This window comes from Heptranchias perlo, unplaced genomic scaffold (genome assembly GCF_035084215.1).
Source record: "Heptranchias perlo isolate sHepPer1 unplaced genomic scaffold, sHepPer1.hap1 HAP1_SCAFFOLD_181, whole genome shotgun sequence".
Taxonomy (NCBI): domain Eukaryota; kingdom Metazoa; phylum Chordata; class Chondrichthyes; order Hexanchiformes; family Hexanchidae; genus Heptranchias; species Heptranchias perlo.
The window spans coordinates 357619-428836 of record NW_027139088.1 but is presented as its reverse complement, the minus strand read 5'-3'; the positions used below and the strand labels follow the sequence as shown (position 1 = coordinate 428836).

The 71218-nt window shown below is 44.2% G+C and overlaps 1 protein-coding gene across 1 annotated transcript; it reads right to left on the bottom strand.

Moving 5' to 3' along the window:
* Positions 1 to 36019: 36019 nt before the first annotated feature.
* Positions 36020 to 58813, bottom strand: LOC137309813 (NACHT, LRR and PYD domains-containing protein 12-like). Its single transcript, XM_067977846.1, has 9 exons — positions 58737 to 58813; positions 50937 to 51032; positions 48730 to 48896; positions 46815 to 46983; positions 46644 to 46709; positions 40522 to 42313; positions 38879 to 38965; positions 38556 to 38723; positions 36020 to 38412 (listed from the first exon to the last, which is right to left on the bottom strand). The coding sequence occupies exons 2-9, from the start codon at positions 50998 to 51000 to the stop codon at positions 38388 to 38390; spliced, it is 2538 nt and encodes an 845-aa protein (XP_067833947.1). The 5' UTR covers positions 51001 to 51032; positions 58737 to 58813; the 3' UTR covers positions 36020 to 38387.
* Between the last annotated feature and the right edge of the window lie 12405 nt (positions 58814 to 71218).

The following is a 71218-nucleotide window of genomic DNA, read 5'->3' as shown; positions in this document are numbered from 1 at the left end:
GTCAGACAAAGAGAAATGGAGTGAATGTGAAAGAAAGAGAGGGTCAGACAACGTGAAAAGGAGTGAATGTGAACGATAGAGAGGGTCAGACAAAGAGAAAAGGAGTGAATGTGAAAGATAGAGAGGGTCAGACAAAGAGAAAAGGAGTGAATGTGAAATATAGAGAGGGTCAGACAAAGAGAAAATGAGTGAATGTGAAAGATAGAGAGGGTGAGACAAAGAGGAAATGAGGGAATGTGAAAGATGGAGAGGGTCAGACAGAGAGAAAAGGAGTGAATGTGAAAGATAGAGAGGGTCAGACAAAGAGAAAAGGAGTGAATGTGAAAGATAGAGTGGGTCAGACAAAGAGAAAAGGAGTGAATGTGAAAGATAGAAAGGGTCAGACAAAGAGAAAAGGAGTGAATGTGAAAGATAGAGAGGGTCAGACAAAGAGAAAATGAGTGAATGTGAAAGATAGAGAGGGTCAGACAAAGAGGAAATGAGTGAATGTGAAAGATGGAGAGGGTCAGACAAAGAGAAATGGAGTGAATGTGAAAGAAAGAGAGGGTCAGACAACGTGAAAAGGAGTGAATGTGAACGATAGAGAGGGTCAGACAAAGAGAAAAGGAGTGAATGTGAAAGATAGAGAGGGTCAGACAAAGAGAAAAGGAGGGAATGTGAAAGATAGAGAGGGTCAGACAAAGAGAAAAGGAGGGAATGTGAAAGATAGATAGGGTCAGACAAATAGAAAATGAGTGAATGTGAAAGATAGAGAGGGTCAGACAAAGAGAAAAGGAGTGAATGTGAAAGATAGAGAGGGTCAGACAAAGAGAAAACGAGTGAATGTGAAAGATAGAGAGGGTCAGAAAAATAGAAAATGAGTGAATGTGAAAGATAGAGTGGGTCAGACAAAGAGAAAAGGAGGGAATGTGAAAGATAGAGAGGGTCAGACAAAGAGAAAAGGAGGGAATGTGAAAGATAGAGAGGGTCAGACAAATAGAAAATGAGTGAATGTGAAAGATAGAGAGGGTCAGACAAAGAGAAAAGGAGTGAATGTGAAAGATAGAGAGGGTCAGACAAAGAGAAAAGGAGGGAATGTGAAAGATAGAGAGGGTCAGACAAATAGAAAATGAGTGAATGTGAAAGATAGAGACGGTCAGACAGAGAGAAAAGGAGTGAATGTGAAAGATAGAGAGGGTCAGACAAAGAGAAAAGGAGTGAATGTGAAAGATAGAGAGGGTCAGACAAAGAGAAAAGGAGTGAATGTGAAAGATAGAGAGGGTCAGACAAAGGGAAAAGGAGGGAATGTGAAAGATAGAGAGGGTCAGACAAAGAGAAAAGGAGGGAATGTGAAAGATAGAGAGGGTCAGACAAAGAGAAAAGGAGGGAATGTGAAAGATAGAGAGGGTCAGACAAAGAGAAAAGGAGGGAATGTGAAAGATAGAGAGGGTGAGACAAAGAGAAAAGGAGGGAATGTGAAAGATAGAGAGGGTCAGACAAAGAGAAAAGAAGTGAATGTGAAAGATAGAGAGGGTCAGACAAAGAGAAAAGGAGTGAATGTGAAAGATAGAGAGGGTCAGACAAATAGAAAATGAGTGAATGTGAAAGATAGAGAGGGTCAGACAAAGAGAAAAGGAGTGAATGTGAAAGATAGAGAGGGTCAGACAAAGAGAAAAGGAGGGTATGTGAAAGATAGAGAGGGTCAGACAAATAGAAAAGGAGTGAATGTGAAAGATAGAGAGGGTCAGACAAAGATAAAAGGAGGGTATGTGAAAGATAGAGAGGGTCAGACAAATAGAAAAGGAGTGAATGTGAAAGATAGAGAGGGTCAGACAAAGAGAAAAGGAGTGAATGTGAAAGATAGAGAGGGTCAGACAAAGAGAAAATGAGTGAATGTGAAAGATAGAGAGGGTCAGACAAAGAGAAAGGGAGTGAATGTGAAAGATAGAGAGCGTCAGACAAAGAGAAAAGGAGGGAATGTGAAAGATGGAGAGGTTCAGACAAAGAGAAAAGGAGTGAATGCGAAAGATAGAGAGGGTCAGACAGAGAGAAAAGTAGTGAATGTGAAAGATAGAGAGGGTCAGACAAAGAGAAAAGGAGTGAATGTGAAATATAGAGAGGGTCAGACAGAGAGAAAAGGAGGGAATGTGAAAGATAGAGAGGGTCAGACAGAGAGAAATGGAGTGAATATGAAAGATAGATTGGGTCAGACAAAGAGAAAAGGAAGAAATGTGAAAGGTAGAGTGGGTCAGACAAAGATAAAAGGAGGAATTGTGAAAGATAGAGAGGGTCAGACAAAGAGAAAAGGAGTGAATGTGAAAGATGGAAAGGGTCAGACAAAGAGAAAATCAGTGAATGTGAAATATAGAGAGGGTCAGACAAAGAGAAAATGAGTGAATGTGAAAGATAGAGAGGGTGAGACAAAGAGGAAATGAGGGAATGTGAAAGATGGAGAGGGTCAGACAGAGAAAAAAGGAGTGAATGTGAAAGATAGAGAGGGTCAGACAAAGAGAAAAGGAGTGAATGTGAAAGATAGAGTGGGTCAGACAAAGAGAAAAGGAGTGAATGTGAAAGATAGAAAGGGTCAGACAAAGAGAAAAGGAGGGAATGTGAAAGATAGAGAGGGTCAGACAAAGAGAAAAGGAGTGAATGTGAAAGATAGAGAGGGTCAGAAAAATAGAAAATGAGTGAATGTGAAAGATAGAGTGGGTCAGACAAAGAGAAAAGGAGGGAATGTGAAAGATAGAGAGGGTCAGACAAAGAGAAAAGGAGGGAATGTGAAAGATAGAGAGGGTCAGACAAATAGAAAATGAGTGAATGTGAAAGATAGAGAGGGTCAGACAAAGAGAAAAGGAGTGAATGTGAAAGATAGAGAGGGTCAGACAAAGAGAAAAGGAGGGAATGTGAAAGATAGAGAGGGTCAGACAAATAGAAAATGAGTGAATGTGAAAGATAGAGACGGTCAGACAGAGAGAAAAGGAGTGAATGTGAAAGATAGAGAGGGTCAGACAAAGAGAAAAGGAGTGAATGTGAAAGATAGAGAGGGTCAGACAAAGAGAAAAGGAGTGAATGTGAAAGATAGAGAGGGTCAGACAAAGGGAAAAGGAGGGAATGTGAAAGATAGAGAGGGTCAGACAAAGAGAAAAGGAGGGAATGTGAAAGATAGAGAGGGTCAGACAAAGAGAAAAGGAGGGAATGTGAAAGATAGAGAGGGTCAGACAAAGAGAAAAGGAGGGAATGTGAAAGATAGAGAGGGTGAGACAAAGAGAAAAGGAGGGAATGTGAAAGATAGAGAGGGTCAGACAAAGAGAAAAGAAGTGAATGTGAAAGATAGAGAGGGTCAGACAAAGAGAAAAGGAGTGAATGTGAAAGATAGAGAGGGTCAGACAAATAGAAAATGAGTGAATGTGAAAGATAGAGAGGGTCAGACAAAGAGAAAAGGAGTGAATGTGAAAGATAGAGAGGGTCAGACAAAGAGAAAAGGAGGGTATGTGAAAGATAGAGAGGGTCAGACAAATAGAAAATGAGTGAATGTGAAAGATAGAGATGGTCAGACTGAGAGAAAAGGAGTGAATGTGAAAGATAGAGAGGGTCAGACAAAGAGAAAAGGAGTGAATGTGAAAGATAGAGAGGGTCAGACAAAGAGAAAAGGAGTGAATGTGAAAGATAGAGAGGGTCAGACAAAGAGAAAGGGAGTGAATGTGAAAGATAGAGAGGGTCAGACAAAGAGAAAAGGAGGGAATGTGAAAGATGGAGAGGTTCAGACAAAGAGAAAATGAGTGAATGCGAAAGATAGAGAGGGTCAGACAGAGAGAAAAGTAGTGAATGTGAAAGATAGAGAGGGTCAGACAAAGAGAAAAGGAGTGAATGTGAAATATAGAGAGGGTCAGACAAATAGAAAATGAGTGAATGTGAAAGATAGAGAGGGTCAGACAAAGAGAAAAGGAGTGAATGTGAAAGATAGAGAGGGTCAGACAAAGAGAAAAGGAGGGTATGTGAAAGATAGAGAGGGTCAGACAAATAGAAAATGAGTGAATGTGAAAGATAGAGATGGTCAGACTGAGAGAAAAGGAGTGAATGTGAAAGATAGAGAGGGTCAGACAAAGAGAAAAGGAGTGAATGTGAAAGATAGAGAGGGTCAGACAAAGAGAAAATGAGTGAATGTGAAAGATAGAGAGGGTCAGACAAAGAGAAAGGGAGTGAATGTGAAAGATAGAGAGGGTCAGACAAAGAGAAAAGGAGGGAATGTGAAAGATGGAGAGGTTCAGACAAAGAGAAAAGGAGTGAATGCGAAAGATAGAGAGGGTCAGACAGAGAGAAAAGTAGTGAATGTGAAAGATAGAGAGGGTCAGACAAAGAGAAAAGGAGTGAATGTGAAATATAGAGAGGGTCAGACAGAGAGAAAAGGAGGGAATGTGAAAGATAGAGAGGGTCAGACAGAGAGAAATGGAGTGAATATGAAAGATAGATTGGGTCAGACAAAGAGAAAAGGAAGAAATGTGAAAGGTAGAGTGGGTCAGACAAAGATAAAAGGAGGAATTGTGAAAGATAGAGAGGGTCAGACAAAGAGAAAAGGAGTGAATGTGAAAGATGGAAAGGGTCAGACAAAGAGAAAATCAGTGAATGTGAAATATAGAGAGGGTCAGACAAAGAGAAAATGAGTGAATGTGAAAGATAGAGAGGGTGAGACAAAGAGGAAATGAGGGAATGTGAAAGATGGAGAGGGTCAGACAGAGAAAAAAGGAGTGAATGTGAAAGATAGAGAGGGTCAGACAAAGAGAAAAGGAGTGAATGTGAAAGATAGAGTGGGTCAGACAAAGAGAAAAGGAGTGAATGTGAAAGATAGAAAGGGTCAGACAAAGAGAAAAGGAGGGAATGTGAAAGATAGAGAGGGTCAGACAAAGAGAAAAGGAGTGAATGTGAAAGATAGAGAGGGTCAGAAAAATAGAAAATGAGTGAATGTGAAAGATAGAGTGGGTCAGACAAAGAGAAAAGGAGGGAATGTGAAAGATAGAGAGGGTCAGACAAAGAGAAAAGGAGGGAATGTGAAAGATAGAGAGGGTCAGACAAATAGAAAATGAGTGAATGTGAAAGATAGAGAGGGTCAGACAAAGAGAAAAGGAGTGAATGTGAAAGATAGAGAGGGTCAGACAAAGAGAAAAGGAGGGAATGTGAAAGATAGAGAGGGTCAGACAAATAGAAAATGAGTGAATGTGAAAGATAGAGACGGTCAGACAGAGAGAAAAGGAGTGAATGTGAAAGATAGAGAGGGTCAGACAAAGAGAAAAGGAGTGAATGTGAAAGATAGAGAGGGTCAGACAAAGAGAAAAGGAGTGAATGTGAAAGATAGAGAGGGTCAGACAAAGGGAAAAGGAGGGAATGTGAAAGATAGAGAGGGTCAGACAAAGAGAAAAGGAGGGAATGTGAAAGATAGAGAGGGTCAGACAAAGAGAAAAGGAGGGAATGTGAAAGATAGAGAGGGTCAGACAAAGAGAAAAGGAGGGAATGTGAAAGATAGAGAGGGTGAGACAAAGAGAAAAGGAGGGAATGTGAAAGATAGAGAGGGTCAGACAAAGAGAAAAGAAGTGAATGTGAAAGATAGAGAGGGTCAGACAAAGAGAAAAGGAGTGAATGTGAAAGATAGAGAGGGTCAGACAAATAGAAAATGAGTGAATGTGAAAGATAGAGAGGGTCAGACAAAGAGAAAAGGAGTGAATGTGAAAGATAGAGAGGGTCAGACAAAGAGAAAAGGAGGGTATGTGAAAGATAGAGAGGGTCAGACAAATAGAAAATGAGTGAATGTGAAAGATAGAGATGGTCAGACTGAGAGAAAAGGAGTGAATGTGAAAGATAGAGAGGGTCAGACAAAGAGAAAAGGAGTGAATGTGAAAGATAGAGAGGGTCAGACAAAGAGAAAAGGAGTGAATGTGAAAGATAGAGAGGGTCAGACAAAGAGAAAGGGAGTGAATGTGAAAGATAGAGAGGGTCAGACAAAGAGAAAAGGAGGGAATGTGAAAGATGGAGAGGTTCAGACAAAGAGAAAATGAGTGAATGCGAAAGATAGAGAGGGTCAGACAGAGAGAAAAGTAGTGAATGTGAAAGATAGAGAGGGTCAGACAAAGAGAAAAGGAGTGAATGTGAAATATAGAGAGGGTCAGACAGAGAGAAAAGGAGGGAATGTGAAAGATAGAGAGGGTCAGACAGAGAGAAATGGAGTGAATATGAAAGATAGATTGGGTCAGACAAAGAGAAAAGGAAGAAATGTGAAAGGTAGAGTGGGTCAGACAAAGATAAAAGGAGGAATTGCGAAAGATAGAGAGGGTCAGACAAAGAGAAAAGGAGTGAATGTGAAAGATGGAAAGGGTCAGACAAAGAGAAAATCAGTGAATGTGAAATATAGAGAGGGTCAGACAAAGAGAAAATGAGTGAATGTGAAAGATAGAGAGGGTGAGACAAAGAGGAAATGAGGGAATGTGAAAGATGGAGAGGGTCAGACAGAGAAAAAAGGAGTGAATGTGAAAGATAGAGAGGGTCAGACAAAGAGAAAAGGAGTGAATGTGAAAGATAGAGTGGGTCAGACAAAGAGAAAAGGAGTGAATGTGAAAGATAGAAAGGGTCAGACAAAGAGAAAAGGAGGGAATGTGAAAGATAGAGAGGGTCAGACAAAGAGAAAAGGAGTGAATGTGAAAGATAGAGAGGGTCAGACAAAGAGAAAAGGAGTGAATGTGAAAGATAGAGAGGGTCAGACAAAGAGGAAATGAGTGAATGTGAAAGATGGAGAGGGTCAGACGAAGAGAAATGGAGTGAATGTGAAAGAAAGAGAGGGTCAGACAAAGAGAAAAGGAGTGAAAGTGAAAGATAGAGAGGGTCAGACAAAGAGAAAAGGAGTGAATGTGAAAGATAGAGATGGTCAGACAAAGAGAAAGGGAGTGAATGTGAAAGATCGAGAGGGTCAGACAAAGAGAAAAGGAGGGAATGTGAAAGATAGAGAGGGTCAGACAAAGAGAAAATGAGGGAATCTGAAAGATAGAGAGGGTCAGACAAAGAGAAAAGGAGTGAATGTGAAAGATAGAGAGGGTCAGACAAAGATAAAAGGAGGGAATCTGAAAGATAGAGAGGGTCAGACAAAGAGAAAAGGAGGGAATGTGAAAGATAGAGAGGGTCAGACAAATAGAGAATGAGTGAATGTGAAAGATAGAGATGGTCAGACAAAGAGAAAAGGAGTGAATGTGAAAGATAGAGAGGGTCAGACAAATAGAAAAGGAGTGAATGTGAAATATAGAGAGGGTCAGACAGAGAGAAAAGGAGGGAATGTGAAAGATAGAGAGGGTCAGACAGAGAGAAATGGAGTGAATATGAAAGATAGATTGGGTCAGACAAAGAGAAAAGGAAGAAATGTGAAAGGTAGAGTGGGTCAGACAAAGAGAAAAGGAGTGAATGTGAAAGATAGAGAGGGTCAGACAAAGAGAAAAGGAGTGAATGTGAAAGATAGAGAGGGTCAGACAAAGAGGAAATGAGGGAATGTGAAAGATGGAAAGGGTCAGACAAAGAGAAAATGAGTGAATGTGAAATATAGAGAGGGTCAGACAAAGAGAAAATGAGTGAATGTGAAAGATAGAGAGGGTGAGACAAAGAGGAAATGAGGGAATGTGAAAGATGGAGAGGGTCAGACAGAGAAAAAAGGAGTGAATGTGAAAGATAGAGAGGGTCAGACAAAGAGAAAAGGAGTGAATGTGAAAGATAGAGTGGGTCAGACAAAGAGAAAAGGAGTGAATGTGAAAGATAGAAAGGGTCAGACAAAGAGAAAAGGAGGGAATGTGAAAGATAGAGAGGGTCAGACAAAGAGAAAAGGAGTGAATGTGAAAGATAGAGAGGGTCAGACAAAGAGAAAAGGAGTGAATGTGAAAGATAGAGAGGGTCAGACAAAGAGGAAATGAGTGAATGTGAAAGATGGAGAGGGTCAGACAAAGAGAAATGGAGTGAATGTGAAAGAAAGAGAGGGTCAGACAAAGAGAAAAGGAGTGAAAGTGAAAGATAGAGAGGGTCAGACAAAGAGAAAAGGAGTGAATGTGAAAGATAGAGATGGTCAGACAAAGAGAAAGGGAGTGAATGTGAAAGATCGAGAGGGTCAGACAAAGAGAAAAGGAGGGAATGTGAAAGATAGAGAGGGTCAGACAAAGAGAAAAGGAGGGAATCTGAAAGATAGAGAGGGTCAGACAAAGAGAAAAGGAGTGAATGTGAAAGATAGAGAGGGTCAGACAAAGATAAAAGGAGGGAATCTGAAAGATAGAGAGGGTCAGACAAAGAGAAAAGGAGGGAATGTGAAAGATAGAGAGGGTCAGACAAATAGAAAATGAGTGAATGTGAAAGATAGAGATGGTCAGACAAAGAGAAAAGGAGTGAATGTGAAAGATAGAGAGGGTCAGACAAAGAGAAAAGGAGGGAATGTGAAAGATAGAGAGGGTCAGACAAATAGAAAATGAATGAATGTGAAAGACAGAGACGGTCAGACAGAGAGAAAAAGAGTGAATGTGAAAGATAGAGAGGGTCAGACAAAGAGAAAAGGAGTGAATGTGAAAGATAGAGAGGGTCAGACAAAGAGAAAAGGAGTGAATGTGAAAGATAGAGAGGGTCAGACAAAGAGAAAAGGAGGGAATGTGAAAGATAGAGAGGGTGAGACAAAGAGAAAAGGAGGGAATGTGAAAGATAGAGAGGGTCAGACAAAGAGAAAAGGAGGGAATGTGAAAGATAGAGAGGGTCAGACAAAGAGAAAAGGAGGGAATGTGAAAGATAGAGAGGGTGAGACAAAGAGAAAAGGAGGGAATGTGAAAGATAGAGAGGGTCAGACAAAGAGAAAAGGAATGAATGTGAAAGATAGAGAGGGTCAGACAAAGAGGAAATGAGTGAATGTGAAAGATGGAGAGGGTCAGACAAAGAGAAAAGGAGTGAATGCGAAAGATAGAGAGGGTCAGACAGAGAGAAAAGGAGTGAATGTGAAAGATAGAGAGGGTCAGACAAAGAGAAAAGGAGTGAATGTGAAATATAGAGAGGGTCAGACAGAGAGAAAATGAGGGAATGTGAAAGATAGAGAGGGTCAGACAGAGAGAAATGGAGTGAATATGAAAGATAGATTGGGTCAGACAAAGAGAAAAGGAGGGAATGTGAAAGGTAGAGTGGGTCAGACAAAGATAAAAGAAGGAATTGTGAAAGATAGAGAGGGTCAGACAAAGAGAAAAGGAGTTAATGTGAAAGATAGAGAGGGTCAGACAAAGAGGAAATGAGGGAATGTGAAAGATGGAAAGGGTCAGACAAAGAGAAAAGGAGTGAATGTGAAATATAGAGAGGGTCAGACAAAGAGAAAAGGAGGGAATGTGAAAGATAGAGAGGGTCAGACAAAGAGAAAAGGAGGGAATGTGAAAGATAGAGAGGGTGAGACAAAGAGAAAAGGAGGGAATGTGAAAGATAGAGAGGGTCAGACAAAGAGAAAAGGAGTGAATGTGAAAGATAGAGAGGGTCAGACAAAGAGAAAAGGAGTGAATGTGAAAGATAGAGAGGGTCAGACAAAAAGAAAATGAGTGAATGTGAAAGATAGAGAGGGTCAGACAAAGAGAAAACGAGTGAATGTGAAAGATATAGAGGGTCAGACAAAGAGAAAAGGAGGGAATGTGAAAGATAGAGAGGGTCAGACAAATAGAAAATGAGTGAATGTGAAAGATAGAGTGGGTCAGACAAAGAGGAAATGAGTGAATGTGAAAGATGGAGAGGGTCAGACAAAGAGAAAAGGAGTGAATGCGAAAGATAGAGAGGGTCAGACAGAGAGAAAAGGAGTGAATGTGAAAGATAGACAGGGTCAGACAAAGAGAAAAGGAGTGAATGTGCAAGATAGAGTGGGTCAGACAAAGAGAAAAGGAGTGAATGTGAAAGATAGAAAGGGTCAGACAAAGAGAAAAGGAGGGAATGTGAAAGATAGAGAGGGTCAGGCAAAGGGAAAAGGAGTGAATGTGAAAGATAGAGAGGGTCAGACAAAGAGAAAAGGAGTGAATGTGAAAGATAGAGAGGGTCAGACAAAGAGGAAATGAGTGAATGTGAAAGATGGAGAGGGTCAGACAAAGAGAAATGGAGTGAATGTGAAAGAAAGAGAGGGTCAGACAAAGAGAAAAGGAGTGAAAGTGAAAGATAGAGAGGGTCAGACAAAGAGAAAAGGAGTGAATGTGAAAGATAGAGATGGTCAGACAAAGAGAAAGGGAGTGAATGTGAAAGATCGAGAGGGTCAGACAAAGAGAAAAGGAGGGAATGTGAAAGATAGAGAGGGTCAGACAAAGAGAAAAGGAGGGAATCTGAAAGATAGAGAGGGTCAGACAAAGAGAAAAGGAGTGAATGTGAAAGATAGAGAGGGTCAGACAAAGAGAAAAGGAGGGAATGTGAAAGATAGAGAGGGTCAGACAAAGAGAAAAGGAGGGAATGTGAAAGATAGAGAGGGTCAGACAAATAGAAAATGAGTGAATGTGAAAGATAGAGATGGTCAGACAAAGAGAAAAGGAGTGAATGTGAAAGATAGAGAGGGTCAGACAAAGAGAAAAGGAGGGAATGTGAAAGATAGAGAGGGTCAGACAAATAGAAAATGAATGAATGTGAAAGACAGAGACGGTCAGACAGAGAGAAAAAGAGTGAATGTGAAAGATAGAGAGGGTTAGACAAAGAGAAAAGGAGTGAATGTGAAAGATAGAGAGGGTCAGACAAAGAGAAAAGGAGTGAATGTGAAAGATAGAGAGGGTCAGACAAAGAGAAAAGGAGGGAATGTGAAAGATAGAGAGGGTGAGACAAAGAGAAAAGGAGGGAATGTGAAAGATAGAGAGGGTCAGACAAAGAGAAAAGGAGGGAATGTGAAAGATAGAGAGGGTCAGACAAAGAGAAAAGGAGGGAATGTGAAAGATAGAGAGGGTGAGACAAAGAGAAAAGGAGGGAATGTGAAAGATAGAGAGGGTCAGACAAAGAGAAAAGGAATGAATGTGAAAGATAGAGAGGGTCAGACAAAGAGGAAATGAGTGAATGTGAAAGATGGAGAGGGTCAGACAAAGAGAAAAGGAGTGAATGCGAAAGATAGAGAGGGTCAGACAGAGAGAAAAGGAGTGAATGTGAAAGATAGAGAGGGTCAGACAGAGAGAAAATGAGGGAATGTGAAAGATAGAGAGGGTCAGACAGAGAGAAATGGAGTGAATATGAAAGATAGATTGGGTCAGACAAAGAGAAAAGGAGGGAATGTGAAAGGTAGAGTGGGTCAGACAAAGATAAAAGGAGGAATTGTGAAAGATAGAGAGGGTCAGACAAAGAGAAAAGGAGTGAATGTGAAAGATAGAGAGGGTCAGACAAAGAGGAAATGAGGGAATGTGAAAGATGGAAAGGGTCAGACAAAGAGAAAAGGAGCGAATGTGAAATATAGAGAGGGTCAGACAAAGAGAAAAGGAGGGAATGTGAAAGATAGAGAGGGTCAGACAAAGAGAAAAGGAGGGAATGTGAAAGATAGAGAGGGTCAGACAAAGAGAAAAGGAGGGAATGTGAAAGATAGAGAGGGTGAGACAAAGAGAAAAGGAGGGAATGTGAAAGATAGAGAGGGTCAGACAAAGAGAAAAGGAGTGAATGTGAAAGATAGAGAGGGTCAGACAAAGAGAAAAGGAGTGAATGTGAAAGATAGAGAGGGTCAGACAAAAAGAAAATGAGTGAATGTGAAAGATAGAGAGGGTCAGACAAAGAGAAAACGAGTGAATGTGAAAGATATAGAGGGTCAGAAAAAGAGAAAAGGAGGTAATGTGAAAGATAGAGAGGGTCAGACAAATAGAAAATGAGTGAATGTGAAAGATAGAGAGGGTCAGACAAAGAGGAAATGAGTGAATGTGAAAGATGGAGAGGGTCAGACAAAGAGAAAAGGAGTGAATGCGAAAGATAGAGAGGGTCAGACAGAGAGAAAAGGAGTGAATGTGAAAGGTAGAGAGGGTCAGACAAAGAGAAAAGGAGTGAATGTGAAATATAGAGAGGGTCAGACAGAGAGAAAAGGAGGGAATGTGAAAGATAGAGAGGGTCAGACAGAGAGAAATGGAGTAAATATGAAAGATAGATTGGGTCAGACAAAGAGAAAAGGAGGGAATGTGAAAGGTAGAGTGGGTCAGACATAGATAAAAGGAGGAATTGTGAAAGATAGAGAGGGTCAGACAAAGAGAAAAGGAGTGAATGTGAAAGATAGAGAGGGTCAGACAAAGTGGAAATGAGGTAATGTGAAAGATTGAAAGGGTCAGTCAAAGAGAAAAGAAGTGAATGTGAAATATAGAGAGGGTCAGACAAAGAGAAAAGGAGTGAATGTGAAAGATAGAAAGGGTCAGACAAAGAGAAAAGGAGGGAATGTGAAAGATAGAGAGGGTCAGACAAAGAGGAAATGAGGGAATGTGAAAGATGGAGAGGGTCAGACAAAGAGAAAAGGAGTGAATGTGAAAGATAGAGAGGGTCAGACAAAAAGAAAATGAGTGAATGTGAAAGATAGAGAGGGTCAGACAAAGAGAAAACGAGTGAATGTGAAAGATATAGAGGGACAGAAAAAGAGAAAAGGAGGTAATTTGAAAGATAGAGAGGGTCAGACAAATAGAAAATGAGTGAATGTGAAAGATAGAGAGGGTCAGACAAAGAGGAAATGAGTGAATGTGAAAGATGGAGAGGGTCAGACAAAGAGAAAAGGAGTGAATGCGAAAGATAGAGAGGGTCAGACAGAGAGAAAAGGAGTGAATGTGAAAGGTAGAGAGGGTCAGACAAAGAGAAAAGGAGTGAATGTGAAATATAGAGAGGGTCAGACAGAGAGAAAAGGAGGGAATGTGAAAGATAGAGAGGGTCAGACAGAGAGAAATGGAGTAAATATGAAAGATAGATTGGGTCAGACAAAGAGAAAAGGAGGGAATGTGAAAGGTAGAGTGGGTCAGACATAGATAAAAGGAGGAATTGTGAAAGATAGAGAGGGTCAGACAAAGACAAAAGGAGTGAATGTGAAAGATAGAGAGGGTCAGACAAAGTGGAAATGAGGTAATGTGAAAGATTGAAAGGGTCAGTCAAAGAGAAAATAAGTGAATGTGAAATATAGAGAGGGTCAGACAAAGAGAAAAGGAGTGAATGTGAAAGATAGAAAGGGTCAGACAAAGAGAAAAGGAGTGAATGTGAAAGATAGAGAGGGTCAGACAAAGAGGAAATGAGGGAATGTGAAAGATGGAGAGGGTCAGACAAAGAGAAAAGGAGTGAATGTGAAAGATAGAAAGGGTCAGACAAAGAGAAAAGGAGGGAATGTGAAAGATAGAGAGGGTCAGACAAAGAGAAAAGGAGTGAATGTGAAAGATAGAGAGGGTCAGACAAAGAGAAAAGGAGTGATTGTGAAAGATAGAGAGGGTCAGACAAAGAGGAAATGAGTGAATGTGAAAGATGGAGAGGGTCAGTCAAAGAGAAAAGGAGTGAATGTGAAAGATGGAGAGGGTCAGACAAATAGAAAAGGAGTGAATGTGAAAGATAGAGAGGGTCAGAGAGAGAGAAAAGGAGTGAATGTGAAAGATAGAGAGGGTCAGACAAAGAGAAAAGGAGTGAATGTGAAAGAAAGAGATGGTCAGACAAAGAGAAAAGGAGTGAATGTGAAAGATAGAGAGGGTCAGACAAAGAGAAAAGGAGTGAATGTGAAAGATAGAGAGGGTCAGACAAAGAGAAAGGGAGTGAAGGTGAAAGTTCGAGAGGGTCAGACAAAGAAAAAAGGAGAGAATGTGAAAGATAGAGAGGGTCAGACAAAGAGAAAAGGAGGGAATGTGAAGGATAGAGAGGGTCAGACAAAGAGAAAAGGAGTGAATGTGAAAGATAGAGAGGGTCAGACAAAGAGAAAAGGAAGGAATGTGAAAGATGGAGAGGGTCAGACAAAGAGAAAAGGAGTGAATGTGAAAGATAGAGAGGGTCAGACAAAGAGAAAAGGAGTGAATGTGAAAGATAGAGAGGGTCAGACAAAGAGGAAATGAGTGAATGTGAAAGATGGAGAGGGTCAGACAAAGAGAAAAGGAGTGAATGTGAAAGATAGAGAGGGTCAGACAGAGAGAAAAGGAGTGAATGTGAAAGATGGAGATGGTCAGACAAAGAGAAAAGGAGTGAATGTGAAATATAGAAAGGGTCAGACAGAGAGAAAAGGAGGGAATGTGAAAGATAGAGAGGGTCAGACAGAGAGAAATGGAGTGAATGTGAAAGATACAGTGGGTCAGACGACGAGAAACGGAGGGAATTTGAAAGATAGAGTGGGTCAGACAAAGATAAAAGGAGGGAATCTGAAAGATAGAGAGGGTCAGACAAAGAGAAAAGGAGTGCATGTGAAAGATGGAAAGGGTCAGACAAAGAGAAAAGGAGTGAATGTGAAATATAGAGAGGTTCAGACAAAGAGAAAAGGAGTGAATGTGAAAGATAGAGAGGGTCAGACAAAGAGAAAAGGAGTGAATGTGAAAGATAGAGAGGGTCAGACAAAGAGAAAAGGAGTGAATGTGAAAGATAGAAAGGGTCAGACAAAGAGAAAAGGAGGGAATGTGAAAGATAGAGAGGGTCAGACAAAGAGAAAAGGAGTGAATGTGAAAGATAGAGAGGGTCAGACAAAGAGGAAATGAGTGAATGTGAAAGATGGAGAGGGTCAGACAAAGAGAAAAGGAGTGAATGTGAAAGATAGAGAGGGTCAGACAAATAGAAAAGGAGTGAATGTGAAAGATAGAGAGGGTCAGACAGAGAGAAAAGGAGTGAATGTGAAAGATAGAGAGGGTCAGACAAAGATAAAAGGAGTGAATGTGAAATATAGAGAGGGTCAGAAAGAGAGAAAAGGAGGGAATGTGAAAGATAGAGTGGGTCAGACAAAGAGAAAAGGAGGGAATGTGAAAGATAGAGAGGGTCAGACAAAGAGAAAAGGAGTGAATGTGAAAGATCGAGAGGGTCAGAAAAAGAGGAAATGAGGGAATGTGAAAGATGGAGATGGTCAGACAAAGAGAAAATGAGTGAATGTGAAAGAAAGAGAGGGTCAGACAAAGAGAAAATGAGTGAATGTGAAAGATATAGAGGGTCAGACAAAGAGAAAAGGAGTGAATGTGAAAGATAGAGATGGTCAGACAAAGAGAAAGGGAGTGAATCTGAAAGATCGAGAGGGTCAGACAAAGAGAAAAGGAGGGAATGTGAAAGATAGAGAGGGTCAGACAAAGAGAAAAGGAGGGAATGTGAAATATAGAGAGGGTCAGACAAAGAGAAAAGGAGTGAATGTGAAAGATAGAGAGGGTAAGACAAAGAGAAAAGGAGTGAATGTGAAAGATAGAGAGGGTCAGACAAAGAGAAAAGGAGTGAATGTGAAAGATAGAAAGGGTCAGACAAAGAGAAAAGGAGGGAATGTGAAAGATAGAGAGGGTCAGACAAAGAGAAAAGGAGTGAATGTGAAAGATAGAGAGGGTCAGACAAAGAGGAAATGAGTGAATGTGAAAGATGGAGAGGGTCAGACAAAGAGAAAAGGAGTGAATGTGAAAGATAGAGAGGGTCAGACAAATAGAAAAGGAGTGAATGTGAAAGATAGAGAGGGTCAGACAGAGAGAAAAGGAGTGAATGTGAAAGATAGAGAGGGTCAGACAAAGATAAAAGGAGTGAATGTGAAATATAGAGAGGGTCAGAAAGAGAGAAAAGGAGGGAATGTGAAAGATAGAGTGGGTCAGACAAAGAGAAAAGGAGGGAATGTGAAAGATAGAGAGGGTCAGACAAAGAGAAAAGGAGTGAATGTGAAAGATCGAGAGGGTCAGAAAAAGAGGAAATGAGGGAATGTGAAAGATGGAGATGGTCAGACAAAGAGAAAATGAGTGAATGTGAAAGAAAGAGAGGGTCAGACAAAGAGAAAAGGAGTGAATGTGAAAGATAGAGAGGGTCAGACAAAGAGAAAAGGAGTGAATGTGAAAGATAGAGATGGTCAGACAAAGAGAAAGGGAGTGAATCTGAAAGATCGAGAGGGTCAGACAAAGAGAAAAGGAGGGAATGTGAAAGATAGAGAGGGTCAGACTGAGAGAAAAGGAGTGAATGTGAAAGATAGACAGGGTCAGACAAAGAGAAAAGGAGTGAATGTGAAATATAGAGAGGGTCAGACAGAGAGAAAAGGAGGGAATGTGAAAGATAGAGAGGGTCAGACAGAGAGAAATGGAGTGAATGTGAAAGATAGAGTGGGTCAGACAAAGAGAAAAGGAGGGAATGTGAAAGATAGAGTGGGTCAGACAAAGAGAAAAGGAGGGAATGTGAAAGATAGAGAGGGTCAGACAAAGAGAAAAGGAGTGAATGTGAAAGATAGAGAGGGTCAGACAAAGAGAAAAGGAGTGAATGTGAAAGATAGAGAGGGTCAGACAAAGAGGAAATGAGGGAATGGGAAAGATGGAGAGGGTCAGACAAAGAGAAAAGGAGTTAATGTGAAAGATCGAGAGGGTCAGACAAAGAGAAAAGGAGTGAATGTGAAAGATAGAGAGGGTCAGACAAAGAGAAAAGGAGTGAATGTGAAAGATAGAGAGGGTCAGACAAAGAGAAAGGGAGTGAATGTGAAAGATAGAGAGGGTCAGACAAAGAGAAAAGGAGGGAATGTGAAAGATAGAGAGGGTCAGACAAAGAGAAAGGGAGGGAATGTGAAAGATAGAGAGGGTCAGACAAAGAGAAAAGAATGAATGTGAAAGATAGAGAGGGTCAGACAAAGAGGAAATGAGTGAATGTGAAAGATAGAGAGGGTCAGACAAAGAGAAAAGGAGTGAATGTGAAAGATAGAGAGGGTCAGACAAATAGAAAAGGAGTGAATGTGAAAGATCGAGAGGGTCAGACAAAGAGAAAAGGAGTGAATGTGAAAGATAGAGAGGGTCAGACAGAGAGAAAAGGAGGGAATGTGAAAGATAGAGAGGGTCAGACAAAGGGAAAAGGAATGAATGTGAAATATAGAGAGGGTCAGACAGAGAGAAAAGGAGGGAATGTGAAAGATAGAGAGGGTCAGACAGAGAGAAATGGAGTGAATGTGAAAGATAGAGTGGGTCAGACAAAGAGAAAAGGAGGCAATGTGAAAGATAGAGTGGGTCAGACAAAGAGAAAAGGAGGGAATGTGAAAGATAGAGAGGGTCAGACAAAGAGAAAAGGAGTGAATGTGAAAGATAGAGAGGGTCAGACAAAGAGGAAATGTGGGTATGTGAAAGATGGAAAGGGTCAGACAAAGAGAAAAGGAGTGAATGTGAAATATAGAGAGGGTCAGACAAAGAGAAAAGGAGTGAATGTGAAAGATAGAGAAGGTCAGACAAAGAGAAAAGGAGTGAATGTGAAAGATAGAGAGGGTCAGACAGAGAGAAAAGGAGTGAATGTGAAAGATAGAGTGGGTCAGACAAAGAGAAAAGGAGGGAATGTGAAAGATAGAGAGAGTCAGACAAAGAGAAAAGGAGTGAATGTGAAATATAGAGAGGGTCAGACAAAGAGAAAAGGAGTGAATGTGAAAGATAGAAATGGTCAGACAAAGAGGAAATGAGGGAATGTGAAAGATGGAGAGGGTCAGACAAAGAGAAAATGAGTGAATGTGAAAGCTGGACAGGGTCAGACAAAGAGAAAAGGAGTGAATGTGAAAGATAGAGAGGGTCAGACAAATAGAAAAGGAGTGAATGTGAAAGATAGAGAGGGTCAGACAGAGAGAAAAGGAGGGAATGTGAAAGATGGAGAGGGTCAGACAAAGAGAAAAGGAATGAATGTGAAATATAGAGAGGGTCAGACAGAGAGAAAAGGAGGGAATGTGAAAGATGGAGAGGGTCAGACAGAGAAATGGAGTGAATGTGAAAGATAGAGTGGGTCAGACAAAGAGAAAAGGAGGCAATGTGAAAGATAGAGTGGGTCAGACAAAGAGAAAAGGAGGGAATGTGAAAGATAGAGAGGGTCAGACAAAGATAAAAGGAGTGAATGTGAAATATAGAGAGGGTCAGACAGAGAGACAAGGAGGGAATGTGAAAGATAGAGTGGGTCAGACAAAGAGAAAAGGAGGGAATGTGAAAGATAGAGAGGGTCAGACAAAGAGAAAAGGAGTGAATGTGAAAGATGGAGAGGGTCAGAAAAAGAGGAAATGAGGGAATGTGAAAGATGGAGAGGGTCAGACAAAGAGAAAATGAGTGAATGTGAAAGAAAGAGAGGGTCAGACAAAGAGAAAAGGAGTGAATGTGAAAGATAGAGAGGGTCAGACAAAGAGAAAAGGAGTGAACGTGAAAGATAGAGATGGTCAGACAAAGAGAAAGGGAGTGAATCTGAAAGATCGAGAGGGTCAGACGAAGAGAAAAGGAGGGAATGTGAAAGATAGAGAGGGTCAGACAAAGAGAAAAGGAGGGAATGTGAAAGATAGAGAGTGTCAGACAAATAGAAAAGGAGTGAATGTGAAAGATAGATAGGGTCAGACAAAGAGAAAATGAGTGAATGTGAAATATAGAGAGGGTCAGACAGAGAGAAAAGGAGGGAATGTGAAAGATGGAGAGGGTCAGACAAAGAGAAAAGGAGGGAATGTGAAAGATAGAGAGGGTCAGACAAAGAGAAAAGGATTGAATGTGAAAGATAGAGAGGGTCAGACAAAGAGGAAATAAGTGAATGTGAAAGATAGAGAGGGTCAGACAGAGAGAAAAGGAGGGAATGTGAAAGATGGAGAGGGTCAGACAGAGAAATGGAGTGAATGTGAAAGATAGAGTGGGTCAGACAAAGAGAAAAGGAGGCAATGTGAAAGATGGAGAGGGTCAGACAAAGAGAAAATGAGTGAATGTGAAAGAAAGAGAGGGTCAGACAAAGAGAAAAGGAGTGAATGTGAAAGATAGAGAGGGTCAGACAAAGAGAAAAGGAGTGAACGTGAAAGATAGAGATGGTCAGACAAAGAGAAAGGGAGTGAATCTGAAAGATCGAGAGGGTCAGACGAAGAGAAAAGGAGTGAATGTGAAAGATAGAGAGGGTCAGACAAATAGAAAAGGAGTGAATGTGAAAGATAGAGAGGGTCAGACAGAGAGAAAAGGAGGGAATGTGAAAGATGGAGAGGGTCAGACAAAGAGAAAAGGAATGAATGTGAAATATAGAGAGGGTCAGACAGAGAGAAAAGGAGGGAATGTGAAAGATAGAGAGGGTCAGACAGAGAGAAATGGAGTGAATGTGAAAGATAGAGTGGGTCAGACAAAGAGAAAAGGAGGGAATGTGAAAGATAGGGAGGGTCAGACAAAGAGAAAAGGAGGGAATGTGAAAGATAGAGAGGGTCAGACAAAGAGAAAAGGAGGGAATGTGAAAGATAGAGAGTGTCAGACAAAGAGAAAAGGAGTGAATGTGAAAGATAGAGAGGGTCAGACAAAGAGGAAATGAGGGAATGGGAAAGATGGAGAGGGTCAGACAAAGAGAAAAGGAGTGAATGTGAAAGATCGAGAGGGTCAGACAAAGAGAAAAGGAGTGAATGTGAAAGATAGAGAGGGTCAGACAAAGAGAAAAGGAGTGAATGTGAAAGTTAGAGAGGGTCAGACAAAGAGAAAGGGAGTGAATGTGAAAGATAGAGAGGGTCAGACAAAGAGAAAAGGAGGGAATGTGAAAGATAGAGAGGGTCAGACAAAGAGAAAGGGAGGGAATGTGAAAGATAGAGAGGGTCAGACAAAGAGAAAAGGAGGGAATGTGAAAGATAGAGAGGTTCAGACAAAGAGAAAAGGAGTGAATGTGAAAGATAGAGAGGGTCAGACAAAGAGGAAATGAGTGAATGTGAAAGATAGAGAGGGTCAGACAGAGAGAAAAGGAGTGAATGTGAAAGATAGAGAGGGTCAGACAAATAGAAAAGGAGTGTATGTGAAAGATAGAGAGGGTCAGACAGAGAGAAAAGGAGGGAATGTGAAAGATAGAGAGGGTCAGACAAAGAGAAAAGGAATGAATGTGAAATATAGAGAGGGTCAGACAGAGAGAAAAGGAGTGAATGTGAAAGATAGAGAGGGTCAGACAGAGAGAAAAGGAGTGAATGTGAAAGATAGAGTGGGTCAGACAAAGAGAAAAGGAGGGAATGTGAAAGATAGAGAGAGTCAGACAAAGAGAAAAGGAGTGAATGTGAAATATAGAGAGGGTCAGACAAAGAGAAAAGGAGTGAATGTGAAAGATAGAAATGGTCAGACAAAGAGGAAATGAGGGAATGTGAAAGATGGAGAGGGTCAGACAAAGAGAAAATGAGTGAATGTGAAAGCTGGACAGGGTCAGACAAAGAGAAAAGGAGTGAATGTGAAAGATAGAGAGGGTCAGACAAATAGAAAAGGAGTGAATGTGAAAGATAGAGAGGGTCAGACAGAGAGAAAAGGAGGGAATGTGAAAGATGGAGAGGGTCAGACAAAGAGAAAAGGAATGAATGTGAAATATAGAGAGGGTCAGACAGAGAGAAAAGGAGGGAATGTGAAAGATGGAGAGGGTCAGACAGAGAAATGGAGTGAATGTGAAAGATAGAGTGGGTCAGACAAAGAGAAAAGGAGGCAATGTGAAAGATAGAGTGGGTCAGACAAAGAGAAAAGGAGGGAATGTGAAAGATAGAGAGGGTCAGACAAAGATAAAAGGAGTGAATGTGAAATATTGAGAGGGTCAGACAGAGAGACAAGGAGGGAATGTGAAAGAAAGAGTGGGTCAGACAAAGAGAAAAGGAGGGAATGTGAAAGATAGAGAGGGTCAGACAAAGAGAAAAGGAGTGAATGTGAAAGATGGAGAGGGTCAGAAAAAGAGGAAATGAGGGAATGTGAAAGATGGAGAGGGTCAGACAAAGAGAAAATGAGTGAATGTGAAAGAAAGAGAGGGTCAGACAAAGAGAAAAGGAGTGAATGTGAAAGATAGAGAGGGTCAGACAAAGAGAAAAGGAGTGAACGTGAAAGATAGAGATGGTCAGACAAAGAGAAAGGGAGTGAATCTGAAAGATCGAGAGGGTCAGACGAAGAGAAAAGGAGGGAATGTGAAAGATAGAGAGGGTCAGACAAAGAGAAAAGGAGGGAATGTGAAAGATAGAGAGTGTCAGACAAATAGAAAAGGAGTGAATGTGAAAGATAGAGAGGGTCAGACTGAGAGAAAAGGAGTGAATGTGAAAGATAGATAGGGTCAGACAAAGAGAAAATGAGTGAATGTGAAATATAGAGAGGGTCAGACAGAGAGAAAAGGAGGGAATGTGAAAGATGGAGAGGGTCAGACAAAGAGAAAAGGAGGGAATGTGAAAGATAGAGAGGGTCAGACAAAGAGAAAAGGATTGAATGTGAAAGATAGAGAGGGTCAGACAAAGAGGAAATAAGTGAATGTGAAAGATAGAGAGGGTCAGACAAAGAGAAAAGGAGTGAATGTGAAAGATAGAGAGGGTCAGACAAATAGAAAAGGAGTGAATGTGAAAGATAGAGAGGGTCAGACAGAGAGAAAAGGAGGGAATGTGAAAGATGGAGAGGGTCAGACAAAGAGAAAAGGAATGAATGTGAAATATAGAGAGGGTCAGAAAGAGAGAAAAGGAGGGAATGTGAAAGATGGAGAGGGTCAGACAGAGAAATGGAGTGAATGTGAAAGATAGAGTGGGTCAGACAAAGAGAAAAGGAGGCAATGTGAAAGATAGAGTGGGTCAGACAAAGAGAAAAGGAGGGAATGTGAAAGATAGAGAGAGTCAGACAAAGAGAAAAGGAGGGAATGTGAAAGATAGAGAGTGTCAGACAAATAGAAAAGGAGTGAATGTGAAAGATAGAGAGGGTCAGACTGAGAGAAAAGGAGTGAATGTGAAAGATAGATAGGGTCAGACAGAGAGAAAAGGAGGGAATGTGAAAGATAGAGAGGGTCAGACAGAGAGAAATGGAGTGAATGTGAAAGATAGAGTGGGTCAGACAAAGAGAAAAGGAGGGAATGTGAAAGATAGGGAGGGTCAGACAAAGAGAAAAGGAGGGAATGTGAAAGATAGAGAGGGTCAGACAAAGAGAAAAGGAGTGAATGTGAAAGATAGAGAGGGTCAGACAAAGAGAAAAGGAGTGAATGTGAAAGATAGAGAGGGTCAGACAAAGAGGAAATGAGGGAATGGGAAAGATGGAGAGGGTCAGACAAAGAGAAAAGGAGTGAATGTGAAAGATCGAGAGGGTCAGACAAAGAGAAAAGGAGTGAATGTGAAAGATAGAGAGGGTCAGACAAAGAGAAAAGGAGTGAATGTGAAAGTTAGAGAGGGTCAGACAAAGAGAAAGGGAGTGAATGTGAAAGATAGAGAGGGTCAGACAAAGAGAAAAGGAGGGAATGTGAAAGATAGAGAGGGTCAGACAAAGAGAAAGGGAGGGAATGTGAAAGATAGAGAGGGTCAGACAAAGAGAAAAGGAGGGAATGTGAAAGATAGAGAGGTTCAGACAAAGAGAAAAGGAGTGAATGTGAAAGATAGAGAGGGTCAGACAAAGAGGAAATGAGTGAATGTGAAAGATAGAGAGGGTCAGACAGAGAGAAAAGGAGTGAATGTGAAAGATAGAGAGGGTCAGACAAATAGAAAAGGAGTGTATGTGAAAGATAGAGAGGGTCAGACAGAGAGAAAAGGAGGGAATGTGAAAGATAGAGAGGGTCAGACAAAGAGAAAAGGAATGAATGTGAAATATAGAGAGGGTCAGACAGAGAGAAAAGGAGGGAATGTGAAAGATAGAGAGGGTCAGACAGAGAGAAATGGAGTGAATGTGAAAGATAGAGTGGGTCAGACAAAGAGAAAAGGAGGCAATGCGAAAGATAGATTGGGTCAGACAAAGAGAAAAGGAGGGAATGTGAAAGATAGAGAGGGTCAGACAAAGAGAAAAGGAGTGAATGTGAAAGATAGAGAGCGTCAGACAAAGAGGAAATGAGGGAATGTGAAAGTTGGAGAGGGTCAGACAAAGAGAAAAGGAGTGAATGTGAAATATAGAGAGGGTCAGACAAAGAGAAAAGCAGTGAATGTGAAAGATAGAGAGGGTCAGACAAAGAGAAAAGGAGTGAATGTGAAAGATAGAGAGGGTTAGACAGAGAGAAAATGAGTGAATGTGAAAGATAGAGTGGGTCAGACAAAGAGAAAAGGAGGGAATGTGAAAGATAGAGAGAGTCAGACAAAGAGAAAAGGAGTGAATGTGAAATATAGAGAGGGTCAGACAAAGAGAAACGGAGTGAATGTGAAAGATAGAGATGGTCAGACAAAGAGGAAATGAGGGAATGTGAAAGATGGAGAGGGTCAGACGAAGAGAAAAGGAGTGAATGTGAAAGATAGAGAGGGTCAGACAAAGAGAAAGGGAGTGAATGTGAAAGATCGAGAGGGTCAGACAAAGAGAAAAGGAGGGAATGTGAAAGATAGAGAGGGTCAGACAAAGAGAAAAGGAGGGAATGTGAAAGATAGAGAGTGTCTGACAAAGAGAAAAGGAGTGAATGTGAAAGATAGAGAGGGTCAGACAAAGAGAAAAGGAGTGAATGTGAAAGATAGAGAGGTTCAGACAAATATAAAATGAGTGAATGTGAAAGATAGAGAGGGTCAGACAAAGAGAAAAGGAGTGAATGTGAAAGATAGAGAGGGTCAGACAAAGAGAAAAGGAGTGAATGTGAAAGATAGAGAGGGTCAGACAAAGAGAAAAGGAGTGAATGTGAAAGATCGAGAGGGTCAGACAAAGAGAAAAGGAGTGAATGTGAAAGATAGAGAGGGTCAGACAAAGAGAAAAGGAGTGATTGTGAAAGATAGAAAGGGTCAGACAAAGAGAAAAGGAGGGAATGTGAAAGATAGAGAGGGTCAGACAAAGAGAAAAGGAGTGAATGTGAAAGATAGAGAGGGTCAGACAAAGAGAAAAGGAGTGAATGTGAAAGATAGAGAGGGTCAGACAAAGAGGAAATGAGTGAATGTGAAAGATGGAGAGGGTCAGACAAAGAGAAAAGGAGTGAATGTGAAAAATAGAGAGGGTCAGACAAAGAGAAAAGGAGTGACTGTGAAAGATGGAGAGGGTCAGACAAATCGAAAAGGATTGAATGTGAAAGATAGAGAGGGTCAGACAAAGAGAAAAGGAGGCAATGTGAAAGATAGAGTGGGTCAGACAAAGAGAAAAGGAGGGAATGTGAAAGATAGAGAGAGTCAGACAAAGAGAAAAGGAGGGAATGTGAAAGATAGAGAGTGTCAGACAAATAGAAAAGGAGTGAATGTGAAAGATAGAGAGGGTCAGACTGAGAGAAAAGGAGTGAATGTGAAAGATAGATAGGGTCAGACAGAGAGAAAAGGAGGGAATGTGAAAGATAGAGAGGGTCAGACAGAGAGAAATGGAGTGAATGTGAAAGATAGAGTGGGTCAGACAAAGAGAAAAGGAGGGAATGTGAAAGATAGGGAGGGTCAGACAAAGAGAAAAGGAGGGAATGTGAAAGATAGAGAGGGTCAGACAAAGAGAAAAGGAGTGAATGTGAAAGATAGAGAGGGTCAGACAAAGAGAAAAGGAGTGAATGTGAAAGATAGAGAGGGTCAGACAAAGAGGAAATGAGGGAATGGGAAAGATGGAGAGGGTCAGACAAAGAGAAAAGGAGTGAATGTGAAAGATCGAGAGGGTCAGACAAAGAGAAAAGGAGTGAATGTGAAAGATAGAGAGGGTCAGACAAAGAGAAAAGGAGTGAATGTGAAAGTTAGAGAGGGTCAGACAAAGAGAAAGGGAGTGAATGTGAAAGATAGAGAGGGTCAGACAAAGAGAAAAGGAGGGAATGTGAAAGATAGAGAGGGTCAGACAAAGAGAAAGGGAGGGAATGTGAAAGATAGAGAGGGTCAGACAAAGAGAAAAGGAGGGAATGTGAAAGATAGAGAGGTTCAGACAAAGAGAAAAGGAGTGAATGTGAAAGATAGAGAGGGTCAGACAAAGAGGAAATGAGTGAATGTGAAAGATAGAGAGGGTCAGACAGAGAGAAAAGGAGTGAATGTGAAAGATAGAGAGGGTCAGACAAATAGAAAAGGAGTGTATGTGAAAGATAGAGAGGGTCAGACAGAGAGAAAAGGAGGGAATGTGAAAGATAGAGAGGGTCAGACAAAGAGAAAAGGAATGAATGTGAAATATAGAGAGGGTCAGACAGAGAGAAAAGGAGGGAATGTGAAAGATAGAGAGGGTCAGACAGAGAGAAATGGAGTGAATGTGAAAGATAGAGTGGGTCAGACAAAGAGAAAAGGAGGCAATGCGAAAGATAGAGTGGGTCAGACAAAGAGAAAAGGAGGGAATGTGAAAGATAGAGAGGGTCAGACAAAGAGAAAAGGAGTGAATGTGAAAGATAGAGAGCGTCAGACAAAGAGGAAATGAGGGAATGTGAAAGTTGGAGAGGGTCAGACAAAGAGAAAAGGAGTGAATGTGAAATATAGAGAGGGTCAGACAAAGAGAAAAGCAGTGAATGTGAAAGATAGAGAGGGTCAGACAAAGAGAAAAGGAGTGAATGTGAAAGATAGAGAGGGTTAGACAGAGAGAAAATGAGTGAATGTGAAAGATAGAGTGGGTCAGACAAAGAGAAAAGGAGGGAATGTGAAAGATAGAGAGAGTCAGACAAAGAGAAAAGGAGTGAATGTGAAATATAGAGAGGGTCAGACAAAGAGAAAAGGAGTGAATGTGAAAGATAGAGATGGTCAGACAAAGAGGAAATGAGGGAATGTGAAAGATGGAGAGGGTCAGACGAAGAGAAAAGGAGTGAATGTGAAAGATAGAGAGGGTCAGACAAAGAGAAAGGGAGTGAATGTGAAAGATCGAGAGGGTCAGACAAAGAGAAAAGGAGGGAATGTGAAAGATAGAGAGGGTCAGACAAAGAGAAAAGGAGGGAATGTGAAAGATAGAGAGTGTCTGACAAAGAGAAAAGGAGTGAATGTGACAGATAGAGAGGGTCAGACAAAGAGAAAAGGAGTGAATGTGAAAGATAGAGAGGTTCAGACAAATATAAAATGAGTGAATGTGAAAGATAGAGAGGGTCAGACAAAGAGAAAAGGAGTGAATGTGAAAGATAGAGAGGGTCAGACAAAGAGAAAAGGAGTGAATGTGAAAGATAGAGAGGGTCAGACAAAGAGAAAAGGAGTGAATGTGAAAGATCGAGAGGGTCAGACAAAGAGAAAAGGAGTGAATGTGAAAGATAGAGAGGGTCAGACAAAGAGAAAAGGAGTGATTGTGAAAGATAGAAAGGGTCAGACAAAGAGAAAAGGAGGGAATGTGAAAGATAGAGAGGGTCAGACAAAGAGAAAAGGAGTGAATGTGAAAGATAGAGAGGGTCAGACAAAGAGAAAAGGAGTGAATGTGAAAGATAGAGAGGGTCAGACAAAGAGGAAATGAGTGAATGTGAAAGATGGAGAGGGTCAGACAAAGAGAAAAGGAGTGAATGTGAAAAATAGAGAGGGTCAGACAAAGAGAAAAGGAGTGACTGTGAAAGATGGAGAGGGTCAGACAAATCGAAAAGGATTGAATGTGAAAGATAGAGAGGGTCAGACAGAGAGAAAAGGAGTGAATGTGAAAGATAGAGAGGGTCAGACAAAGAGAAAAGGAGTGAATGTGAAATATAGAGAGGGTAAGACAGAGAGAAAAGGAGGGAATGTGAAAAATAGAGTGGGTCAGACAAGGAGGAAAGGAGGGAATGTGAAAGATAGAGAGGGTCAGACAAAGAGAAAAGGAGTGAATGTGAAAGATAGAGAGGGTCAGAAAAAGAGGAAATGAGGGAATGTGAAAGATGGAGAGGGTCAGACAAAGAGAAAAGGAGTGAATGTGAAAGAAAGAGAGGATCAGAAAAAGAGAAAAGGAGTGAATGTGAAAGATGGAGAGGGTCAGACAGAGAGAAAAGGTGGGAATGTGAAAGATGGAGAGGGTCAGACAAAGAGAAAAGGAATGAATGTGAAATATAGAGAGGGTCAGACAGAGAGAAAAGGAGGGAATGTGAAAGATATAGAGGTTCAGACAGAGAGAAATGGAGTGAATGTGAAAGATAGAGTGGGTCAGACAAAGAGAAAAGGAGTGAATGTGAAAGATAGAGAGTGTCAGTCAGAGAGAAAAGGAGGGAATGTGAAAGATAGAGTGGGTCAGACAAAGAGAAAAGGAGGGAATGTGAAAGATAGAGAGGGTCAGACAAAGAGAAAAGGAGGGAATGTGAAAGATAGAGAGGGTCAGACAAAGAGAAAAGGAGTGAATGTGAAAGATAGAGAGGGTCAGACAAAGAGGAAAGGAGTGAATGTGAAAGAAAGAGAGGGTCAGACAAAGAGAAAAGGAGTGAATGTGAAAGATAGAGAGGGTCAGACAAAGAGAAAAGGAATGAATGTGAAATATAGAGAGGGTCAGACAGAGAGAAAAGGAGGGAATGTGAAAGATAGAGAGGGTCAGACAGAGAGAAATGGAGTGAATGTGAAAGATAGAGTGGGTCAGACAAAGAGAAAAGGAGGCAATGCGAAAGATAGAGTGGGTCAGACAAAGAGAAAAGGAGGGAATGTGAAAGATAGAGAGGGTCAGACAAAGAGAAAAGGAGTGAATGTGAAAGATAGAGAGGGTCAGACAAAGAGGAAATGAGGGAATGTGAAAGTTGGAGAGGGTCAGACAAAGAGAAAAGGAGTGAATGTGAAATATAGAGAGGGTCAGACAAAGAGAAAAGCAGTGAATGTGAAAGATAGAGAGGGTCAGACAAAGAGAAAAGGAGTGAATGTGAAAGATAGAGAGGGTCAGACAAAGAGAAAAGGAGTGAATGTGAAAGATAGAGAGGGTCAGACAAAGAGAAAAGGAGTGAATGTGAAAGATAGAGAGGGTCAGACAAAGAGAAAAGGAGGGAATGTGAAAGATAGAGAGGGTCAGACAAAGAGAAAAGGAGGGAATGTGAAAGATAGAGAGGGTCAGACAAATTGAAAAGGAGTGAATGTGAAAGATAGAGAGGGTCAGACAAAGAGAAAAGGAGTGAATGTGAAAGATAGAGAGGTTCAGACAAATATAAAATGAGTGAATGTGAAAGATAGAGAGGGTCAGACAAAGAGAAAAGGAGTGAATGTCAAAGATAGAGAGGGTCAGACAAAGAGAAAAGGAGTGAATGTGAAAGGTAGAGAGGGTCAGACAAAGAGAAAAGGAGTGAATGTGAAAGATAGAGAGGGTCAGACAAAGAGAAAAGGAGGGAATGTGAAAGATAGAGAGGGTCAGACAAAGAGAAAAGGAGGGAATGTGAAAGATAGAGAGGGTCAGACAAAGAGAAAAGGAGTGAATGTGAAAGATAGAGAGGGTCAGACAAAGAGGAAATGAGTGAATGTGAAAGATGGAGAGGGTCAGACAAAGAGAAAAGGAGTGAATGTGAAAAATAGAGAGGGTCAGACAAAGAGAAAAGGAGTGACTGTGAAAGATGGAGAGGGTCAGACAAATCGAAAAGGATTGAATGTGAAAGATAGAGAGGGTCAGGCAGAGAGAAAAGGAGTGAATGTGAAAGATAGAGAGGGTCAGACAAAGAGAAAAGGGGTGAATGTGAAATACAGAGAGGGTCAGACAGAGAGAAAAGGAGGGAATGTGAAAAATAGAGTGGGTCAGACAAGGAGGAAAGGAGGGAATGTGAAAGATAGAGAGGGTCAGACAAAGAGAAAAGGAGTGAATGTGAAAGATAGAGAGGGTCAGAAAAAGAGGAAATGAGGGAATGTGAAAGATGGAGAGGGTCAGACAAAGAGAAAAGGAGTGAATGTGAAAGAAAGAGAGGGTCAGAAAAAGAGAAAAGGAGTGAATGTGAAAGATGGAGAGGGTCAGACAGAGAGAAAAGGAGGGAATGTGAAAGATGGAGAGGGTCAGACAAAGAGAAAAGGAATGAATGTGAAATATAGAGAGGGTCAGACAGAGAGAAAAGGAGGGAATGTGAAAGATATAGAGGTTCAGACAGAGAGAAATGGAGTGAATGTGAAAGATAGAGTGGGTCAGACAAAGAGAAAAGGAGTGAATGTGAAAGATAGAGAGTGTCAGTCAGAGAGAAAAGGAGGGAATGTGAAAGATAGAGTGGGTCAGACAAAGAGAAAAGGAGGGAATGTGAAAGATAGAGAGGGTCAGACAAAGAGAACAGGAGGGAATGTGAAAGATAGAGAGGGTCAGACAAAGAGAAAAGGAGTGAATGTGAAAGATAGAGAGGGTCAGACAAAGAGGAAAGGAGTGAATGTGAAAGAAAGAGAGGGTCAGACAAAGAGAAAAGGAGTGAATGTGAAAGATAGAGAGGGTCAGACAAATAGAAAAGGAGTGAATGTGAAAGATAGAGAGGATCAGACAGAGAGAAAAGGAGGGAATGTGAAAGATAGAGAGGGTCAGACAAAGCGAAAACGAATGAATGTGAAATATAGAAAGGGTCAGACAGAGAGAAAAGGAGGGAATGTGAAAGATAGAGAGGTTCAGACAGAGATAAATGGAGTGAATGTGAAAGATAGAGTGGGTCAGACAAAGAGAAAAGGAGTGAATGTGAAAAATAGAGAGGGTCAGTCAGAGAGAAAAGGAGGGAATGTGAAAGATAGAGTGGGTCAGACAAAGAGAAAAGGAGGGAATGTGAAAGATAGAGAGGGTCAGACAAAGAGAAAAGGAGGGAATGTGAAAGATAGAGAGGGTCAGACAAAGAGAAAGGATTGAATGTGAAAGATAGAGAGGGTCAGACAAAGAGGAAATGAGTGAATGTGAAAGATAGAGAGGGTCAGACAAAGAGAATAGGAGTGAATGTGAAAGATAGAGAGGGTCAGACAAATAGAAAAGGAGTGAATGTGAAAGATAGAGAGGGTCAGACAGAGAGAAAAGGAGGGAATGTGAAAGATGGAGAGGGTCAGACAAAGAGAAAAGGAATGAATGTGAAATATAGAGAGGGTCAGACAGAGAGAAAAGGAGGGAATGTGAAAGATGGAGAGGGTCAGACAGAGAGAAATGGAGTGAATGTGAAAGATAGAGTGGGTCAGACAAAGAGAAAAGGAGGCAATGTGAAAGATAGAGTGGGTCAGACAAAGAGAAAAGGAGGGAATGTGAAAGATAGAGAGGGTCAGACAAAGAGAAAAGGAGTGAATGTGAAAGATAGAGAGGGTCAGACAAAGAGGAAATGAGGGAATGTGAAAGATGGAGAGGGTCAGACAAAGATAAAAGGAGTGAATGTGAAATATAGAGAGGGTCAGACAAAGAGAAAAGGAGTGAATGTGAAAGATAGAGAGGGTCAGACAAAGAGAAAAGGAGTGAATGTGAAAGATAGAGAGGGTCAGACAGAGAGAAAAGGAGTGAATGTGAAAGATAGAGTGGGTCAGACAAAGAGAAAAGGAGGGAATGTGAAAGATAGAGAGAGTCAGACAAAGAGAAAAGGAGTGAATGTGAAATATAGAGAGGGTCAGACAAAGAGAAAAGGAGTGAATGTGAAAGATAGAGATGGTCAGACAAAGAGGAAATGAGGGATAGTGAAAGATGGAGAGGGTCAGACAAAGAGAAAAGGAGTGAATGTGAAAGATAGAGAGGGTCAGACAAAGAGAAAAGGAGTGAATGTGAAAGATAGAGAGGGTCAGACAAAGAGAAAAGGAGTGAATGTGAAAGATAGAGAGGGTCAGACAAAGAGAAAAGGAGTGAATGTGAAAGATAGAGAGGGTCAGACAAAGAGGAAATGAGTGAATGTGAAAGATGGAGAGGGTCAGACAAAGAGAAAAGGAGTGAATGTGAAAGATAGAGAGGGTCAGACAAAGAGAAAAGGAGTGACTGTGAAAGATAGAGAGGGTCAGACAAATAGAAAAGGAGTGAATGTGAAAGATAGAGACGGTCAGATAGAGAGAAAAGGAGTGAATGTGAAAGATGGAGAGGGTCAGACAAAGAGAAAAGGAATGAATGTGAAATATAGAGAGGGTCAGACAGAGAGAAAAGGAGGGAATGTGAAAGATAGAGAGGTTCAGACAGAGAGAAATGCAGTGAATGTGAAAGATAGAGTGGGTCAGACAAAGAGAAAAGGAGTGAATGTGAAAGATAGAGAGGGTCAGTCAGAGAGAAAAGGAGGGAATGTGAAAGATAGAGTGGGTCAGACAAAGAGAAAAGGAGGGAATGTGAAAGATAGAGAGGGTCAGACAATGAGAAAAGGAGTGAATGTGAAAGATAGAGAGGGTCAGAAAAAGAGGAAATGAGGGAATGTGAAAGATGGAGAGGGTCAGACAAAGAGAAAAGGAGTGAATGTGAAAGAAAGAGAGGGTCAGACAAAGAGAAAAGGAGTGAATGTGAAAGATAGAGAGGGTCAGACAAAGAGAAAGGGAATGAATGTGAAAGATCGAGAGGGTCAGACAAAGAGAAAAGGAGGGAATGTGAAAGATAGAGAGGGTCAGACAAAGAGAAAAGGAGGGAATGTGAAAGATAGAGAGTGTCTGACAAAGAGAAAAGGAGTGAATGTGAAAGATAGAGAGGGTCAGACAAAGAGAAAAGGAGTGAATGTGAAAGATAGAGAGGGTCAGACAAAGAGAAAAGGAGGGAATGTGAAAGATAGAGTGGGTCAGACAATGAGAAAAGGAGTGAATGTGAAAGATAGAGAGGGTCAGACAGAGAGAAATGGAGTGAATGTGAAAGATAGAGTGGGTCAGACAAAGAGAAAAGGAGGGCATGTGAAAGATAGAGTGGGTCAGACAAAGAGAAAAGGAGGGAATGTGAAAGATAGAGAGGGTCAGACAAAGAGAAAAGGAGTGAATGTGGAAGATGGAGAGGGTCAGACAAAGAGAAAAGGAGTGAATGTGAAAGATCGAGAGGGTCAGACAAAGAGAAAAGGAGTGAATGTGAAAGATAGAGAGGGTCAGACAAAGAGAAAAGGAGTGAATGTGAAAGATAGAGAGGGTCAGACAAAGAGAAAGGGAGTGAATGTGAAAGATAGAGAGGGTCAGACAAAGAGAAAAGGAGGGAATGTGAAAGATAGAGAGGGTCAGACAAAGAGAAAAGGAGGGAATGTGAAAGATAGAGAGGGTCAGACAAAGAGGAAATGAGTGAATGTGAAAGATAGAGAGGGTCAGACAAAGAGAAAAGGAGTGAATGTGAACGATAGAGAGGGTCAGACAAATAGAAAAGGAGTGAATGTGAAAGATAGAGAGGGTCAGACAGAGAGAACAGGAGGGAATGTGAATGATGGAGAGGGTCAGACAAAGAGAAAAGGAATGAATGTGAAATATAGAGAGGGTCAGACAGAGAGAAAAGGAGGGAATGTGAAAGATAGAGAGGGTCAGACAGAGAGAAATGGAGTGAATGTGAAAGATAGAATGGGTCAGACAAAGAGAAAAGGAGGCAATGTGAAAGATAGAGTGAGTCAGACAAAGAGAAAAGGAGGGAATGTGAAAAATAGAGAGGGTCAGACAAAGAGAAAAGGAGTGAATGTGAAAGATAGAGAGGGTCAGACAAAGAGGAAATGAGGGAATGTGAAAGATGGAGAGGGTCAGACAAAGAGAAAAGGAGTGAATGTGAAATATAGAGAGGGTCAGTCAAAGAGAAAAGGAGTGAATGTGAAAGATAGAGAGGGTCAGACAAAGAGAAAAGGAGTGAATGTGAAAGATAGAGAGGGTCAGACAGAGAGAAAAGGAGTGAATGTGAAATATAGATTGGGTCAGACAAAGAGAAAAGGAGGGAATGTGAAAGATAGAGAGAGTCAGACAAAGAGAAAAGGAGTGAATGTGAAATATGGAGAGGGTCAGACAAAGAGAAAACGAGTTAATGTGAAAGATAGAGATGGTCAGACAAAGAGGAAATGAGGGAATGTGAAAGATGGAGAGGGTCAGACAAAGAGAAAAGGAGTGAATGTGAAAGATAGAGAGGGTCAGACAAAGAGAAAAGGAGTGAATGTGAAAGATAGAGAGGGTCAGACAAAGAGAAAAGGAGTGAATGTGAAAGATAGAGAGGGTCAGACAAATAGAAAAGGAGTGAATGTGAAAGATAGAGAGGGTCAGACAAAGAGAAAAGGAGTGAATGTGAAAGATAGAGAGGGTCAGACAAAGAGAAAAGGAGTAAATGTGAAAGATAGAGAGGGTCAGACAAAGAGAAAAGGAGTGAATGTGAAAGATAGAGAGGGTCAGACAAAGAGGAAATGAGTGAATGTGAAAGATGGAGAGGGTCAGACAAAGAGAAAAGGAGTGAATGTGAAAGATAGAGAGGGTCAGACAAAGAGAAAAGGAGTGACTGTGAAAGATATAGAGGGTCAGACAAATAGAAAAGGAGTGAATGTGAAAGTTAGAGAGGGTCAGACAGAGAGAAAATGAGTGAATGTGAAAGATAGAGAGGGTCAGACAAAGAGAAAAGGAGTGAATGTGAAATATAGAGAGGGTCAGACAGAGAGAAAAGGAGGGAATGTGAAAGATAGAGTGGGTCAGACAAAGAGAAAAGGAGGGAATGTGAAAGATAGAGAGGGTCAGACAAAGAGAAAATGAGTGAATGTGAAAGATAGAGAGGGTCAGAAAAAGAGGAAATGAGGGAATGTGAAAGATGGAGAGGGTCAGACAAAGAGAAAAGGAGTGAATGTGAAAGAAAGAGAGGGTCAGACAAAGAGAAAAGGAGTGAATGTGAAAGATGGAGAGGGTCAGACAGAGAGAAAAGGAGGGAATGTGAAAGATGGAGAGGGTCAGACAAAGAGAAAAGGAATGAATGTGAAATATAGAGAGGGTCAGACAGAGAGAAAAGGAGGAAATGTGAAAGATGGAGAGGTTCAGACAGAGAGAAATGGAGTGAATGTGAAAGATAGAGTGGGTCAGACAAAGAGAAAAGGAGTGAATGTGAAAGATAGAGAGGGTCAGTCAGAGAGAAAAGGAGGGAATGTGAAAGATAGAGTGGGTCAGACAAAGAGAAAAGGAGGGAATGTGAAAGATAGTGAGTGTCAGACAAAGAGAAAAGGAGTGAATGTGAAAGATAGAGAGGGTCAGAAAAAGAGGAAATGAGGGAATGTGAAAGATGGAGAGGGTCAGACAAAGGGAAAAGGAGTGAATGTGAAAGAAAGAGAGGGTCAGACAAAGAGAAAAGGAGTGAATGTGAAAGATAGATTGGGTCAGACGAAGAGAAAAGGAGTGAATGTGAAAGATAGAGAGGGTCAGACAAAGAGAAAGGGAGTGAATGTGAAAGATCGAGAGGGTCAGACAAAGAGAAAAGGAGGGAATGTGAAAGATAGAGAGGGTCAGACAAAGAGAAAAGGAGGGAATGTGAAAGATAGAGAGTGTCTGACAAAGAGAAAAGGAGTGAATGTGAAAGATAGAGAGGGTCAGACAAAGAGAAAAGGAGTGAATGTGAAAGATAGAGAGGGTCAGACAACGAGGAAATGAGTGAATGTGAAAGATGGAGAGGGTCAGACAAAGAGAAAAGGAGTGAATGTGAAAGATCGAGAGGGTCAGACAAATAGAAAAGGAGTGAATGTGAAAGATAGAGAGGGTCAGACAGAGAGAAAAGGAGTGAATGTGAAAGATAGACAGTGTCAGACAAAGAGGAAATGAGTGAATATGAAAGATGGAGAGGGTCAGACAAAGAGAAAAGGAGTGAATGTGAAAGATAGAGAGGGTCAGACAAATAGAAAAGGAGTGAATGTGAAAGATAGAGAGGGTGAGACAGAGAGAAAAGGAGGGAATGTGAAAGATGGAGAGGGTCAGACAAAGAGAAAAGGAGTGAATGTGAAAGATAGAGTGGTCAGACAAAGAGAAAAGGAGGGAATGTGAAAGATAGAGAGAGTCAGACAAAGAGAAAAGGAGTGAATGTGAAAGATAGAGAGAGTCAGACAAAGATAAAAGGAGTGAATGTGAAAGATAGAGAGGGTCAGACAAAGATAAAAGGAGTGAATGTGAAAGATAGAGAGGGTCAGACAAAGAGAAAAGGAGTGTGTGTGAAAGATAGAGAGGGTCAGACAAAGAGAAAAGGAGTGAATGTGAAACATGGAGAGGGTCGGACAAAGAGAAAAGGGGTGAATGTGAAAGATAGACAGGGTCAGACAAAGTTGAAAAAGAGTGAACATGAAAGATGGAGACGGTCAGACAAAGAGTGAACGAGTGAATGGGAAAGATAGTGAGCTTGGAGATGAGAGAAAGAAAAATAACAAAGAAAAACAGAGATTGAGGAAGAATCAGAAAGGAGAGAGTGAAGACGGAGACCGATGGACAATGAAAGAGAAGCGGACAGCTCTTCCCCTGTTCATCCTCATGGCTCTCTCGAAAGTGCAGACTGTTTCTATCGCGGGATAACTGCAGCTTAAAGTGCTCGGTTCGATCAGGCAGAGACTCTCTTTCTCTCATGGGGGAAGAGATTGCATCTTAACATCGTGTCGGACACACACTATTTGATAAACAAGTATGACATTTGGTCTCCCTTTTCAGCAAATAACCAACGAGAAAACATTTTCTGAAATTGATCCAGAAATATTGAGGTTGATTTAATGATGCCAATGGAGGATTGGATAACTTGGAGATTTGGAGCTGTGTCCTCTCCTCATTGGGAAGACTGATCCTCGGTTCCAACCTCTGCAGGTACAGCGTTTCTTATCCTGTCCCTTCCTATCACGATGCACTGGTTTATTTCTCAGTGCTGAAACTGGGGTCTTCCCCGAGACCTGATGCTGTCACTCTTAGATCTTCGTGTACATTGTACCTTCAATCCTATCTTGAGATCTGCAGCGTGGCTCATTCATGCAGGTGGATTTAGATTTCATTCCACACTAGTGTTAGCTGTGGTTCAGTGGGAGCACAATCGCTTCTGAACCAGAGGGTTGTGTGCTGTCAACCCGTTAGAACGCTGGTATTCAGTGTCCCAACAAATACATGGCAAGGGACCAGATGAACCTTTGACCCCTTCACCTTACCTCCTCACGAAGGAACCGTCTGGGTTTAACCTCCCAGCTTATGTGCAGAAGTGAATGATGCCGAATATTGCTCGCTGAGCTGTCTTCCATCTCCCAATTCAGATTGAATGAGTTCAACTCACCGACCATTAATTAGGATCCACCACAAGCTACTGAGCGAATGGATTAACACTTTCTTACCAAATCTTCAAAGAAGAAGTCAGACAGCAAATCATGCACAAAAGTGATTTATTGATTATTTCAACATTGAGTATAGCAATAATAAGTACATATAAACTGTTAAGAACAGGGTAAATCTGGGCCCTTCTTGTCTGTACATTGACCCAGTGTCCCACTGCAGCCCAGACTGAGCCCCACCCTGGGCCCTTCCTGTCTGTACATTGACCCAGTGTCCCACTGCAGCCCAGACTGAGCCCCACCCTGGGCCCTTCCTGTCTGTACATTGACCCAGTGTCCCACTGCAGCCCAGACTGAGCCTCACCCTGGGCCCTTCCTGTCTGTACATTGACCCAGTGTCCCACTGCAGCCCAGACTGAGCCCCACCCTGGGCCCTTCCTGTCTGTACATTGACCCAGTGTCCCACTGCAGCCCAGACTGAGCCCCACCCTGGGCCCTTCCTGTCTGTACATTGACCCAGTGTCCCACTGCAGCCCAGACTGAGCCCCACCCTGGGCCCTTCCTGTCTGTACATTGACCCAGTGTCCCACTGCAGCCCAGACTGAGCCTCACCCTGGGCCCTTCCTGTCTGTACATTGACCCAGTGTCCCACTGCAGCCCAGACTGAGCCCCACCCTGGGCCCTTCCTGTCTGTACATTGACCCAGTGTCCCACTGCAGCCCAGACTGAGCCCCACCCTGGGCCCTTCCTGTCTGTACATTGACCCAGTGTCCCACTGCAGCCCAGACTGAGCCCCACCCTGGGCTCCTCCTCTCTGTACATTGACCCAGTGTCCCACTGCAGCCCAGACTGAGCCCCACCCTGGGCCCTTCCTGTCTGTCCATTGACCCAGTCTCCCACTGCAGCCCAGACTGAGCCCCACCCTGGGCCCTTCCTGTCTGTCCATTGAACCAGTGCCCCACTGCAGCCCAGACTGAGCCCCACCCTGGGCCCTTCCTGTCTGTACATTGACCCAGTGTCCCACTGCAGCCCAGACTGAGCCCCACCCTGGGCCCTTCCTGTCTGTACATTGACCCAGTGTCCCACTGCAGCCCAGACTGAGCCCCACCCTGGGCTCCTCCTCTCTGTACATTGACCCAGTGTCCCACTGCAGCCCAGACTGAGCCCCACCCTGGGCCCTTCCTGTCTGTACATTGACCCAGTGTCCCACTGCAGCCCAGACTGAGCCCCACCCTGGGCCCTTCCTGTCTGTACATTGACCCAGTGTCCCACTGCAGCCCAGACTGAGCCTCACCCTGGGCCCTTCCTGTCTGTACATTGACCCAGTGTCCCACTGCAGCCCAGACTGAGCCCCACCCTGGGCCCTTCCTGTCTGTACATTGACCCAGTGTCCCACTGCAGCCCAGACTGAGCCCCACCCTGGGCCCTTCCTGTCTGTACATTGACCCAGTGTCCCACTGCAGCCCAGACTGAGCCCCACCCTGGGCCCTTCCTGTCTGTACATTGACCCAGTGTCCCACTGCAGCCCAGACTGAGCCTCACCCTGGGCCCTTCCTGTCTGTACATTGACCCAGTGTCCCACTGCAGCCCAGACTGAGCCCCACCCTGGGCCCTTCCTGTCTGTACATTGACCCAGTGTCCCACTGCAGCCCAGACTGAGCCCCACCCTGGGCCCTTCCTGTCTGTACATTGACCCAGTGTCCCACTGCAGCCCAGACTGAGCCCCACCCTGGGCTCCTCCTCTCTGTACATTGACCCAGTGTCCCACTGCAGCCCAGACTGAGCCCCACCCTGGGCCCTTCCTGTCTGTCCATTGACCCAGTCTCCCACTGCAGCCCAGACTGAGCCCCACCCTGGGCCCTTCCTGTCTGTCCATTGAACCAGTGCCCCACTGCAGCCCAGACTGAGCCCCACCCTGGGCCCTTCCTGTCTGTACATTGACCCAGTGTCCCACTGCAGCCCAGACTGAGCCCCACCCTGGGCCCTTCCTGTCTGTACATTGACCCAGTGTCCCACTGCAGCCCAGACTGAGCCCCACCCTGGGCTCCTCCTCTCTGTACATTGACCCAGTGTCCCACTGCAGCCCAGACTGAGCCCCACCCTGGGCCCTTCCTGTCTGTACATTGACCCAGTGTCCCACTGCAGCCCAGACTGAGCCCCACCCTGGGCCCTTCCTGTCTGTACATTGACCCAGTGTCCCACTGCAGCCCAGACTGAGCCCCACCCTGGGCCCTTCCTGTCTGTACATTGACCCAGTGCCCCATTGGGGACCATCCAGCCCCGGATATCCGGCAGAATCAGCGCTGTGGGACCGGGTGACTGAGTCTCGTGACCCTGTCGCTGGGCCTCTGACGTCACAATGGGAGACGACGCTCGCTCAGCTCGAGCTGGAAACCGTTGAAGGGCCGTTTGGATTTGAACCTGGAGCACGGCCGGTTAAAGGGGAGGGACAGAGAATCGGCCAAAAATATTCATATCATGAGACCAGTAATGGTCATAAATTGATATGTTCACACGTCCACACACAGTCCGGGTCTGGGGATCAGAGAGAGAGAAATAACAGGAATCAGGGTAAATCCCCAGTGTTTATTAATAACACTATTACTGATACTAATAAAAATATACAGTGTTCAGCATCCAGTTATTATAAACACAATCTCACACAGTCTGATACTTACTCCAGATTCTGTATTTTACAGTCCGGGTTCCTCAGAGCCGCAGTCAGGAGTTTCACTGAATCTCCCAGTTTGTTTTTATTCAGGTTCAGATCCATCAGTGACCGGTTTGTACTGAGAGCGGAGGCGAGATCCTCGATACAAGAAGCTGTGAGATCGTTATCCCATAATCTGGAGATCAGAGAAAGACAGAGACGACCAGAGATAACAGGAATCAAATTAAATTACCAGTGTTTATTTGTATTATTATTACTTATACTGACATTAATGTACAATGTTAGACATCCAGTTATTATAAACACTATCTCGCACAGTCTGATACTTACTCCAGTTCCTCTATTTTACAGTCCGGGTTTCTCAGGGCCGCAGATAGTAGTTTCACTCCTGAATCTCCCAGTTCATTTCTCCCCAGTCTAAACACAAACAGACAGAGAGTGAGAAACAAACTGAACCCAATCCCCGATCTGACACAATTTCTCTCTGATATTAAAGGAAACACTGAAAAATCTTCAGGAAATTAATAACCAGATTTCTCTGTCACTGACAATGAATCTCACTCTGCCCAACGCCCCATAGATTCAGGGACTGTCAGTAAATGTATTTTTGAATTAAAGTGCTGTCTGTGTGAAGCCTTTAAATGTCCCTCAGTCTGATCCCATTCCCTGATGTTCAGAATTACCCTCCTGGAGGTCAGTGACCGGTCCCGTCATGTTTGGGGAAACTTGTCTCATTTCTGCTGCTCCTTAAATCCCAGATTTTATGGGAATGCGGCGACTTTCTCCGAATTAAATGATAAAGCGGTGATTACCTGTACTTTATGGAGTATTATATTAATCTGTGTAATATCTCGGGATGAGTTATATTGTGAAACGGCGCTAACGGCTGCTGTAAAATCCGTCCCGTAGGATTTTATGCAACAAGAACAAATTGTTCTGTCCCGTTGCAAGTTTTCAATGTCCCTTGACTCATCGTTTATGGGGGAGGGGAGTCTCTCTCTTTATTCCCATTAAACTGGTTCTACATTTATTTCAGGTCTAACGGGCCCGACAGTTTTGGGGGAAATTTCTGAAGTTCCCTCCGCGAGTTAGGCCTCACACACAGGGGGCAGATTATGGGTAATTCCCGCCACTGACCCTGGTTCACCCAGGAGCCGCCTCCCGCTGTGTGTGAGGCCCCCCGCTGGCCAGTGTGTGTCTGTACTCCTGGGCTCACAACCCACAACCCGTCAGATTGGAACCTTTTTACCAGCATTTTATCGTTCCCAAATCCCACTGAAGTGTGGGCCTGGATTAATGAGCGAGGGGCCTGAATCCACGAGCTTCTGACTCAGAGGCACGAGTGCTGCCAGCTGGGTGAAGAGATGATGGATGTATTGGAGAGTGTGAAGGGCTGTGTTATTGATGAGTAAAGATAACGGACCGACGTCCTGCGGGGAAAGCTCAGTTCGCTCACTGGCGGTTGACTGCCCGAAAGCTGTGTTTTGCTCTTTGTTATTGAATGTTTGGTGTTTCTGCTTCCCTCTCCTACACACGTTGACATTCCGGTGACTGTCACTTGCCCCCACACCTCGGTAAGAGGATGGGGTGCTCCGACACACAGACTGCTGCGGTTCGTGTCGGTCTGTTTAAGCAACAGTGAGAAGGAGCCTCTTCAATGGACGTATCTCAGGCAGTGAGAAAAACAGCAATAAATGTGATTTATTGCAAGTAAATGATCAGACTCTTTCAGTGACCTGTATTTACTGATCCGTTAAAGACTGTAAAATCCCGACTTGTTCACAAGGATCCATTTTAGATTCTCCAGTCCTTAGGGAATTACTAACCAATCCTCTTATCATTTGTCATATTTGTGTTGAATCTGTTTCTCTCTGGTTTAACTGAACTCTTTGTTTCCCTTCATTACAGAGCAACAATACAATCCGTGACTGTTCTACAATTGGCCTAACAGTTAGAGACAGATAAACAGTTACCTCAACACCTGGCATTTGTGCAGTGCGGGTCCCAGCCGCTGGAGTCCTTCATACCGAATGGAGCAGTTCTGTAGATTGAGGTGTTTTATTGTATCACAGAATCCAATGACATGAGACAGCACCGCACAGTCAATCGGGGTCAGTCGCAATGCTCGCCGTGAATCCAGGTGTCCAAATGCAAGTGTTTCCAGAGATCCCACTGTGGCCTGAGCAAGTGTTTTATTCTGAGACTCAAACAGGTAGTGGAATGTGTTCAGAAGATCCCTTTTACCAGTTTGACTCTCTGTGTTTCCAATCTGTCCTTCAACCTTCTCCTTCACCCAGTCAATCACTCTGCAGATTGTTTGATGAAGAAATGGACCCAGAAACTCCTCCAGGGGCCGAGCTGACTGTGAGGAGGAGAGACCAACAACAAAACGGAGAAATATCTCAAATCGCCCATCTTCCTTGCTGTGGGCTTCACTGAGGAGTTTCCCGATGTCCCCTGGATCTGGAGTCAGGAATTGTGCGAGTGCGGCTACAAATTCTTGGATCGTGAGGTGCGGGAATGTGTAAACCACACTCTGGGCAGAACCATCTCTCTCCAAAAGTTCCATCATGAACCCAGACAGGAACTGGGAAGGTTGCAGATTGTTCTTGATCAAATCTCCATTTCTAAACACAATCTTCTTCTCGGAGACTCCTGTGAAGGCCATCTCACCGATCTTCAGTAACACATCACGGGGTGATTCAATCTCTCGTCCATGGTTCTTCAGAATGTTGTAAATATAGTAGGAATATAGTTGGGTGATGGTCCTGGGAACTCGCTGCTGTTTCCTGTCTCTTTGTGTGAAGAAGGGACCCAGTGACAGACCGAGGATCCAGCAGTAGGAAGGGTTGTAACACATGGTGTACAGGAGCTCGTTCTCCTCCACATGTTTGAAAACAGCTGCTGCCACCGACTGATCTTCAAAAAACTTGTTGAAATATTCCTTCCGTTCTTCACCAACAAATCCCAGGATTTCAGCCCAGACACTGATCTCAGCCTTTTCCAATAAATGTAATGCAGTGGGGCGGCTGGTCACGAGCACTGAACATCCTGGGAGCAGCTTGTGCTGTATTAAACTGTACACAATGTCAGACACTTCACACCAGTCTTCAGGATCTGTGCAGATGTAATCAGCCTCTGTATTTATCTGATGGTTATCAAAATCGATACTGTCCTTGAATTCATCTAAACCATCGAATATAAACAGTAATCTCTCTGGGTTCTTCCAGAGCTCTCCCAGAATATTCCCAAAGTAAGGATACAGATCCAGTATCAGATTCCTCAGGTTTATTCTACAGTTAATTGCGTTCAAATCCCGGAATTTAAAACTGAAAACAAATTGAAAGTGAGGGTATATTTTCCCAGTGGCCCAGTCATAAACAATCTTTTGTACCATTGTTGTTTTTCCAATCCCCGCGACTCCGCTCACTGCTGCTGAACTCCCAGAATTGGATCGCTTGACGGTGCTCTTCATTTTCTGGAGCCAAGTGCTGCTGCGGGAAAAACTGCTGTGGAACAATTGATCAGTTCGGATTTTTTCCAGTTCTCTCTGGAGATGTTTCTTTCTCCACTCTTCGTGGTCTCGGCCTCTTGCCAGCAATTCATGTTCTACAAGTGTCCGATCTCGAACAGTCGAAATGACCGTTAGCTCAGTGTATAGAGTGACCAGCTGGAAAATCTTAACCTTGTCCTTCATTAGGATCGTGTTCACTCTCAGTGTTTCAGTTTGGACCCGGAGTGTTTCCTTGTGTTTCTGTTGAACATCTTCAATTAGAACAGACAGAAAGTGGTTCTCAATGTTAGTTGTATTGACATAAAAACTAATTTTCAATATGACTTTACTATTCTGTAAAATGTTCCGAGATTGAATTCACAGCTTCATTCGAGGTGCGAGCAGGAAATTAAACTCAGTAACTGAAAACCTCGCTTGAAAGTGAACAATGGTTGAGAAAAGTTTCAAATCCTCACTTGATTCTAAGATTTACTGAACATGGAGATTTCTATGAAGGTGATATTCTTCCTCTGATGATTAATACTATCTGCCCTGCCCTGTACCATGGACATCTCATTACAAATCCAAACGTGATTCTGGTTACACGAAACTAGAGGTTCCAGTGGAATAATTTATGAAACAGTCAGTGGTGCTGACATTTTGCAGAAATGGGAAATAGGTTATTGTGTGCATTGGGAGAGGGACAGACTGTGAATGGACAGAAGTTCCACTGTTATTGTATCAGACCTCGGGCAGGTTATCTGCGATATTGTGGGCACTGGGAGAGGGACAGACTGTGAATGGACAGAAGTTCCACTTTGACCCTGAGATGAGCTTCCGACCCCTTACCCTCTGCATCACATAGACCGCCTTCTTTCACCTCTGTAATATCGCCCGCCTCTTCTACCCACTCAGCCCATTTGCTGCTGAAACCCCCATCAATGCCTCTATTACCTCAAGACTCAACTATTCAAAGGCTCCCCTGACCGGCCTCCCACCTTCTGCAAACTTGAGCTGGCATCCAACGCGCACCAAGACCCGGTCACCCATCACCCCTGTGTGCACTGATCTACATTGACTCCAGGTTCGGAAAAGACTCGATTTTAAAATTCTCATTCTTATTTTAAAATCCCTTGATGGCCCTCGCCCATCCCTGTCTCTGTAATCTCCTCCAGTCCTGCGATCCACCAATTCTTGCATCTTGCGCCTCCCCGATTTCCATCACTCCGCCACTGGTGGATTTGCCTTCAGCTGCCTCGGCCCTAACCTCTGGAATTCCCTCCCTAAACCTCTCCGTCTCTTAACAGAAGTCCCAATGTCATTGTATCAGACCTCGGGCAGGTTATCTGGGATACTGTGGGCACTGGGAGAGGGACAGACTGTGAATAGACAGAAGTCCCTCTGTTGAACCTCGGTGGAGGGGAAGCTTTTAGAAACGGGACTCGGGTAGGTTATCTGGAGTATTACCTGTACTTCCATAGTCATTTGAGCACAGGTAAAGATTACTGCCATTCCGAAGGAACAGAGTGGAATCAGAAAGATGATTTAAGATATTGGAGTTCAGTTTGAGGGAATGGCGAGAGGGTTAAATGTATTTTGTTTAGGCAAGAAACTTTGGTATTGAAATGTTTTAATGGAATTCAGAATATTAGTGCAGGAAACAGGCTCACAAAATAATTAATAATGGAGAAAACTGAAAGTCAGAAATACGAAGGGAAGTCAGGGTAATTTTCTCACCCAAAGGGCCAGAGAGTCTGGGAAGGACACTAATGGGACAGTGTAAGTGGGGTGAAGAGATAATTGAACGTGTTTCTGTGGATACACTGAGAGGAGGGGGAGGTGGGGTCATCTCTCTAACAGGGACAGGCTTAATTGGGCCAAATGGCCTTTTCCTATCCCTCATCATTCTCCTGTTATATTGTGTTTCAGAAATTGTCAACAATTTTTCAGCAGTTTCACACCGACATTGAATGTGTTTTTCGAATAGTCCTGTCATATCTCCGATTAGAATTAGAATTACTGCCCACATCACTCAGTGTAATGTTAGTGCAGAAAACATTCACAGTTCATTTCAACTGTTCTCCAAATAATTATACTCCATTGTTTCATTTTGGTCTCAATTTCCTATAATGCAGGTTTGGGAAATTACAAATATGTTTCCATTTGTCATTATATTGGGTCTAAAAAGATCCTGAGTTAAAGGACTATTATTTGAGTAGAATTAGGTTCTCTCTTTCATTGCCATTCTAAATCAAGCCCATAACTTCCGAATTACCCTGAACATTGTCTTTCCCTCACAATCCTCCAAGGATTAATGATCAATTGTGTGAACATCTGTACATGATCTCAGAGCAGATTGAAAACTTTGATGTCTCATTCTGTTCTGTGAAATGAAAACATTTTAATGTTTCGCATTTCTCCACCTCTTTCCCTACAGTTGATGGTGGGCAGATTTCCAGGGGAGCAGGTAACCCATAACGTCTGGCTCATGGCACTGCTCATTAATTGTGAGCCCAGAACATCTGTGCGGCACATCGGAGCTGTGTATGGGGATTGACAGTGTATCAGGATCCTGCCTGGTGTGTATGGGGATTCAGTGTATCAGGATCCTGCCAGGTGTGTATGGGGATTCACAGTGTATCAGGATCCTGCCTGGTGTGTGTGGGGATTGACAGTTTATCGGGATCCTGCCAGGTGTGTGCGGGGATTCACAATGTATCAGGATCCTGCCAGATGTGTGTGGGGATTGAAAGCTAATCAGGATCCTGCCAGGTGTGTATGGGGATTCAGTGTATCAGGATCCTGCCAGGTGTGTATGGGGATTCACAGTGTATCAGGATCCTGCCAGGTGTGTATGGGGATTCAGTGTATCAGGATCCTGCCAGGTGTGTATGGGGATTCACAGTATATCAGGATCCTGCCAGGTGTGTATGGGGATTCATAGTGTATCAGGATCCTGCCAGGTGTGTATGGGGATTCAGTGTATCAGGATCCTGCCAGGTGTGTGTGGGGATTGACAGTTGATCAGGATCCTGCCAGGTGTGTACGGGGATTCACAATGTATCAGGATCCTGCCAGATGTGTGTGGGGATTGAAAGTTTATCAGGATCCTGCCAGGTGTGTCTGGGGATTCATAGTGTATCAGGATCCTGCCAGGTGTGTATGGGGATTCACAGTGTATCAGGATCCTGCCAGGTGTGTATGGGGATTCACAGTATATCAGGATCCTGCCAGGTGTGTATGGGGATTCATAGTGTATCAGGATCCTGCCAGGTGTGTATGGGGATTCACAGTGTTTCAGGATCCTGCCAGGTGTGTATGGGGATTCACAGTGTATCAGGATCCTGCCAGGTGTGTATGGGGATTCACAGTGTATCAGGATCCTTCCAGGTGTGTATGGGGATTCACAGTGTATCAGGATACTGCCAGGCGTGTATGGGGATTCACAGTGTATCAGGATCCTGCCAGGTGTGTAATGGGATTCACAGTGTATCAGGATCCTGCCAGGTGTGTATGGGGATTCACAGTGTTTCAGGATCCTGCCAGGTGTGTATGGGGATTCAGAGTATCAGGATCCTGCCAGGTGTGTATGGGGATTCAGAGTATCAGGATCCTGCCAGGTGTGTATGGGGATTCAAAGTATCAGGATACTGCCAGGTGTGTATGGGGATTCACAGTGTATCAGGATCCTGCCTGGTGTGTGGGGATTCACAGTGTTTCAGGATCCTGCCTTTTGTGTGTGGGGATTTACAGTGTATCAGGATCCTGCCAGGTGTGTATGGGGATTCACAGTGTATCAGGATCCTGCCTGGTGTGTGGGGATTCACAGTGTATCAGGATACTGCCATGTGTTAATGGGGATTCACAGTGTATCAGGATCCTGCCTGGTGTGTGGGGATTCACAGTGTATCAGGATCCTGCCAGGTGTGTATGGGGATTCACAGTGTATCAGGATCCTGCCTGGTGTGTGGGGATTCACAGTGTATCAGGATCCTGCCAGGTGTGTATGGGGATTCACAGTGTATCAGGATCCTGCCTGGTGTGTGGGGATTCACAGTGTATCAGGATCCTGCCAGGTGTGTATGGGGATTCACAGTGTATCAGGATCCTGCCTGGTGTGTGGGGATTCACAGTGTTTCATGATCCTGCCTTTTATGTGTGGGGATTTACATTGTATCAGGATCCTGCCAGGTGTGTATGGGGATTCACAGTGTATCAGGATCCTGCCTGGTGTGTGGGGATTCACAGTGTATCAGGATCCTGCCAGGTGTGTGCAGTTGGATTAATTGGAGTAATACAAACTCACTAATAATTCAAAACTCGGAGTGACTTTTAACTTCAAGCTACGCAAAACATTCTTTTCCTGCGATGCCAGGGCACCTCACAGATGTGTATGAAGTGCTGCAGTGTATTAGGATCCTGCCAGATGCATGCGGTTTCACAGGATTAACAACTAATGAAAATTAACTTTTTTTCTGTTTCCTCCACCCTTTGAACTTCTGATTCCAAGATTCTGACAATCTCTAAACAAAAAACTACAGTCAAACATTCTGATTCTCAGAAGTGGAATAAACGGTTTGAAACCCCCATTTCATCACTTACCTTTCAGGTGACTGGGTATTTCAGATAAACCTCGTCCGATGTTCATATAATCAAATGGATCAGGACCTGTTTAAATCAATGAGCTTTCATGAAATCAGATCTGTGTAATATTATAGTAAATTCTGCAGTGTTTCAATCTGAAATTGAATTCAGTGTGTGATTTTACCGTACCAAGTTCCTGCATCTCTTTCAGTATTTTATCCAACTTTGGTAATCTGTGCATTTTCACAAAGGATTCCCACATCACCCTTCGGGCCCGGGAGCCTTTATCCATCACCAGATTTAGGAGAAGTTTGGAACTTGCCGCCATGTTTCCCTTCTCCGCGAGCTCAGTGACTTTCTGTAAAGAATAATAATGAATATATTGAGGAGTGGAGTGAAAGACAAAGACTGAGAATCAGAAGGAAAGGAGCTGCTCCGTGATGGGATCTCCCAGTTTATATTGAGGAGTGGAGTGAAAGACAAAGACTGAGAATGAGAAGGAAAGGAGCTGCTCCGTGATGGGATCTCCCAGTTTATATTGAGGAGTGGAGTGAAAGACAAAGAATGAGAATGAGAAGGAAAGGAGCTGCTCCGTGATGGGATCTCCCAGTTTATATTGAGGAGTGGAGTGAAAGACAAAGACTGAGAATCAGAAGGAGAGGAGCTGCTCCATGATGGGATCACCCAGTTTATATTGAACACAAAGTAATCACTGGGCCGGGTTCTGATCCATTCTGAACATGGGCAAAATATTCTGTAAACATCTTGATTCATTAACAACAACACAGCACCTTTAATATAGAAAAATGTCCCACGGCGATTCACAGGAGTGGAATCATACAATGGGCCTGAGACAAAGGAGGGCATATTATTAGGGATGACCAAAAGCTGGATAAAGAATCAAATTTTAAAGAGAAGAGGGAGATACAGAGGCGGAGGATTTTCGGGAGTGAATTCCAGAGCCTGGGTCCAAAAACTGGGGAATGCTCGGCGATGGGGAGAGGCACAAGATGCCAGAGTCAGAGCAAGAGAGAATTCTAGTGAGGGGCAGGACCTTGAAGTGATTTAAACAGGAGGATGGGAATTTAACATTGAAGTCATTCGAGAACTGCGATAGGTGAACGAGCACAGGAGTGAGGGGTGAGCGGGACGGGGGAGGGACAGGTTACAGGCAGCAGCGTTTTGGATGTGTTGAAGTTTACAGAAAGCGGAGGATGGGAAGCCGGCCAGGAGAGCATCGGAATAGTTGCATCCGGAGGAAATTTCCTCCAATTAAATATTGGGAAGACCGAAACCATCCCTTTGTCACTTCCACACTCCACCATTCCAATGGTGTCCTGGCCGGCCTCCCACCTTCCAGCCTCCGTAAATTTGAGCTCATCCAAAACTCTGCTTCCCGCAGCCTAACTCACACCAAGTCCCGTTCATCCAACACCCCTGTGCTAGCTGACCTACATTGGCTCCCGATCCGGAAACTGATCGATTTTTAAATTCTCATCCTTTTGCACAAATCCTACCATGGCCTTGCCTCTCCTTATCTCTGTAACCTCCTCCAGCCCTACAAACCCCTCAGATCTCTGCACTCCTCCAATTCTGACCTCTTGTGCATCCCCAATTGTCGTTGCTCCATCATTGGTGGCCGTGCCTTCAACTGCCGAGTCCACAAGCTCTGAAAGTTCCCTCCCTAAACGTCTCCGCCTCTCTACCTCGCTCTCCTTTCCTTTAAGACGCTCCTCAAAACCTGCCTCTTTGACCAAGCTTTTGATCACCTCTCTGAATATCTCATGTGGCTCGGTGTCAAATTTTGTTTGATAATCGCTCCTATGAAGCACCTTGGGACGAATTATTATGTTAAACGCGTGATATAAATGCATGTTGCTGTTGTCGTTTCCCTTGTCTTTCTCTGTACAGATATTGACTGATCCATTCGGTATTATCATCTCTTCCTATCATTGGTTCAGATTCAAATATTTTCAGTTTTATCCATTTCTTCCCTATTTGGCCTGTTTCTGTTCTGTAACATTCTATGATTCTAAGATGTGATATTCTGTCACTTCTGTTACATTTAAATAATCCAAACTCATTCTGTGTCCATTCCACTTACGTGATATTCCTGCCCACTGAAATGGTCCTCGCCTGTTAACATGAGACTGAGTCCCTCCACCCCCTCTTCAATCGCCTGTTCCAGTCTGTCCCGGTAGAATTTCGTCAACTGGAACAGCTGGTAATCGTCGCACTTTGTCAGGAACTCAGTGATTGCAGTGTTCGGATCTGTGAACAAAAATGGAGAAAACTAAACACATTATCGACTTTCTATCCGAGCGGCTACATTTCCTCTTATACCAAACGTCTGAAGCCTCCTGTCACATTATCAAACACCTTCTGAAAATCCATATACACCGCATGTGCTGCCTTCCATCGTTCCGTACAGTCAATTCTTAAAAACCGGTGTTTAAATATGTGAAACACGACTTGTCTATCGTGAATCCGTTCCAGCCTCCCGATCATCCCCTGTATCTCTAAATGTTCACTATTTCGACCTGGAATTACAGATTCGAGGAGTTTGTCAACTGCTGATGTACACTAATTGATCTCCAGTTACCCAGTTTACCTTCTCTCCCTCTTGAACAGATACATTACTTTGTCTCTTTCTAATCCATCAGCACAGTTTTTATGTCCAAAGTCTCCTCCCTGACTTCATTTAACCGCATTGGTTGTCGGTCCATTGGCTTCTTCACTTTGACTATTTTTCTCAGATCCAAATCCTTCTCCAGTTATCTCTGACATCCTCCTCCAGTACACCCACATTCCCACCAACACCATCAGTGTTAGAATCTTCATTAATCTCCCCGCAAAATGATATAACCAGGAAGATTTCGCTGAATCCGTGTAAACCTAAACCATGTGGTCTGATAGCTCCTGGACCATATCTCTTATGATTCTGACTTTCCAAATGTGTTTGGAATGATTTGTACATTCATAGACACAAAACTTAATCCAAACTCCGTATTTTGGGGAAATTTATCCATAATTCGTTTTTCTTCCCGCCTCGACATCCATAAATTTATCTCTCAATACTTAAAAACCTCCTACCCTTTTTCCTGCGAATATCTTTTCATTATTTCATAAATCTTCTGTTCCTGCCGCAACAGCTTTATAATTCCACTCTTGAGTCTCAGATCCAGATATTTCCCACCCTCCAGTCATATCAACTGAAACCCTCCCGCTGCTCCATTCACCCAGTCTGTAAAACCATTGATGGTCGGTTCAGGCCGTGACCGTCCCTTCCCTTCTCCCTGAACTCACTCTATCCCCAAGACCGTGAACACTTCCCTCCTGCTCCATTCACCCAGTCTGTAAAACCATTGTTGGTCGGTTCAGACCGTGACCGTCCCTTCCCTTCTCCCTGAACTCACTCCAGTCCCCAAGACCATGAACCCTTCACTCCTGCTCCATTCACCCAGTCTGTAAAACCATTGTTGGTCGGTTCAGACCGTGACCGTCCCTTCCCTTCTCCCTGAACTCACTCCAGTCCCCAAGACCATGAACCCTTCACTCCTGCTCCATTCACCCAGTCTATAAAACCATTGATGGTCGGTTCAGGCCGTGACTGTCCCTTCCCTTCTCCCTGAACTCACTCTAGTCCCCAAGACCGTGAACCCTTCGCTCCTGCTCCATTCACCCAGTCTGTAAAACCATTGTTGGTCGGTTCAGACCGTGACCGTCCCTTCCCTTCTCCCTGAACTCACTCTAGTCCCCAAGACCGTGAACCCTTCCCTCCTGCTCCATTCACCCAGTCTGTAAAACCATTGTTGGTCGGTTCAGGCCGTGACCGTCCCTTCCCTTCTCCCTGAACTCACTCTATCCTCAAGGCCGTGAACCCTTCCCTTCCCTTCTGCTCCATTCACCCAATCTGTAAAACCATTGTTGGTTGGTTCAGACTGTGACCGTCCCTTCCCTTCTCCCTCAACTCACTCCAGTCCCCAAGACCGTGAACCTTCCCTCCTGCTCCATTCACCCAGTCTGTAAAACCATTGTTGGTCAGTTCAGACCGTGACTGTAACTTCCCTTCTCCCTGAACTCACTCTATCCCCAAGACCGTGAACCCTTCCCTCCTGCTCCATTCACCCAGTCTGTAAAACCATTGATGGTCGGTTCAGACCGTGACCGTCCCTTCACTTCTCCCTGAACTCACTCCAGTGCCCCAAGACCGTGCTGTCACATCTTCCCGTGTGAACTGCAGGCTCCTGCTCGTGATCTGGACCCTTTGTCAGGTCAGAAATTATATTTTGATGAATTTTCTGAACCTACCTGTGTCCATTCTCATTCTTTTTGAAAATGTTGGATCTTCTCCCCTGTTTAAACCTTCAGCCATGGTGGTGACAGACGTTCCCAGATTCTGATGCTCTGTAATAAATATGATATTAATAGGAGGGTTAGAGAGACAGATTAAAATGAGCAGGAGAGCATTGCCATGTTAAACATGATACCAAGTCCCTCCTCCCCCATCAGTGCAACAGTTCTTAGCTCTGGGATCGAGCATTTCCCGCGTGTTATGATCAACACTCCACATCGGGTGTAACACAGACAGCTGCCCAGTGAAATCCAGTGAGTCCCGCTGATCTCCACAACTCAGTTCCAGACGGGGCCCAGTCGGCCGAGACTCTGCACTGGGAGCGTCCTTTGGTAAGATTTAATCACAGTCCAGGCCAGAACAAGCCTTATTCCTGAGGTAGTGAATATTCTGGAGGGAAATATGGAGCGGGGTGATCATTGATTAAATAAATGATCCTTCACTCGGCTTTACACAGTCTGGGGGTATTGTATTATTTTTATTCGCCCCACTGACCCAGTCCCACACCGACACCCCACTGACCCAGTCCCACACCGACACCCCACTGACCCAGTCGCACACCGACACCCCACTGACCCAGTCCTACACCGACACCCCACTGACCCATTCCCACACCGACACCCCACTGACCCATTCCCACACCGACACCCCACTGACGCAGTCCCACACCGACACCCCACTGACCCAGTCCCACACCGACACCCCACTGACCCATTCCCACACCGACACCCCACTGACGCAGTCCCACACCGACACCCCACTGATCCAGTCCAACACCGACATCCCACTGACCCAGTCCCACACCCACACCCCACTGACCCAGTCCCACACCGACACCCCACTGACCCAGTCCCACACCGACACCCCACTGACCCATTCCCACACCGACACCCCACTGACGCAGTCCCACACCCACACCCCACTGACCCAGTCCAACACCGACACCCCACTGTCCCAGTCCCACACCGACACCCCACTGACCAAGTCCCACACCGACACCTCACTGACCCAGTCCCACAGCGACACCCCACTGACCCAGTCCCACACCGACACCCCACTGACCCAGTCCCACACCCACACCCCACTGACCCAGTCCCACACCCACACCCCACTGACCCAGTCCAACACCGACATCCCACTGACCCAGTCCCACACCGACACCCCACTGACCAAGTCCCACACCGACACCTCACTGACCCAGTCCCACAGCGACACCCCACTGACCCAGTCCCACACCGACATCCCACTGACCCAGTCCCACACCGAAACCCCACTGACCCAGTCGTACACACCGACACCCCACTGACCCAGTCCCACAGCGACACCCCACTGACCCAGTCCCACAGCGACACCCCACTGACCCGGTCCCACACCGAAACCCCACTGACCCGGTCCCACACCGACATCCCACTGACCCAGTCCCACACCGACATCCCACTGACCCAGTCCCACACCGAAATCCCACCGACCCAGTCGTGCACACAGACACCCCACTGACCCAGTCCCACAGCGACACCCCACTGACTCAGTCCCACACCGACACCCCACTGACCCAGTCCCACACCGACACCTCACTGACCCAGTCCCACACCGACACTCCACTGAACCAGTCGTACACACCGACATCCCAATGAACCAGTCCCACACCGACATCCCACTGACCCAGTCCCACACCGACACCCCACTGAACCAGTCGAACACACACCCCATGTCCCTTCCAATCACTACCATTAACTGATATATTGATTTTCTGTGTCTGACAGATGATTTTCTGACCCCCTCTGTTAGGTGATGAGTGTTCTTCCTTTATAAGTTTATAAGTTTACTCCTCAAAATAATTGGGTTCAAAGCATTTATTGATATTCACAGGAATTAAGCATATGGTTATAACTATTATTGATAATAATTAGAAATACATTTAACAGCACATTTATTACAATACCTTGCGAGTCCAAGAAGAATTGAAACAGGTTACAGTTTTGAGCTCAAGGGTTTTCAAGGCTGGTAAGGCTTGATCGAATTCCGAGTTATCGCTCCTACACCCACTCTTACAGCTTTTCCCCAATCCTGCGATGTGAGAATTCCCAAGTTCCACATCACGACCTTAATGAATCAGCTGCTTCTCTTGTCCCTTATCAATAACATTAGTTTAAACAATTAAAATTCCCCAATCTGTTGTTGTCGCTTCACCTTTTTGAACTGTCCATCAAATTATTCATCTGGTGACAGTCCCAGGGAGATCAATGAACAATGACTTCCTGCAGGCGGCGTTTTCACTTGAGCACATTCTTCAAATAGATGTTCTTTCCTCCCGGGCTTACCGCTATCACAGGTACCTGTCTGCAGCCAATTCTGTTCACACCACGTCTGAATGAACAGGAGACAGTGAATGCCATGGGCCCTGACTGCATCCCACCATCGTGCTGAAGAACGAGCTGTCACCCGGACAAACTATAGCTTTGCACCAATTATACTGACTTTACCCGCCAATGTGCAAGGTGGGCCTGCTGTGTCCAGTGCACAGAATCAAGGACGAATTGGACCCGGACAATCAGCGCCCTATCAGTCACCTCTCAATCATCAGCACACTGATGGAGGGAGTTGGTCCATCAAGTAACACTCGCTCGTCAATTATCTGCTCGCCAGCGCTCAGAGCCGAATCTGCCAGAACCGCTCAGTTTCTGACTTCTTTATCGTGTCATTCCGCAAATGGATGCGAGAGTGGAGAACCAGAGGAGAAGTGAGGGGACCTCACCCCGTCAACAAGCAGCGTTTGACAGGGTGCAGCACCAAAGAGCTCCAGCAAACTGAGGTCAACGGGAGTCAAAGGGAAAACCTCCAGTGGCTGGAATCATCCGGGCCACCGCATTGGGTTATGTTGGTGGTTGGGGGCTGTGTTGTATGTTGCAAAGTGTCAAACTCCAACTGTTTGTTCATAAGCGATGTAATAATTCAGAAATATCTTCCAATAATATTTTAAACAATCGGATTTTATCGGGAGAGAATAGATTGAGGTTGTAGTCTCTTAAATGACGCTGCCACGAATGTTAATTTCAGGAAATCAACAAGCCTTACATTCTGATCAGTGAGTAACCCCCCGAATTTCAATATAATTGAATTCCTTCACAAGTAAACGGTGAAAGCCCCATTGGTTTACTTTAAAACACAATCATTGTGCTCAGTATATTCGGGGTCCTTACATTGGGCTGTGGCTCCTGATTCTTCTTCCAGTGTCCGGGTAAGTTAGGGATGTGGGGTCCGCAGGTTAATGAACACACCCTGGGTAAAGATCAGTTACACATCACCGTCATAAACACGACCTTCAGCCTGATCAGTACAATCCCTCCCCGCCCTGTTCTCTGGTGTGGGGCTCGGTCTGAATCACACACGGTCTCATTCAAATTGAAATGGTCTGATAAATTACTGATATTTTAACTAAAGTCATTAATTCTTTGTGTGGGAAAATAGCAAATCCCCCCCCCCCCCGACCCCATCTCCTCCATCTGCGGTTCAGAAGACCCCGCGGTGAAACTGTGTTCTGTAGCCGGATTCAGTTCCATATCCTCAATTCGATTTTAATACTCACCATAAAACTTGTTTATTATCGGACTTTAATAGGTTACAGATAACAAGGGGCAAAGCTCGCTGTTCATTTATTGGGATCAAACACCAGAAGGAAGGGCACAGTGAACTCTCTGCGTTGAAACGTTAAGTGTTTGGAATTATCCACCCTTTCGATAATTGGCCGTTTCTTTGTCCCGATTCTAACTCTGTATAAATGTACAATATTCTGATCCGGGCTCCATTAATCTCAGTATTGGGTCTTTTGTAATGTTAATCTTATAGTTACTGCCCTGAATTGATACAATTCCTGTCACATGCCTGGTTACAGGTTATTTTCTAATTGTTATTTATTACCAACAGAGCAATGATTAGAATCTCCTGCAGTTAATGAGTAACAGTCTCGGTTTTGATCAGGATATTCACAACCTTCAGTATCAGGTTCCAAGTTTCACATACTGGAACTAAATCAACAAATGTGTGTGGGAAACAAGTGACATTTCTGCCTCATCGGTCTGTTAATCTTTATCAATGATGCTTCAATTTCATCTTTTCATTTAATCTTTGTTTTAACAGTTTGACAGCGGAAATTTATTCTGAGGCTGAGAAACTCAACATGAGCATTTGTATTTAATATTAATGTTAAAAGTTCATGTAACCTCGTCACTCCTCTGTACCGCATCACCCTTCGTTCTTCTCTGTGCTGCCGCTCCCAGTTTGTTTATGGCTCCCTTGTTTCGTGTCTGACATCCCTGCCTTTTACCTGTTTACTTCCTCCACATGTTTCTTACACTTAATATATATTTATACACATTTATCCAATTAGCCTTTGATTACTTGCACTTTTTTCATATTCCCTTCTTACAGCGCTTAATATTTTCTTTGTCTCCCTTTATTGTTTCCTATATCTCTCCCAGTCCTCTGGATTACCACTTTACTTGGCATTTGTGTAAGTCACTTCCTTTAGCTTTATACTGCCTCCTACCTCAGGTTGACCATGGTTGCTTGACTGTACAAGTGGAATATTTTGCTCTTTATGGATATGTTTTGGATGAACAGCTCTGTTCTATCCACAATACAAAAGGACAGACTGAATCCAGCCAATTACCGCCCTCCCAACCACCTCTCAATGATCAGTAACCTGATGGACGGACTCAGCAATTGCGCCATCAGGAAGCATTCACTCATCAATAATCAGTTCAGGGACGCGTAGTTCGGGCAGTGCCTCAAATCCCCGGATCCTCACTTGTTCACAGATACAAGAGTTGAGAAGAGCTGACTGTAACTCACCTGGCAACAAGGCAGCGTTTGTATGGGTTTGGCACCAAGGAGCCCCAGAATCCTGAGGTCAATATGGGTCACAGGGTAAACATCTCGTGGCTGGAAACATTGGATTTCGGTGACGATTAGAGGCTGTGATTTACATTGAAAAGTTTCTACCTCTAACCGTGTCATAAACGAAGATTATCTTTGAATACTATTTAGAGCAGCAGAATGTTAGTGCCCGAGTTTACATTTGGAAATTTTATTCTGTTGAATATCGCTTCTTCCAGTAAGTTAACTTATGTAAAAAAAAGTCCTTTCTTACCTGATCCAATATGGATACAACTTTTCAATCTCATTGAAATAATACACAAATAAACTGCGATGGGTCAGTTCTGCTGCATTAAAACACTAATTGTGCTCAATATATTCGGGGTCTTTACCTTGTGCTACGGCTCCTGATTCTGGTTCCAGAGTGTCCGGGTAAGATAGGGTTGTGGGGTCTGCAGGTTAATGAACACACCCTGGAGTAAAGATCAGTTACACATCACCGTCATAAACACGCCCTTCAGCCTGATCAGTACAATCCCTCCCCGCCCTGTTCTCTGGTGTGGGGCTCGGTCTGAATCACACACCGTCTCATTCAAATTGAAATGGTCTGATAAATTACTGATATTTTAACTAAAGTCATTAATTCTTTACGTGGAAACATAAACTAAATACCCCGCCCCCCGAGCTCTTCCATCCGTGGTTCAGTAGAACCCGCGGTGAAACTGTGTTCTGTAGCCGGATTCAGTTCCGTGTCCTCAATTTGAATTTAATACTCACCATAAAACTTGTTTATTATCGGACTTTAATAGGTTACAGATAACAAGGGGCAAAGCTCGCTGTTAGTTTATTGGGATCAAACAGCAGAGGGAAGGACATAGTGAACTCTCTGCCTTGAAACGTTAAGTGTGTGGAATTATCCTCCCTTTCGATAATTGGCTATTTCTTTGTCCCGATTCTAACTCTGTATAAATGTAACACATTCTGATCCGGGCTCTCTTAATCTCAGTATTGGGTCCATTATAATGTTAATCTGATCTTTATTGCCCCGAATTTGTATAATTCCTGACACATGACTGGTTAGATGTTATTTTCCAATTGTTATTTATTAACAACAGAGCAATGATTATAATCTCCTGTAGAAAGTCTCCAGTTAATGAGTAACAGTCTCGGCCTTGATTAGGATATTCACACCCTTCAGTATCAGGACCCAGGTTTCACTTACTGGAACTGAATCAGCAAATGTGTGCAGGAAACAAGTGAAATTTCTGCTACATCAGCCTGTTAATCTTTATTGGGGATGATGGAATTTCACCTTTTCATTTAATCTTTGTTTTGAAAGTTTAGCAGCGGATTCAATTTATTGTGAGGCTGAGAAACTCTGAACATGAAATTCACTTCCAAATTAGTATTTGTATTTAATAGAAATATTAAAAGTTCATGCGACCCATTGAGACTCCTCCATGTCTGATTCCCCTTCCTGCTTCTCTGTCCTCCAACTCCGTTTAAGGCTCCGTCTACTTCGTGTCTGACATCCCTGTTTTTTTACCTGTCTACTCCCCCCACCGATTCTGTGCCTGACCTGTAATGTTTGTTCCCCCCACCCCACCGGTTCCATATCTGTTTCTCCCCTTGTTTCCACTCCCTCAGCACTATGTCTGTTTCTGTTCTAACTCGCCTTCCCCAGATGCACTTTCCATCCCACCTGCTCTATGCCTGAATGTCCCTCTGCAACTGTATTTATTCTGAGGTTGGGAAACTCAACATTAGCATTTGTATTTAATATTAACATTAAAAGTTCATGTTACCTCGTGCGACTCCTCCGTACCTTATTCCCCGTCCTGTTTCTCTGTGCTGCCGCTGCCAATTTGTCCCTGCTTAGTGTCTGAAATTCCTGCCTTTTACCTGTCTACTTCCCCACCGATTCTGTGCCCGGCCGTTAAAGTTTCTTACACTTAATGTATATTTATACACATTTTTCCTATTAGCCTTTCTATTACTTGCACTTTTTTTCGTATTTTCTTTTTGCAGCTCTTAATATATTCTTATTGCCCCTTTGTTGTTTTCTATATTCCTCCCAGTCCTCTGGGTGACCGCTTTAATTGGCATTTGTGTAAGTCACTTCCTTTAGCTTTATACTGCCTCTTACCTCACACATTGACCATGGTTGCTTGACTGTACATGTGGAATATTTTGCTCTTTACGGATATGTTTTGAATGAACAGCTCTGTTCCATCCACAAAACAAAAGGACAGACTGAATCCAGCCAAATATCGCCCTCCCAACCACCTCTCAATGATCAGTAACCTGATGGACGGACTCATCAATGGCGCCATCAAGAAACATTCACTCATCAATTATCTGTTCAGCGACGCTCAGTTCGGGCGGTGCCTCAAATTGCCGGATCCCCACGTGTTCACAGATACAAGAGTTGAATGCCAGAGAAGAGCTGACTGTAACTCGCCTGGACAACAAGGCAGCGTTTGTCTGGGTTTGGTACCAAGGAGCCCCAGCATCCTGAGGTCAATGTGGGTCAAATGGTAAACCGTCCCGTTGCCGGAAACATTGGACTTCGGTGACGGTTCGAGGATGTGATTTACATTCAAAAGTCTCAACCTCTAACCGTGTCATAAACGAACATTATCTTTGAATACTATTTACAAATGCAGAATATTAGTGCGCGAGTTTACATTTGAAAATTTTATTCTGTTAAATGGCGCTTCTTCCAGTAAGTTAACTTATGTAAAGAAAAAGTCCTTTCTTATCTGATCCAACATGGATACAACTTTTCAATCTGATTGAACTAATACACAAATACGCGGCGATGGATCAGTTCTGCTGCATTAAAACACTGTTATTGTGCTCAGTATATTCGGGGTCCTTACCTTGTGCTGCGGCTCCTGATTCTGGTTCCAGAGTGTCTGGTTAAGTTCGGGTTGTGGGTACTGCAGGTTAATGAACACACCCTGGGTAAAGATTAGTTACATGTTACATTCACAAACACGACCTTCAGCCTGATCAGTATAATCCCTCCCCGCCCTGTTCTCTGTGTGGGGCTCGGTCAGTATACACACGGTCTCATTCAAATTGAAATGGTCTGATAAATTGCTGATATTTTAATCAATGTCATTAAATCTTTGTGTGCAAACAATGATTAAGTTGTCCCCAAATTCTTCCATCTCTGGTTCAGGAGATCCCACAGAGAATCTATGTTCCGTAGCCGGATTCAATTCCGTGTCCTCAATTCGATGTTGTTGCGCATCATAAAACGTCTTTATTATCGGAATATAAAAGGGCAGAGATAGCAATGGTCAAAGCTCGCTGTTAGTTTATTGGGACCAAACACCAGAAGGAAGGACACAGTGAACTCTCTGAGTTGAAACGTTAAGTGTTTGGAATTTTCTTCCCTTTCGATCAGTAGCTGTTTCTTTATCTCGATTCTAACTCTGTGTAAATGAATTACATTCGGACCCCGCCTCTATTAATCTCAGTATCAGGCCCATTATAAAGCTAATCTGATCCTTATTGCCCTGAATTTGTACAATTTCCGTCACAGGTTATTTTCCTATTAACAACCAAGCAACGATTATGATCTCCTGCAGAAAGTCTCCAGTTAATGAGTAACAGTCTCGGCCTTGATTAGGATATTCACACCCTTCAGTATCAGGCTCCAGGTTTCACTTACTGGAAATGAATCAACAAAGGTGTGCGGGAAACAAGTGACATTTCTGTGATATTATTCTTTATTGGCTTTTGGCGGTGCTGTAATTTCACCTTTTCTTTTAACCTTTTAACAGTTTTCAGCAGATTCAACTTATTGTGAGACTGGGAAACTCTGAAAATTAAATTAATTGGCTCCTCGGTTCGTGATACCTAACTACTGAAAACAGCCTATCCTGTCCCATCCGTTCATAATTTTAAACATATAAATCACATCCCTCCATAATATGTGTTGTTCTAATGGAAAACACGGCGTTTGTCAAAATCTTTCTTTGTATCTGTTTCTCCTGATACCAGGAAGCATCCTCGTGAATCTGGTTTGTTCACTCTCAAGAGGCTCAATATCCTTCCTCCAGCGTGGAGGTGATACTATACTCTAATGGAGGTCATATTAAGGTTTTATGTATGTTCATTATTACCTCTTAACTTCTTTATTCTATACCCCTTGGAATTAAACCTAGACATCCATTAACTTTCCTCCGGCCTCATCAACCTGAGGTGCTCCCTTTAATGTCCCTTGGACCTGTAGCCTCCAAATCGCTCAACTCCATCACAGCACCGAATCTATTTCCATTCAATGTACAATTAGAGCTGATATTCTACCAGTATGTATCACCTGACACTAACAATGATTCCATCTGTCCATTTTTAGCGCATCCCCCCATTTTTCAATATCCCTTTGTACTTTCCTCCGATCTTCCAAGTAACAACATCCCCCATTTCTGCAGCATCTGTAAATTTAGACCAGGATCAATATTCCAATCAGTAATAGAGACAGAAGTGGCCCCAGAATGGAATCCTGTGAGACACCATTTCACACCTCCAACCACTTGTTTGCTGTACAAAACATGCACGTTTAAGGTAACCTCAATGTAATATTCAAATCGGAGCAAGTGTGTCCAATGTGTAATATTGCACCAATTCATCCCTTTAAAATCTGTACAAAAATCCGCTACAGGCACAATCTGGTGAACCTCATTGGAAATTGAATCATTAAAGGAGATTTCCCGGTCACGGGGGTCACAAAGCACAATACATTTATTTGATTCGGGACTATTTTGGTGAAGAAGTGAGCGAAGTGCTGCAAACCCGCTCAATTCTTTCCCTCGAACATATCAATAACTGTTTCTTTACCGTGCTCTCCCCAGATTCTCTGTTCAAATCCCTTCATTCTGGCTTCATCCCCAATGACAAACCTCATAATTCCCATATTTAAGGGGACCTTGATGCTTACAAAGAATCATAGACTTATAGGAAGGATACAGCACGGAAGGAGGCCATTCGACCCATCGAGTCCGCACTGGCTCTATGCAAGAGCAATCCAGCTAGTCCCACTCCCCCGCCCTATCCCCGCAGCCCTTCATTCTTTTCCTTTCAAGTACTGATCCAGTTCCCTTTTGAAGGCCATGATTGAATCTACCTCCACCATCCCCTCGAGCAGTGCATTCCAAATCCTAACCACACACTGTAAGAAAGTTTTTCCTCATGACACCTTTGGTTCTTTTGCCAAACACCTTCAATCTATGTCCTCTGGTTCTTGACCCTTCCTCCAATGGGAACAGTTTCTCTCTATCTCTGCTGTCTAGACCCTTCATGATTTTGAACACCTCTATCAAATCTCCTCGCAACCTTCTCTGTTCCAAAAAGAACAACTCCTGCTTCTCCAGTATATCCACGTAACTAAAATCCCTCATTTCTAGTAAATCTCTTCTGTACCCTCTTTAAGGCCTTCACATCTTTCCTAAAGTGCGGTGCCCAGAACTAGAAAAAATTCTCCAGTTGTGGTAGAACGAGTGTTCGATAAAGGTTTTTGATGGCTTCCATACTTTTGTACTCTATGCCTCTATTTATAAAGCCCAGGATCCCGTATGCTTTTTCACCGCTTTCTCAACCTGTCCTGCCACCTTCAACGATTTGTGCATATAAACCCACAGAACTCTCTGTTTCTGTACCCCTTTTAGAATTGTGCCCTCTAGTTTATATTGTCTCTCCTCGTTCTTCCTACCGAAAAGTATCACTTCGCATTTTTCTGCGTTAAACTTTATGCCACCAACCTGTCTATATCCCCTTGAAGTCTATCACTATCCTCCTCACTGTTTACTACCCTTCCAAGTTTTGAGTGATCTGCAAATTTTGAAATTGTGCCCTGTACACCCAAGCCCAAGTCGTTAATATATATCTGAAAAAGCAGTGGTCCCAGCACTGACCCCTGGGGAACACCACGATACACCTCTCTCCAATACGAAAAACAAACGTTTACCACTACTCTGTTTCCTGTCTCTTAGCCAATGCTGTATTAATGTTGCTACTGCCCCTTTTGTTCCATGGGCCGCAATCTTGATGATGAGGCTACCGTATGGCACTTCATCAAAGGCTTTTCGAAAGTCCATATACACCACATCACTGCATTGCCCTCATCTACCCTCTCTGTTACCTCATCAAAAAACTCTCTCATGTTAGTTAAACACGATTTGTCTTTAACAAATCCACGCTGGCTTTCCCTCATCAATGCACACTCGTCCAAGTGACTGTTAATTCTGTCCCGGATTATCGTGTCGAACAGTTTCCTCACCACTGAGGTCAAACTTACTGGTCTATAATTGCTGGGTTTATTCTTACACTCTTTTTTGAACAGGGGTGATACATTTGGAATTCTCCAGTCCTTTGGCACCACCCCCGTATCTACGGATGTTTGGAAGATTATGGCCAGTACCTCCGCATTTTCCACCCATGAGGGAGAAGGGAATAGAGAGATACATGGAATCAATGGGAAGAGGTAATAAAAATGTGAGGAAGCTCCTGTGGAAAACAGCATAGACCACTTGGACCGAACGCCCTGTTCCTGTGCAGCAGATTTTATACAATTCTTATTTGCCCTGACCAAAGTTCAACGCGTGACGTCCACATGCGCCGGGCCACCCGATGACATCACTCTCAGCGCATGTTAAAAAGCTACGGCTCCGTCAGTGACACCTCTTCCAATGAATTCACTCTCACCCGTTCTCGTTGAACGGAATGCGCTCTCACTAAGCCAACCTTACAGCTCAAATTATGTAAAATAGTCAATGCTGTAGATTTATCAAATTCAGCCTCAGACAAATAGTTATAGCTCCCTGCATGATCTTGCAGTGCCCGTTCATGGGGCCACATGAGCACAAAAGTCAATTGCTGGGTTGGCCTGGCTTGGAGTGTTTCCAGAGTCAAAGCGAGCTGGGAGGCTGCTCAATGTGGAGGCCTCACTCCCCCAGCAGACGGGAGTTTGGTGGGAGCTTTAACAGATCATGCTGATAACATTCGACAAGGTTCCACAAAAGGGACTGTTAAATGAGAGCACATGGAATGGGAGGGAACCTATTGGCTTGAATGGGGAATTGATTCGTAAGTAGGAGACAGAGAATAGGAATAATGGATATGTACTCAAATTGTCAGGATGTGGCGAGTGGTGCCCCCCTGTGATCTGTACTGGAATCACGGCTTTTCACTATATTTATAAATGACTTGAATGAAGGAATAGCTGAAAATCTAAGTTGCTGATGATATTAAGTTAGGAGGCACAGTAAATAGCGTAGATGGGAGCAGAAAGTTCTAAAGGGACATAGATAGATTAAGTGAGTGGGCAAAACTGTGGCAGATAGAGTTCAATGTGGGATAGTGTGAGGTCATCCCCTTTGGACCTAAGAAAGATAGATCAGAGAATGTTCTAAATGGGGAGAAGCTCGGAACTGTGGGTGAGCAGGGAGATTTAGGGTCCAAGTACAGAAATCACTAAAAGCTAATGGACAGGTACAAAAAATAACTTGAAAGTCTAAAGGAATGATGGCCTTTATCTCGAGAGGGCTGGAATGCAAAGGGGCAGAAGTTATGTTACAGCTGTACAGAGCTCTGGTTAAACACCATCTGGAGTATTATGTTCAGTTCTGGGCACCGCACCTCAGGAAGGATATATTGGTCTTGGAGTGGGTGCCGCACTGATTCACCAGAATGATACCGGGACTTAAAGGTTTAAATTATAAGGACAGGTTGCACAGACGAGTCTTGTATTCCCATGATATTAGAAGATTAAGGGGTGCTCTAATTGACATGTTTAAGATGATTAAAGGATTTAATTAGGGCAGATCGAGAACCCAGAACAAGGGGTTATGACCTTAAAATTGGAGCTGAGGCATTCCAGGTGATGTTAGGAAGTATTTCTTCACACAAAGGGTGGTGGGAATCTGTGACTCTCTCCGCCCTAAAACGCTGTTGAGGCTGTGGGTCAACTGACAATTTCAACACTGAGACTAATAGATTTTTGTTCGGCAAGGGTATTAAAGGGTCTGGAACCAAGGCAGGTAGATAGAGTTAAGATACAGATCAACCATGATCAACAACAACAACAACTTGCATTTATATCGCGCCTTTAACGGAGTAAAACGTCCCCAGGTGCTTCATAGAGCGAATTTCAAACAATATTTGTCACCGAGCCACATAAGAAGAAATTAGGACAGGTGACCAAAAGCTTGTTCAAAGAGGTAGATTCTAAGGAGCGTCTCAAAGGAGGTGAGAGAGGGAGAGAGGCGGAGAAGTTTAGGGAGAGAATTCCAGAGCTTGGGGCCTAGGCAGCTGAATGCAAGCCCTTCAATGTTGGAGTGATTTAAATCGGGGATGCAAAAGAGGCCAGAAATGGAGGAGCACAGAGATCACGGAGGGTTGTAAGGCTGGAGGAGGTTACAGGGATAGGGAGGTGGGAAGGCCATGGAGGGATTTGAAAACAAGGACGAGAATTTTAAAATCGAGGCGATCCCCGACCGGGAGCCAATGGAGGTCAGCAAGCATAGGGTATTGCGTGAACGGGACTTGTTGCGACTTCGGATATGGGCAGCAGGGTTTTGGATGAGGTCAAGAATATGGAGGGTGCAAGATGAGAGACCGGCCAGGAGAACGTTGGAATAGTCAAATCTAGAGGTAACAAGGTCATGGATGAGGGTTTAAGGAGCTGATGAGCTGAGGCAGGAGCGGAGACAGGTGATATTACGGAGGTGGAAACAGGCGGTCTTGGTGATGGAGCAGATATGTGGTCAGAAACTCATCTCAGGTCGCCAAGGTTGTGAACGGTCTGGTTCATCCTCAGACAGTGGCCAGGGAGAAGGATGGAATCAGTGGCGAGGGAATGGAGTTTGCAGCGTGGACCAAAGACAATGGTTTCAGTCTTCCCAATATTTAGTTGGAGGATTTTTTTGCTCATCCAGTACTGGATGCCGGACAAGCAATGTGACAAATGAGAGACAGTGGAGGGGTCGAGGAAGGTGCTGAAGCGTTTGCAACCATCTTCAGCCAGAAGTGCCGAGTGGATAATCCATCTCAGCCTCCTCCCGATATCCCCACCATCACAGAAGCCAGTCTTCGGCCAATTCGATTCACTCCACGTGATATCAAGAAACGGCTGAGTGCACTGGATACAGCAAAGGCTATGGGCCCCGACAACATCCCAGCTGTAGTGCTGAAGACTTGTGCTCCAGAACTAGCTGCGCCTCCAGCCAAGCTGTTCCAGTACAGCTACAACACTGGCATCCAACCGACAACGTGGAAAATTGCCCAGGTATGTCCTGTCCACAAAAAGCAGGACAAATCCAATCCGGCCAATTACCGCCCCATCAGTCTACTCTCAATCATCAGCAAAGTGATGGAAGGTGTCGTCGACAGTGCTATCAAGCGGCACGTACTCACCAATAACCTGCTCACCGATGCTCAGTTTGGGTTCCGCCAGGACCACTCGGCTCCAGACCTCATTACAGCCTTGGTCCAAACATGGACAAAAGAGCTGAATTCCAGAGGTGAGGTGAGAGTGACTGCCCTTGACATCAAGGCAGCATTTGACCGAGTGTGGCAACAAGGAGCCCTAGTAAAATTGAAGTCAATGGGAATCAGGGGGAAAACTCTCCAGTGGCTGGAGTCATACCTAGCACAAAGGAAGATGGTAGTGGTTGTTGGAGGCCAATCATCTCAGCCCCAGCGCATTGCTGCAGGAGTTCCTCAGGGCAGTGTCCTAGGCCCAACCATCTTCAGCTGCTTCATCAATGACCTTCCCTCCATCATAAGGTCAGAAATGGGGATGTTCGCTGATGACTGCACAGTGTTCAGTTCCATTCGCAACCCCTCAGATAATGAAGCAGTCCGAGCCTGCATGCAGCAAGACCTGGACAACATCCAGGCTTGGGCTCATAAGTGGCAAGTAACATTCGCGCCAGATAAGTGCCAGGCAATGACCATCTCCAACAAGAGAGAGTCTAACCACCTCCCCTTGACATTCAACGGCATTACCATCGCCGAATCCCCCACCATCAACATCCTGGGGGTCACCATTGACCAGAAACTTAACTGGACCAGCCATATAAATACTGTGGCTACGAGAGCAGGTCAGAGGCTGGGTATTCTGCGGCGAGTGACTCACCTCCCGACTCCCCAAAGCCTTTCCACCATCTACAAGGCACAAGTCAGGAGTGTGATGGAATACTCTCCACTTGCCTGGATGAGTGCAGCTCCAACAACACTCAAGAAGCTCGACACCATCCAAGATAAAGCAGCCCGCTTGATTGGCACCCCATCCACCACCCTAAACATTCACTCCCTTCACCACCGGCGCACTGTGGCTGCAGTGTGAACCATCCACAGGATGCACTGCAGCAACTCGCCAAGGCTTCTTCGACAGCACCTCCCAAACCCGCGACCTCTACCACCTAGAAGGACAAGGGGAGCAGGCGCATGGGAACAACACCACCTGCACGTTCCCCTCCAATTCACACACCATCCCGACTTGGAAATATATCGCCGTTCCTTCATTGTCGCTGGGTCAAAATCCTGGAACTCCCTTCCTAACAGCACTGTGGGAGAACCGTCACCACACGGACTGCAGCGGTTCAAGAAGGCGGCTCACCACCACCTTCTCGAGGGCAATTACGGATGGGCAATAAATGCCGGCCTTGCCAGCGACGCCCACATCCCGTGAACGAATAAAAAAAAAAGTTGGGTGTGGTCAGTGTACATGTGGAATCTGACGTTGTGTTTTCGGATGATGTCGCCGCGGGGCAGAATGTAGTTGAGGAATAGGAGGGGTCCAAGGATAGATCCTTGGGAGACTCCAGAGGTAACGTTGCGGGAGCGGGTAGAGAAATCATTGCAGGTGATTCGCTGGCTTTCAATGGATAGATAAGAATGTAACCAGGCGAGCGCAGTCCCACCCTGCTGGACGATGCAAGAGAGGCGTTGGAGGAGGGTGTTGTGATCAACCGTGTCAAAGGCTGGAGACATGTTGAGAAGGATGAGGAGGGAGAGTTTACCATCGTCACAGTCATATAGGATGTCATTTGTGACTTTGATAAGGGCCGTTTCAGAACTGTGGCAGGGACGGAAACCTGATTGGAGGAATTCAAACATGGAGTTGCGAGAAAGAAGGCCACGGATTTGAGAGGTGACAATACGTTCAAGTACTTTGGAGAGGAAAGGGAGGTTGGAGATGGGGCGGTAATTTCCAAGGACAGAGGCGTCAAGGTGTTTTTTTTGAGGAGGGTGTTGATGACGGCGGATTTGAATGGGAGGGGGCAGTACCTGAGGAGATGGAACCGTTAATAATATCAGCTAATATGGAGCCCAGGAAAGGAAGTTGGGTGGTCAGCAGTTTCGTGAGAATAGAGTCGAGGGAGCAGGAGGTGGGTCTTATGGTCAAGATGAGCTTGGAGAGGGTATGATGGGAGACAGGAGAGAAACAAGAGAAAGATGTGAGTTCAGGACTCGGGTAGGGAGGAGCCGTAGGGGAAGTTTGGTTTGGTGGGCTCGGGTAAGGGAGGCAGCTGAACGGATGGTCTCAATCTTAGTGACAAAGAATTCCATGAGCTCCTCGCACTTTTCGTTAGAGGTAAGGGTGGAGGGGGCAGGGATGAGGGGTTTAAGAAGATGGTTTGTAGTGGAGAAGAGAAGCCGGAGTTATCTTTACATTGCAGGATGATCCTTGAATACTGAGCTGTTTTGGCAGAGGAGAGCAGGACCCGATAGTGCCCGAAAGAAGGCACAAAAGAAGGAGATATTAGGAGGGATGACAAAAGCTTGGAGCAAGAGATGGGTTTCATGAAAGGCCTGAAATAAGGAAAGAACTCGGCTTTATATAGCGCCTTTCATGAACTCAAGACGTCCCAAAACAGTCAATGAAGAACATTGTGAAGTGTAGTCACTGTGGTAATGTCGGAAACGTGACAGCCAATTTGCACACAGCAAGATCCCACACACTTCACTGAGATAAATGACCAGAAAATCACTTTTAGTAATGTTGGTTGAGGGAAAGTTATTGGCCAGGACACCGGGGAGAACTCCCCTGGACTATTTTGAATATTGCCAGGGGATCTTTCACACCCACCTGAGAGGGCAGTTGAGCCCTCGCTTTAATGTGTCCGACAAAAGTCGGCGCCTCCGACATTGCAGTGCTGCCTCGATACTGAACCTCCGAGAGTACTGTGTTCCCTCAGTACTGACCATCCGACAGCACAGTGCTCCCTCATTACTGACAATCCGACAGCACTGTGCTCCCACAGTACTGACCATCCGACAGCACAGTGCTCCCTCAGTACGGACCATCCGACAGCACAGTGCTCCCTCAGCACTGACAATCCGACAGCACTGTGCTCCCTCAGTAGTGACCATCCGACAGCTCAGTGCTCCCTCAGTAGTGACCATCCGACAGCACAGTGCTCCCTCAGCACTGACAATCCGACAGGACAGTGCTCCCTCATTACTGACAATCCGACAGCACTGTGCTCCCACAGTACTGACCATCCGACAGCACAGTGCTCCCTCAGTACGGACCATCCGACAGCACAGTGCTCCCTCAGCACTGACAATCCGACAGCACTGTGCTCCCTCAGTAGTGACCATCCGACAGCTCAGTGCTCCCTTAGTACTGACCATCCGACAGCACTGTGCTCCCTCAGTACTGACGATCCGACAGCACTCTGCTCTTTCAGTACTGTCCATCCGACAGCACAGTGCTCCCTCAGTACTGAACATCCGAGAACACAGTGCTCCCTCAGTACTGACCATCCGACATCACAGTGCCCCCTCAGTTCTGACCATCGAGTGCACAGTGACCCCTTAGTGCTGACCATCCGAAAGAACTCTGCTCCTTCAGTAATAACCTACCCACAGCACATTGCTCCCTCATTACTGACCATCCGACAGCACTGTGCTGCCTCAATACTGATCATCCAACTGCACAGTGCTCCCTCAGTACTGACCATCCAACAGCACTGTGCTCCCTCAGTACTGACCATCCGACAGCACTCTGCTCTCTCAGTACTGACCATCCGACAGCACAGTGCTCCCTCAGTACTGACCATCCGACAGCACAGTGCTCCCTCAGTGCTGACCATCCGACAGCACAGTGCTCCCTCAGTGCTGACCATCCGACAGCAGACTTCTCCCTCATTACTGCCTATCCGACAGCACACTGCTCCCTCAGTACTGCCCATCCGACCGCACTCTTCTCCCTCATTACTGCCTATCCGACAGCACATTGCTCCCTCATTACTGACTGTCCGACAGCACTGTGATTCCTCATTACTGACTATCCGACAGCACAGTGCTCCCTCATTACTGACCATCCGACAGCACTGTGCTCCCTCAGTGCTTAACATCTGACAGCATCTGAAGCCCAGCTTCTCCAGTCTGTTCACGGAGCGAAAGTGCCTCAACCTGGAAATCACTCTAATAAATCTCTTCTGCACCTTCGCTAAGGCCTTCACATTTTTCCTAAAGTTCGGGGCCCAGAAATGGAAACAATATTTCAATTGTGGCTGAACCAGTGTTTTATAAAGGTTCATCATGACATCCTTGCTTTTCTACTCTCTGCCTCTATTTGTAAAGCCCAGGATCACGTATGCTTTTTTAACTGTTTTCTCATCCTGCCCTGCCATCTTCAACGATTTGTGCACATATACACCCAGATCTCTCTGTTCCTGCAGGAAGGGTCAAGAGAGGCGGTGGTTTTGTCAGCGTCCATCTGAATGCTGGTCCTTGTCTGTGGATTGTGTCACCAAAGGGCAGCATGTAGATGAGGAAGAGGAGGGAGCCAATGATTGAACTTTTAGAGACATCAGAGATAACGGTGATAGGGTGGGAAGAGAAGCTTCTCCTGGCTCTGATCAGATAGGTGAGTGGAACCAAGTGAGGGTAGTCCCAGCAAAAGAGGCCAGTAAACCATGGCTGAGGAGGTCATTGGTGGGTTTGCTGTAGGTGTGAAGACGGCGGGGGGGGCGGGGGGCATGGAGGGACTTAAACCCAAGGATGAGAACCTTAAATTTAAGTGATATGGAACTGGGAGCCAGTGACGGTCAGTGAGGCCGAGCAGGACCTGGTGCTGGTTGGACTCGGAATATACCGTTTTGGACGAACTCACGTTTATGGAAGGTGGAGGTTGGGTGGCCGGCCAGGATTGCATTGGAGGAATGGAGTCTGGAGGGGACAGAGGCATTGATGAGGCTTTCAATGGCAATGGGCTGAGGAAGGAATGGAGGCGGGTGAGGGAATCACGGAGCCTTTGTGATGGACGTCAAATCATGTCATGAGCTCAGCTCGGTGTTACACGGGACCAATTTTACTGGAGCCGTTAACCAATGTAGAACAAACGGGTAAATATCTGCAGTAAAATAGCGGAGAGAGGAATGTCAATGGGACACGTTCAGTGTCCGTCCCCTATTATCACCCACAGTCATTTCTAGGCTGCAATCCTCAACCTGCCCTTTAACTGTCCTCGTGTCATTGACTCAACATTCCTATTTTAACTGGGAAACTGCAGGAACAGAGTGAAACGGGTCTGCTTGTGTCCCTGGATTCAGTCTACACTGCGCAGAATCGGTAACATTTATAATTGAATAACCAGGAGTGAACATGGTCAATACAATTGTATAAAAAACTGTAAATGGAGCCGTGTGTTATTATTGGATCAGTCCTGTATGAGAACAGATTTAAACTTTATTCCTGAGAGACGTCTGATTATGATAATAACCTGGACTTTGAGATGTTTGTGTTTTATTCACCACATTATTTACAGCGGAGTCAAAGCTGCTGATATAATGTGTTTGTTAAACTGACTGTTACTAATACCAATGGTCAGGAGTATAACCGTGTCAGTGGAGACTTATCCCCTGTATAAATCAGGGCTTGTTGGAATGGAGCAGCTCAGAGTGCCTGCCCGAGCTGTGGTTTCCAGGCCAACAGAAGTCAGTGCTTCTCACAGAAATGGGATATTCAGTAATCGATCAGATAATGCTCATTTATTATCCTGTTCTTGCAGCCATTGGAGTGCCAGGTAAGCCGTTATCTCTGCTGTTAATGGTGTAAATCAGTGTTAACTCTGTTGCAGTACTTGGCAAATTACGTTTTCTCCATGCCTGTTTTATGCAGTCGCCTGTACTGTTCTGTCTGTTGAATAATGGAATGTGTTCAGTCTCTTTTGGTCTTGTTGGAGCTGCAATATATCCGTAATGATTTTTGTGTACCCAACCCTGACATTGTTACTGGATTATTCTCCATTCTGAACAATGGTATTTTCTTAGCTTCCAAAAGTTCGGTCTGAAGAAGTTACATTATATTTGTAGTGGCCTTTCCATATCTAACCCCGGCA

Excerpts from the sequence above, each read along its gene's own strand:
- LOC137309813 (XM_067977846.1), bottom strand. The coding sequence starts at position 51,000 with ATGGCTGAAGGTTTAAACAGGGGAGAAGATCCAACATTTTCAAAAAGA. Across the intron at positions 48,897-50,936 it reads AAGAATGAGAATGGACACAG|ATCCGAACACTGCAATCACT; the intron begins GTAGGTTCAGAA and ends TTTTGTTCACAG. Across the intron at positions 38,724-38,878 it reads TGTAAAATAGAGGAACTGGA|ATTATGGGATAACGATCTCA; the intron begins GTAAGTATCAGA and ends TCTGATCTCCAG.